Source organism: Euprymna scolopes, chromosome 3 (genome assembly GCF_053919585.1).
Source record: "Euprymna scolopes isolate OS-2025 chromosome 3, ASM5391958v1, whole genome shotgun sequence".
Taxonomy (NCBI): domain Eukaryota; kingdom Metazoa; phylum Mollusca; class Cephalopoda; order Sepiida; family Sepiolidae; genus Euprymna; species Euprymna scolopes.
In genome coordinates this window covers 24,374,433-24,446,521 of record NC_136484.1, presented here as the reverse complement: position 1 = coordinate 24,446,521, position 72,089 = coordinate 24,374,433, and positions in this window count along the sequence as shown.

Below are 72,089 nucleotides of genomic sequence, written 5' to 3'. Positions count from 1 at the left end.
GCACGCTTTCCCTCAACAAGCTGAGAGTAGAAAATCTGTTTTGGGAGGCGGAGATCCGGCATTCGGACAACATGACCAGTCCATCTGAGCTGGCGTTGAGCAACAGTAGCGGTGATAGTGGGAATGTCAGCCTCACTCAGGACGCTGGTGTTGGTGCGTCGGTCCTTCCAACTAATTCTGAGGATTTTTCGGAGGCATCTTTGGTGGTACGTCTCCAGGGTTTTTATGTGCCCCCTGTATGTGGTCCAGGTCTCCAATCCATAGAGAAGAGTGAGCAGCAAGACAGCTTTATATACCATGATTTTGGTCTTTGCCAGAAGGTCACGGTTCTCAAATACTCTCTTCCTTAGCCTTGAGAAAGCCCCACTGGCACAGCTGAGACGGTGTTGTATTTCATCATCTATGTTGGCTTTTGCTGATAGGATGCTGCCTAGGTATGAGAAGTGGTCCACATTTTCCAGTCTAGCGTTGTCGATGGAGATGTTTGGGGGTGAGACTGGAGTACTGTTTGGTGGTGATTGATGGAGGATTTGGTTTTTTTTTATATTAATTGTTAGTCCTATCTGTTTGTACGCCCTCGTGAAGGCAACCACTGTACACTGTAGGTCCTCTTCTGAGAGGGCTACAAGGGCGTTATCGTCTGCATACTGTAGCTCCATAATGGATATGGTGTTCGTTCGACCTTTGGCCCTAAATCTGTTGATGTTAAAAAGTCGCCCGTCAGTTCTGTACATAATCCGAACTCCATGGGGAAGATGTTTGTCCGTGAGATGGAGGATAGCAGTAATGAAGATGGAGATCAGGGTTGGGGCAATGACACATCCCTGTTTCACTCCCGTGTCAACCCTGAAGGGCTCTGTTTCATCTCCACTACTACTGAGGACTGTAGCTGACATATTGTCATGTAGCAGTCTCAGTACCCGAATTTACCTCTCTGGGCATCCAAACCTTGCAAGAACCAGCCAAAGGGCTTGACAGTTCACAGAGTCAAAGGCTTTAGTAAGGTCTATAAAAGCCATGTATAATGGTAAATTTTGCTCCCTGCACTTTTCTTGGAGTTGACGAGCAGTGAAGATCATGTCCATCGTGCCTCTATTTGGTCGAAAGCCACTTTGGGACTCGGGAAGGATGGTTTCTGCAAGGGGTGTAAGCCTGTTGGACAAAACCCGAGCTAGGGCTTTCCCTGTGGTAGAGAGAAGAGAAATGCCCCGGTAGTTCCCACAGTTTGCCTTGTCTCCCTTCTTAAAGATGGAGACAACTAGGGCATCTCTAAGTTGTGCAGCGACTTTCTCTTGTTCCCATATTTTGAGCAGCAAGGCATGGGTGTGTCTGAGAAGATCAGGCTCGCCTTTCTTCAGGATTTCTGCTGGGATGCCGTCAGAACCAGCCGCCTTATTGTTTTTCATCTTCCTAATTGCATCCCGCACCTCTTCCAGACTGGGTGGTTCTCCCATGCTCTCAATTATGGGATGTTGGGGGAGTTTTTCAAGGGCCTCCATCTCTGGAGTGGTGTCCCTGTTCAGAAGATCCTCGTAATGCTCTTTCCATCCATTTGTTATTTCTCCCTTTCCTTCCAGCAGCGTGAGCCCATCCTTAGACCGAAGGGGGGGGTCAGAGAACGGTAGCTGGGGCCATATACCACTTTTGTGGCTTCAAAGAATCGTTTGGTGTCCCCAGAGTCAGCAAACTGCTGGATCTCCTGAGCCTTCTTCATCCACCAGAGGTTCTTCAGCTTCCTGACTGTCGATTGGATGGCCGCTTTAGCCTTGGCATGGGCAGCTCTTTTAACCTTGCAATTGATGTTATTCTACCAGGTGATAAAAGTTTGCTTCTTGGTGTCTATAAGCTGTTGGATTTCGGTATCGTTTTCATCGTACCAATCCTGATGTTTCCGCTTTTTCTGCCCTAGGATGCTTATACTGGAGTCCATGATGGCAGAGGACAGCTTGTCCCAGTGCTCTTCAGCGTCATGCGGATACTGTTTGGACAGATCCGCGCTAAGAGCCGCCTGGAGGTGTTGTTGGTAGGTGATATCGCCCAGCTGCTCGATGTTGAGCTTTGGTCGGCTCTGTCTTTTTTGCATCCTTTGCTTCCGCATTAAATGGATAGACATGATGGAGCGAATAGGACGGTTGTCGGTCCAACAATTGTCTGTACTGGTCATTGCCCTGGTGTTCAGCACATCACAGCGGTCTTTGGCACGGACAATGACATAGTCAATGAGGTGCCTGATTTTACTTCGAGGGTGCATCCATGATGTTTTGAATGCGTTTTTTTTGTCGGAAGAGTGTGTTCGTGATGATCAGGTTATGTTCTGAGCACTTTGTCAGTAGGAGTGTACCATTTGAGTTAATGTTCCCAACTCCTTCTCTTCCAAGCGTTCCTCTCCAGTGCTGATGGTCTCGTCCCACTCTGGCATTGAAGTCCCCAAGTAGGATTATCTTGTCCCCCCTTGGGAGCCCCGGATAAAATGGTGTCAAGGTCAGCATAAAAGGTCTCCTTTATTTCATCATGTGCATCAAGTGTTGGAGCATACGCACTAATCACAGTGGCCATTTGGCTGCCCACAAGCATCAGGCGCATGGTCATTAGGCGTTCGTTGATGCCCACAGGGGCCTCATTGAGGTGGCGGATGAGGCTGTTCTTTATAGCAAAGCCCACGCCATGGATACGTGGCTCTTCTGCAGGCCTTCCTTTCCAAAAGAAGGTGTACCCGCCTTTCTCCTCCCTCAGCTGCCCGTCGTCAGCCAGTCGGGTTTCAGAGAGCGCAGCTATGTCAATCTGGAACCTCCTTAGCTCTCTTGAGATAATGGCAGTTCTTCTTTCGGGTCGATCACTTGTTTTGTGGATCCTAAACAGGGCTGCTCAGTCATGGATGCAGCTGCCGAAAAACTCTTTCTGCCTCGGTCCGTGAGGTTAGCGACTGAATCTGGCACCCACCGCCTATGTACCAGGTTGCAGCTAGGAGCTGCCAGACTACACTGCCCTGCTCCCGTCACCACTTCCTGGTCGCCACAGGACTTTTTCTATCCGGGAATTAAGGGAGAGCTCTCTCTGCCTCAGTCCGGGAGCTTAATGACTAAAACTGTCACAAGACTTTTCCATCCATGATGTAGAGTAGGATGTGTTCCCTTTCGGGAGAACGCCTGCGCGTGATGTCTTTTAACGTGGGGAGACTGATGCGCCTGCAGCCACCACACGGCCCCTTGGCAGAGGAGGGCCTGATTCCAATGGCATGGAGAACCACGACGACTGGAGACTCTCTTCTGTTGCAGCCTTCATCCGCCTTCAGTGCCGTTGTGTCATTATGGTCATCATTCGCCGCATCAGCCGTTGAAGTCTTTTGGATCACTCTTTGTCTGGAACTTCCCCTTCAACCTTACTGCCATGGGTGGCCCTACCAGGAGCCTAGGCTCCGGACGGCATCGCTCTCAGGTTCATCGGAACGCACAAGGTTCTCCACCACGACAAGGTGGCGATCCAGGGAGAACTCTTTAGTAATAGTGATGATCAAAAAATATTATTACTTAATATATATATTGGGTTCAAAAACAGCCTACAGAAAATGGACTGTGATTGATGAAAGTATGATAGGTTATGAAAAGGAAGGGGTTGGAAAGAGATAGGTTTTGATAATCAAAAATTTTACCCTAAGCAAAATATGATGAAAGTAAAGATGCTTTTCGCGAAAATATTTTTTTTATACGAACTTTGTTTCCATTTGTAGACAAGAGTGACCAACAGAATGATGTTTAATTACAAAGAGAAAATGTTATATATATAATAATATAAATATACAAGAAATAAATGTTATCATAGTCAATAAAAGTTACTTTTATGGTAGAAAAGTTCATTGGTTTGTATTTTTAAGTAGTTTGTAAAAAAATTTTTTTTTAATTGACGAACCGGTTTTAAAAAAATCAAAATGGCAGCGACCTCGAAATGGAGAGCCCCGTTTTCAATTTGAAGGAGGGGCACCTGAGCATTCTGTGTTAACAATTTAAGAGAGTTCCGTCAACGTAATGAATATTTATAAACATATTTTAATGTGCTTGAGGAATATTCGATCATGGCATGTGTAGTTTATATAAGAATTAATTTAAGTAGTTATCGCCTCAAATTTCGTTTTAATTTCGGTTCGCTGAAATTATTTCAAGTAAAGAGCATTAAAAACTATTTCAAAACAAAAAAACATGAACTGAAGTTTTATTGACTATGGTAACATTTATTTATTGTATATTTATTTTTTCGGGTAGTCGTTTGTTGGCTTTTCTGCTAAACACTCTTACTAAATAATATCGACGAAATATCGAAAAACAAAGAAACAAGAACAGTTTTGAAAAATAATTAAGCTTTACTTACTTTAGTAAAATAATCCGAAACAGCAAAATGGGATATTAAAAAGGTAAACACGTAATTACTTTAGTTTTTTAAAGCAAAGAATCGATATAAATATCATTAAGAAGAAAATGGCGCACTTTTCAAGAAGAACAGCTTCGTTTCAGTTTTACTGTATTGAACGGTGCAGTACTGCGCCGTCGGATTCAGGGTTGTACTATTGTAATGTAAAGAACACGCAGAAAGGGTTGTAATCAAAAGAATTCCTTCTAATACACTGACAAAAAAGCTTAAACAGATATATAAATACAAATAAAAAGCTTATATAAATGTTTTTAAAAAGACACGTAATCACATGAGCAGGATTTATTCCTTCTTTTGACACGATAACAAGTAACGTTCTTATTTTTATTATTTATCTATTTATCTATTTCGAAAGAGTGGCACGTGAAAGTGGAGAAGTCGAGAATTGTCTACAGGTCCGACATTTTTTTGCTTTCACTTTAATAAGAACGTGAATTTATGAGGTGAATTTATTCGACACAATATGATTCAACTAAAAAAAAATACATAAAAGCTAACGTGAATTAAGATTAAAGTTAAGGTGTTATTGTGGACCCTCATCCCCTTTAAAAAACTTTGTTAAACTTTGTGATATATTTACATTCTATGTAGGTCAGGCGCGAACGAACACTCAATATTTTTATCATATCCTATTTCTTCAGACTAGAAAGATAATTATCAAAGTATACTTACGCAAATGGATATGAAAAATCTTTATTTAAGTTTGTGCAGTATTTCCAAGGAGGACAGGCGCGAATGCAGACCCCACAATTTTACTATACCATCCCTATTTAAGTTGAAACATACTTATCAAAGTATTCTTATGTACATATATATCAAAAACACTTGTAAAAGTTTTTTTTCATTTTTTATTTTCATACTTTGGAGGCTAGGCGCGAACTCAGACCCCACAATTTTTATGAACCACTGTTCTGCCGGATCAGACATACCCATTCCTGATCCACGATACATCTTCTATCATTATATGTAATCATTTTTTAAAATAGTCAACCATATAGGAGCCTATTCGTGACCAGACACCCCCCACATACAGACATATATATATATATATATATATATATATATATATATATATTAACTTTTATATATTGGTAATAAATAAATAAGAATGTAAATATATAAAGTACTAAGAAACGTAGGGACTGAACAGTTGTATAATGGATTAATCATAATCTTATAAGTATAATACTGGTAAATGAAAAAATATATATATATATATATCCATTTTGAATTTGGGGAGAGGGACAAATCTGACAGGCGAGAAAGACATTTTTTTTTATAACATGATTGTTTTTAAAACCCCGAAACAGTATTTCATGATCCTTTAAATTAACAACAGGACTATTGTGAATTCGAGAGAGCAATTTGATGCAGTGATTAAACGATCTACTGATTAAATAGTTTTCCAATGAATGATTAAAAAAATCAAAATTAAATGTTTTTTTTTCATATAATTTTAATGTTAAAAAAACTTCCAAGCATATATATATATATATATATATATATATATATATATATATATATATATATATATATATATATATATATATGCTGTGTATGGATGTGGGATTTTCATACTTGTTTAATTTTCTTATCACTTTGTTTTTTTCTGGGGATGGGGCATTCCACCGGATGCCAAACATTCTCCCGTAAGTATAGTTACTCCAACCGAGAGATCTTTTTAAGATTCTTATCGTCTCTTTAAGTGCTATTGTATTTCTTTTGCACTTGGTTGACCGGGTATATTCGCCAGATAGTTTTTGGAAATTCTTTTTCATTAGCCCGGTTGCTCCTATAATGACTGGTATGATTGATACTTTCTTAAGATTACAGTTTCTTTTCATGTTGTAAATAAGTCCTTGGTATTTTGTTATTTTCTCCCTCTCTGCTCTGTTAAGTCCAGCATCATTTGGGACGCTTACTTTAACTAAGGTTGCCACTTTCTCCTTCTTGTCCCATATCACTATGTCAGGCTTAATAGCCCCATTTTCTAGGTATGTAGCTGTAGGAATTTCGTAGTCATAGTGGATGGTGTATGACTTATTTCCAACTGTTCTTTTTGGTAAACATGTTGCCAAGATTTGCTTGAGCTCTCCCGTCAAGAACAGCATATGAGCGTCTGATTATCAAGTAGATTCCATAGATCACCATAAATGTTTGGCCACATTTCTAAGCGTATATTATCAATCTTTTGAATTGAAAACAATTGTATCATGTTTGAACTGAAGTTGTTTTATACGCAATAGGAAAAACAACATCGCACATGAAGTCCATATCATAAGTCCAGCTCAAATAAACAGAAGTTTATAGAAGCTAGAAATAATTGTAAGAGAGTGATGGAGACAGCTAAGACAGATTACTCTGAAACCAACAGAAAACGCATCGAAGCACAGAAATTAGGACCCCGGGATTTTTGGAAAATCTACAATAGCGTAGTAAATAATGGACAGTCAACTATTCCCCCACTATCAAACAATCATGAGGTTGCTTGCACGGCAACTGACAAGGCTAATCTGCTTGCCAGTCAGTTTGCCTCAAACTCCACTCTGAACTCGGTACACCACTCACTCCCTGATTTTCCTCTGTGAACAGACGCCACACTAGACGATTTGAAAATCACCCCTTCTCAGGTACATGCTATTATAAAAAACCTAGACACCTCAAAAGCATGTGGACCAGATCTCATCCCGGTTGTGCTATTAAAAAAAATGCTCTGCCGAGGTTGCTCCAGTTCTCTCCAAACTTTACAATAAATGCCTTAACGAATCTTGCTTTCCCGACTGCTGGAAAACCACCTCTGTGGTACCAGTCTTCAAGAATTCTGGTGAAAGAACTGACCCACTAAATTATCGCCCCATTAGCCTCCTCCCGCTTTTCGCCAAAATATTTGAGTCCTTAGTTAATCAAGCCCTAGTCCAGCACCTAACAGCTGCTAAACTCCTGACTGACAAACAATATGGATTCAGGCAAGCCCGTTCAACAGCAGATATCTTAACTGTAGTTTCTGAACGTATATACCGTTCATTGGACAAAACAGGGGAGGGTAGAGCGGTGGCCCTTGATATATCTAAGGCTTTTGACAGGGTATGGCACGATGGTCTTCTAAGGAAAATTAGATCATATGGAATCACTGGAAGAATTCATAATGTAATTAAATCCTTCTTAAGTAATAGAAAAATCAAAGTTGTCCTCGACGGTCGTACATCTAAACAATATGATATAAATGCGGGAGTACCTCAGGGGTCTATCCTTGGACCTCTATTATTCCTTATATTCATAAATGACCCCCCTGATAAAATTGTTTCGGAGATGGGTATATTTGCCGATGACACCACTCTCTATAACAGATATGAAGGGAAAACAAATGAACACATATCCAAGGAAATGGCAGAAACACTAGAGGATGACCTCCAATCCGTAGTGGAATGGGGACAAAAATGGTTGGTGGTTGGTCACATTCAATGCTGCTAAGACTAAGCTTGTTTCCTTCAATAACTACAAGAAACCTTCTCTACCACCAATAGCAATGGCCAAGAACACATTGCCTGAAAGGTCTTCTTTTAAACTCCTCGGCCTAACGTTTACAGGGAATATGAACTGAAATAGATACATTGAGAGCATTGCCAAGGCTGCTGCAAGGAAGGTTGGCTCCCTCTACCGTGCTAGAAAACTACTTACGCCTGACAGTATCCTATACCTCTATAAGGCCATCATTCGCCCATGTATGGAGTACTGTTGTCACATCTGGGCTGGTGCATCTGCTTCTTGTCTCTCGCTCCTGGACAGGGTTCAAAAGAGAGTCGCCAACCTGATAGGTCCTGAACTGTCATCTAGGCTTCAGCCTCTGTCCCACTGATGAGATGTTGTATCCTTCTGCTTGTTCTACAAATACTTTAATGGTAAATGCTCTGACGAACTGCAAACACTTGTACCTCCCCGACGTAACTACCCCCGACAAACCCGACAAGCTACTAAGTCTCATCCCTTTACAGTAGAGATCCCTAGGTGCAAGAAAGCCTTTTACTCCAATAGTTTCTTCCCCAGAACTGCGGGTCTTTGGAACTCCCTTCCGGGATTCTGCTTTCCCAACTGTACTGATATGCAGAAGTTCAAGTGTAATGTTAACAAACATCTTTCTACTCATCTCCCTTCATAATGACCCAGCTAATTAAGTCCCTGATAGTAGCCCCTTGCTTCAAAGTGGCACTGTGCCTTGTTCGGAGTGAAAATTGAATTAAAATAAAAAAAATCAATTTTATAGAGTTCTATTCTTCTCTGTGTTCTAACTCCCATCTGCCAGTAAGATGTTTGATGCCTCGTTCATGAAATTAATTTTGTTTCTGAACTGAAAAGTGAAACTCATTTAATAAGTAATACTTAATCTACCCAAATGAGCTTTCATACTCTTGCTTCAAAATTCCGAGAATATTACGGACGATGTACATTTTTCAATTCATATTATTATAATAGATATGATAGATCTTTATTCTTTTCTACAATGTGAAGTCGAGCATAATGCATAAATTAAAAACAAATACACCTTTTCGTTGTTCGATTAAAAGTGATATCGCTCACACTGAAGTCTGCTTGTTCTCAGAATAATGATGCAGAATAAAAACTTTTAGATGCGATTTTCAAATTAAAGTCAATTTTACGGCCACTTTTCTTTTTTTTTTTTTAATTGTTCGGTGAATTTACAAAAAAGTTGCAGAACGTCCTTCTTCCTTATATTCAGTATGGGTTTCTAAATACTATCGTTAATATTTCCTTTTCTGCATAAGTACCCGGAATTTTATTAGTCGAGTTTCCATCTATAGCTCTGTCCAATGTCTCATAACATAAGTATCTTAGAAGTTTTTTTAGTAATTCATCCTGCAGACTGCAGTTCCCGTTTCTGAGGCATCACCAGCATAAATGCTTTGCCGGGGTTTGCCGTCGCATTTCCACAATATGGTAATCAAAATCCACAAAGAATAACACAATGGATGAGTTCCCGTCTTAGAGTGGAGATGGAACCAACAGTATATATAGTTATAATCGATACCAAATGAAAGAAGATTAAATAAATTATTGATTTCGGCAGATTCCAAATGTACCAGAGAAATGAGATACTTTTGCATTTACACTATTTAACACACACACACACACATGCACACACATATGTGTGTGCGTGTGAGCATATATGCACATGCATGTGTGTGTATGTATATATATTGTATTAATAAAAGCGAATATGCATAGCTTATTTTCCTATTATGTCTTAATTTGTTTCAGTTTATACTTATCAGTTACACCTCTGCGTAGTGTCGCCTTTAATAAATTAAAATTTCCTTTCCTCTCTCTCTCTCTCTCTCTCTCTATATATATATATATATATATAGTATATATATACTTATATATATACTATATACATATATATACACATATATAAGTGTGTGTGTGTGTGTGTGTAATATCTTGCGTTAATATATTATGGATGACTAAAATAATAGAATTAAACGTCTGTGCGTAAAAACAAGTGCGCAGTTCGAGAAAGATAACTCAAAAGAGGCTGGTGAGAGGAAGACGAATGAGACAGGAAAGCAGATGATTATACACAGACCTACTTTAATTATAGGCTTAATAAGTAGAGATTTTATAAATGCGCTCTTATGTTTACATAGAAAACGTACATACTACATAACAACAAGTCTGTTTTGAAGTTAATTGTAGAGTAATTAAAAAAATACATGCAGTTATTTAGTTAATAATTAATGTGGTTCTACTCCAGATATGAAAGTAGATAATTGATTGATTTATTTAATACTGTGACATAGAATGTTTAGAAGTTTTAAAGTTGCTGCTTAAAAATTAACTAGGAAACATGGCTAATGTAAATTCTATCGGTTCTATTGATGCTAAGCAAATACAAACCAACCAAATAGATGTGTTTAAATTAAGAATCACATCAAATAATATCAATCAATTGCCTAACCGAATCATCATTTCGATACTCCTAGTGTTTTTAAAATGTTATTAAAAATTATGGAAATCGCTTCAGACAAGACATGAAGCCACTTTATGTCAGGGGCTAATCGAAGTAAATCAATACCATTAATCGTGGACAGCATGAGTACAAATGATAAAGTTTCACGGAAATCTCAAATTCTTTCTTTCCCAAAACACAGTTTAAAAAGTCAAGTATTGGTTGTCTGCTTGTAGAAGTTATTAAGTGTAAAATGGCGGCCATGTTGGAAACGTTTGAAGAAAGCGTGATGTGGAAGAAAAATGGCGTACATAAGACCCTACTGTTTTGTTTTATTTTCTCTTTTCAATGCTGTTTAACTCATCATCATGAGGAATACTAACTTCTACTAAGTTTGCTTTTGTTCTTCTTATCCCATTTTTAAAGTCAGGTTAAATAACTTTATTTTCTGGGCACGTAGCCGTAAGAATGTATGCACCAGTTACGGAAAAATGTGATATCACCGCGATATTTCACTTAACATTTCAAAGAATACCAGATATTTCCCTTTTCATATGAATAAATATATTTTATTATATTAAACTTATCTATTGGGAGAAATGTATTGTTAATAACAGTTACTATTAATAGCTGCATTTGCTGCTGAAAACAAAATATCACCCAACAGAAAGTAATCCTAGTTTGGTGAAGTATTTTCTGAAAAGAATAAAAGTGAATTACATGCTATTGTTCCGAAGAACATGGTGGTACGATCATAAAGAATAACAGGCTATTTAGAAGGAGATATTCGTTTTGTAGGATGGAACGAGAATTCTGAAACAAACCGGCATCACTTTGTAATATTAGTTTGGCTTGCTTAGTTTTCGACTTAACGTCTTTTCATAGTCATGTAGGTTAAAAAGAAAATTAATTTATAACTTTTTCAACCAAGTAATTTTGAATTTTTCAGTTCAACTGTACTTATCTTATTCGATGAACAGCGAGTTCACGAACTTTTCCACCCAAGTTCATTTGTAATACATGAGCGATATTTATTCTCACGAACCAATAAATTGTCTGGTTTTAATAATTGACGTACAACAAGGTTAATTAGTGTTCACCTGTTTTTGTTCATTATCTATTAATTTACATATACGGCATAATCCCGTTGACACACCGGTTCTCGCCAAATCACCGAAGTTAAGCAACGATAAGCCTGGCCAGTATTAGATCAGTGACAATTTCGGAATGCAAGATGCTGTATGTATTGCACCGAGACGTAGAAATTCCCAGGTTGGTATCTGGGGACGTATTTAATCCATTGGGAGAGATGCGCTCTCAGTCTTCGTTAAGACATGTGTCTAGGAAGTGTAAAACTTTGATATAAAATCCTAAGATCTACTGTCTGCTCTGTCCTATTGCAGCCATTGCACCGACTGAGATAAGCAGTTGTGTAAAAAAATATGGTTGGTTCTGTACAGAGCCTTCACTATCAAAAACAAATCATGTGTGGATTTCTGAATAATTTAGTTGTCGTGGCGGACATTATACGTCGAAATCGACGGAAGTATGATCATTAATTTGCGCAATTTATCCCTATCTATCTATCTATCTATCTATCTATCTATCTATCTATCTATCTATCTATCTATCTAACATATGATACAATAATTGTCGGGCCCTACATATAGATGGCGCTTCTAATAAAATATATATGATTGTTATAAAGTAATAACCTTCGAATGGTACATCTCTAAGTCAATCGTATTATAAGTTTACCTATTAGTTATGTTAAGTGTTGGGCCATTATGTTGAACAAAGATGGCGGTAGAAAATCAAATCGGCGAAGAATCAATGCAGTTACGATCTCGAGTGTTGAGTAATTCTTTAGAACAACGATGGCGGCATTAGATCGGCGAAAAATCAATGTAGTCCGAACCAGCAGTGGTTCAGTCGTGTCAAAATGGAGACTGATAGCGAACTGACTTGAATCCAAAATTCGATATTTTTATAATGAGATCGAAGGCTTCTCATTGGTTGGTTGTCCTAACACGTAGTTATAAATAAGATCGTCCAAATTCTTGTGATCATACCCTCATTATAAATCCAAAACATTTTAACAAGTTATATGAATGACGTTATTTTTGCAAAATTTCTAAGCAATAAAATAAATCTAAATTACATGTGTGGATAAAGCATTTCTTTCTGATGGAAAAAAATACTGTTCAATCATTTCGAACTCTATGTTGGAAACAATGGTTAAAAAGTTGTCTGTGAACTTGAAACGCGACCTTACAGACACAAATTATGCTGAACGCTCAGGTCGCCCAAATTCGACAATTGTCTGGAAAACAGCAAAAAAAGAACGTCGAAAAGACGAAACATCCACAGGCAAGATTTTGACCCCGTATTTTAGGATGCGCAAAGTATTTTATGCAACGATTACCATGAGAAAGCAAACGGCATCAATAACGAATATTATACTGCATTATTATTACGTTTGATGCAAGCAATTAGAAAAACACATCGATTGCAACGATGGCAAAACAACATGAATACAATGTAGAATGGCTTTCGCATCAACCCCATTTCTGAATTCCAGCAACTACTGCTGAATCCCACAGGCAAAAGATTTTGACCCCAATGAAGCATTGATATCGGAAGCTGAAGCATAATTTGTTGCCAAATATACACTATTCTGCAGAAGTGATATCGAATTGTTAGAGAAAATTTGAAATCAGTTTATCACCTTAAAATAAGGTTATCTTGATGGATGGAGACATTTTTTCTTTAAAAGTTGTTTTCTTATTTGGGGTTAGTACATCTGATCTATCTATCTATCTATATATATATATCTATCTATCTACCTATCTATCTATCTATCTATCTATCTATCTATCTATCTATCTAGCGGTCTGTCTATATCCTCATCTATCTATCTATCTATCTATCTATCTATCTATCTATCTGTATTTCTATCTATCTATCTAGCGGTCTGTCTGTATCCTCATCTATCTATCTATCTATCTATCTGTCTTTCTATCTATCTATCTATCTATCTATCTATCTATCTATCTATCTATTGACCTGTGTTTCTGTCTATCTGTCTGTCTGTCGATCTATCTATCTATCTATCTATCTAGCTATCTAGCTATCTATCAAGCTATCTATCTAGCTATCTATCGTTCTGTCTGTATCCTCATCTATCTATCTATCTATCTATCTATCTATCTATCTATCTATATATCTCTTACAAGCCTACAACGGTTTACAGAAATCAAGCCCGGAGCATGCGTTTACTGCTTTTAGTGTGATGCTTCCTATCCCAAATTCTTGTGCAATAGATGCTGTTAAAATTCTTCGATATCTTTCACTTGATAGATTTTGACCTGTTGGCGATTATGACAACACACGCACACGCACCCATTGTATGGCATTTCTATTAGAATGGTGTGCTTAAAGGCGCCATTTCGAAACATTTTAGGCGTGTCACAAAGAAAGTCATTTTTTTCCAGGTATTCGGTTTCCGAGGCCCTTGTCTTTCATTTTGTGTATTTCTTTAAAGAATTTTCATTTTAGCCAAGAGAACAGTGCAATATATTGTTTCGAAAATTATATCAGAAATTCTTTTCTTTTTAACACATTTTTCACTTGGTTAAACATTGATGTAAATAGGAATAGCAGTAATACACGCTCCCCCTCTCTCTCTCTCACACACACTCACACAAAGTAACACACACAGACATGGACAGACTAACCTTGTATATACACACACATACTGCAACATGCACACACTAACCTTTATACACACACACACACACACATATATATATACATATATATCCCCTTACTGTTATATATATATATATATATATATATATATATATATATATAGATATACATATATATATATATCCCCTTACTGTTATATATATATATATATATATATATATATATATATATATATATATATAGTAGAAATGGTAATTAATAAAAACTGAAGAAAGTGCTCAATACTGTTGTAGAGCAAATATGCGTTTTATTTTTTATTACTGTATCTTTCTGTTAAGTTACATTATTTTTTCAGCTACCCGGCCGTTTTTTGGCCGTCTGTAGCTGCCTCAGACTTTTACCGAAATGTTCGTTGTTATGGGATGAAAGAGTGAAACAGTGAACAGGGGAGGGGTGCGAGAAGGGAGGGGAAAAAGAGGTAGGGAACAAGGGGAAATGTGGGAGGGGGTGCTTGGTATGTCGGTAATGTTTTAGTTTTGGAGTTTAAGGAACTTGTGGGGGAGGGTCTGGGAAGTTAATTTCTGGTGTAGCTGAGGTCATAGGGATACATGGAGGGGGAAGGGGAATATGTGGGGGTAGGAGGAGGAGGGTTACTTTAAAATTCGAGTCTTAATGTTAAAGTTTTTGGTGTCTCGTTGGTGAGATGATTTCTTGATAAGTATGTCTTGACCTGTTGGGTGTTCGCTTAGGTTCGGAGGCGGGGGGAGGGGCTATGATTCACTTTATTTAGTTTTATTTTTGTTAATTGTTTGGAGAGGGTTAAATAAGGATAGGATTTTTATATTTTATAAGAAAATATTTTTCTACAGAAATATATATATATATATATATATATATATATATATATATATGTATATATATAATATCGTTCTCTGCTTTCATAATCATTTTGAATCCATATAAACTTTTCATGAACGGTTTAAATGCAAATCGGAGATCTGGGCTATCTAAATTTACAGGAAAGAACTTTCACTTACTCGCATAAGTATCCAACAACACCGCATTTCGCAAGCTTTTTTCTTTTACACATAAGACTAAATGGAAAAAAGTATGTTTTTACTGCAAAACACAACAACAACAATAACAACAACAACAACAACAACAACAACAATAATAATAATAATAATAATAATAATAATAATAATAATAATCACATAGAGCCAAGAAAACCGAGAACGCAATATACTATGCCTCCCCCTCTCCCCCCGCCCCAAATGGTGGCGTATACATCAGATGGCGCAACATGAAAGAATTGTGAATGGTCTGTGAGAACGGAATCGGAGAGAACTGAAGCTTTAGGGGGGATTTTTTATCATCCAAATTCCAAGGAATACCGATGACCGATGCCAGCGAGAAATCAATGGTAAGCGGCTGTTGAGGTAACGAGAAGTCAGCTCTGCTGGCGATCTAGAGAGGTGGAAATCTGGGGAGACTTGTCATTCAGACTCCAGGAAATACCACAGACATAGTCCCCCCTCCCACTCAAAAATCCTCTTGTCTAATATCCAATTCTGTCTACAACGCCGCAATGTCGATTTCCTGAGATTGTTTTGCAAGTACAACGGGCGTACAATAATTAATGTATGTCCCTAAGCCACTTCCAGTTCTGATCTGGCTGAAAGTTGCAAGTGCAATGATTATATATGCAGAAAATTATTGTGGTTTTTTATTTTAAAGTGTTGGACTTGAGTCAGGTTTAACAAAAATAATCGCGGTAATCCGGTTTTTATATTTGAAATGGTTCACATCACAAGAGACTTTTGATAAAATAAAAGAAACATATAGTAACGATGACCCATCAGATGAGCTTGTAAAACGCTGGCATCGCGAATTCAAACATAACCGAAAATCTGTGGAAAAATCTCTCAAACCTAACTGCCCCCTTTTCTGTCATGGATGAAGTATCTGTTAGTCAAGTTGAAGCTTCCGTTTTGGAAGATCGATGCATAATTATTTGTCAAATAGCCCAAGATGTTAAGATTAGTACAGAGTCTCTGGAAACTATCATTCGTGACCATTTGCATAAACATAATGTATCTGCAAGATGGATTTCTAGGTGGGTGATATCTTTCCAGAAGCGAAAACGCATCGAATGCTCAAGGATGAATTTGATGATGTGCCAAGAAGATGTGTTAAAGTTTTTCAAAAGACTTATTATACATGATGAAACCTGGGTCTACAAAAAATAGCACAGTCACTGCAGTGGAAACACTTTAGCCCACTACCTTCAGAGAAAGCAAGAAGACAATTCTCCGTTAGCAAAGTCATGCTTACATTCTGGTTCCAGGACGGAGATGTTCCTATTTACTTGCCTCCCCATGAGGGCAGAATTAGACAAAAGGTCGGTTTTTAATGTGAGGAAAATCTAACTCCCTAAGAAGGGGCACTCTGGATAGGGAAAAAAATAAAAATTGGCTCAGTCATGAAGGATTTCTCCTCCACTGACTAAGGACAGAAAAGGTGAAGCGTAGGATCAAAACAGATACTACACTGTCATTTTGGCCCGAAATAGTCATGACAGATTTCCTAGCAGAGGTTAGCACAACTTTAGGAGTATCAGTTTTGAAGAAATTAAGAGAAGCTATCAAAATTAAGAGGTCAGATAAGATCAGCAAAGGTATCCTCCTCCTGTAAGACAACGCTCTGGTTCACAACGCAAATGTCGCCAGATGAGAGGCACGGGCGTGTGTCTATTAAATCTTTCACGATCTCCCTTACTCTCCTGACCTTTCCCCTATGATGTTTCAGCCATGAAGTTATTTTTTAAAGGAAAACATTTCCCGCGTGGTACAGATTTAATTTCCGAAGTCACATCGTGGTTGGAAGACCAACTTGGGATTTTCTACAAAAACGGTCTTCAGGGCTGCATTAAAAACGATGAGACAAATGTGTAACTCTGGATGGTTTTTATGTAGAGAAAGTCTAATAACTGTGCCAAGTTTCGTTGCTCTACTGCTATGAAAAATTGGTTAGGGGCATTACTTATTGAACGTCACTGGTACTTCAATGGAACGTGCTCCGACAAACTTGTTACACTTGTGACCCCTTAAATAAATACCTAGACTAACCGGTCAATCGACAAAATCCAACCCTTTCACAATAGAGGTCCCAAGATGTCAGAAAACTATTATGATAGCGTTTTTTCTTCAAATCTCTCGCGTTTGGAATTCGTTCCATGCTGTTTCGCACATTCAATTAACATGTAGAAATTTATATATAATTTGAACGAGAATCATACTGCACAACTTCCCTATTTGAAATGGCTTTAAAATTTTGGCCATAAATTTAATGATATTGACGATGTGAGACTCTATGAAAGAAACCATTGCCATGGACGTGCGTCAGAAGCAGAGAAGCGTCATTAAATTCCCCCATGCAGAAAAATTGAACCACTCATCATTCATCAGCGCCTGGTGAATGTTTACGAACCCGACGCAGTTCATATCAGCGCAGTAAGGAGATGGGTTCATCGATTTCAGAGTGGAAACAGAGATTTGAGTGACAAAGCATGCCCAGGACTTTTATAACCGAGGCATTATTATCGCTTACAAAAAAATGTTCTGAGAATAGTGTTGATTATGTAGAAAAAATAAATTCTGGAACAAAAAAGGTAATTCGTTCTAATAGTACCACTTTCGTCTTCGTAGCTCTTCAACGCTTCAGTTTTTGAGTTAAAAAAAATAGACGACTTTACTTCGGAACGACCTTCAAATCTGAATTTTTATCATTCTTATACATCGCATTTACGCTACCATCAGCTAGAAACCTCTATTATATATATAGAAAAGTAATGCTTTACGCTAAATGGAAATTGTTATTTCATTACTGGAGGACTTTGCATGTTGTCCATTTACTTTTTGTATGGATTTGCAACTATACAACTGTATTTGCGTATGCAAGTCTGTCGTCCCTGGTAAGTGTACTCTTATTCTCGTAGAAATGGCTGTTTGTTAGCATACAGCTGCTAGTTTGAATACAGCTGTCTGCCTGTAGAGCCGTGTTCAATAAAGTATAGGTTTTCATCTTTTCTCAGATGTGAAGAGGCTCTGTTTGTTTTGCGCGGCAAGGAACTTTCTTGTTTGTAAGATGGCATCCCCTTCGAATGTTTACCACATCAAAAGTGAAAAAAAGAAAGAAATAGCGAAAAGAAAAAGAAGGTTCATTGCTTTTGCAGAAATGGCAATGACGTCATTGGCCCAGTGCATGACGTCTCTTGCATACATACATACATACATACATACATACATACATACATACATACATACACACACGCACGCATATATGTATGCGTGTGTGCGTGTGTGTGTGCGTGCGCGTGTGTGTGTGCATAAAACATTAAGATAAACTTTTCAAAATCAGAACTGAGCCGAAGAAAAGACAGCTGTCCATGCACACACAAAATCTTGGTACACATATTTATTTAGATAGAGATTTCATACAGTAATAAAATAGCAAATTATATATTCGGGCCATGGATCGTCTACTAAACTGACCGTCCAGTCCTCTAGAAGTATGATATATACTAAAAGTTTGAAAGCAGCATCAACTGTACAAAGAGACTTCATATATTTGAAAAATATTTTGGAATTTTAAAATATTTAGTATTATATAAAAATACTTACACATCAGATCACATGTGGTTCATTATATATTATTTACGCACACACACACACACACACACACACACACGCGCGCGCGCACACACACATATATATACACACACATACACACACTTGCACACACATATACACATACACACATATATATATACACACATACACACACATACACACGTACACACACATAAACACATACATACACACACATACACACACATACACACACATAAACACATACATACACACATACACACACACACACACACACATACACACACATACACACATACCGGCATATACACACATACACACATACACACATACATACACATATATACACACACATACACACACATACACACACACATACACACACATACATATACATATATCAGAAACAATCGTATACGAAAACTGTTGCTTATGTTGAATTCGTAAAATCTATGTAAATGAATATGTTCGGATCTCTCTTCTCAGTCTCTCTTTCTCTGTCTACCCTCTTTCCTTCTTCTCTCTCTCTATCTCTCTCTCTCTCTCTCTATATATATATATATATGTATATATATGTATATATATATATGTATATATATGTGTATATATATATATATGACTACTTAATATGTGTATATATATATATATATGACTACTTAATTTTATCACATAAATTAATATATGAAAATATAATTTTAGGCGTAAATTTTCAGTATTTACTTCAACAGTGTTCAATACATAGGTAGAGCTAGGAAGTAATTTATAAATATATATGGCAATTAAGGTACACAGAATAGTTCACGTTTCATTCTCGTGAGAATTCGTAAGGCGTATATATATTATATGAGTAAAATTACAAAATGCGGGTAAATTTAAGTGTAATTACAATATGCGGGTAAAATTTAATAAAATAACAGCATTTGAGAGAACTTTAGTAAAATTATAAAAAATTGGGTGAATTTTGTTAAATTATAAGTTTGGAGTAAATTTTAGAAAAATTACGAATTCGGGTGAATTTTAGAAAAATTATAAGATTCCAGTAACATTTCACTAAAATAACCAAATTCAGAAACATTTTTGTAAAATTACAAAATTTGGAAGAATTTTAGCAAAATTACAAAATTTGGGTAAAATTTACAAGATTTGGATGAATTTTAGTAAATTTACAAGATTTGATGAATTTTAGTGAATTTACAAGATTTGGATGAATTTTAGTGAATTTACAAGATTTGGTGAATTTTAGTGAATTTACAAGATTTGGATGAATTTTAGTGAATTTACAAGATTTGGTGAATTTTAGTGAATTTACAAGATTTGGATGAATTTTAGTGAATTTACAAGATTTGGTGAATTTTAGTAAATTTACAAGATTTGGATGAATTTTAGTGAATTTACAAGATTTGGATGAATTTTAGTGAATTTACAAGATTTGGTGAATTTTAGTGAATTTACCAGATTTGGATGAATTTTAGTGAATTTACAAGATTTGATGAATTTTAGTGAATTTACAAGATTTGGATGAATTTTAGTAAATTTACAAGATTTGATGAATTTTAGTGAATTTACAAGATTTGGATGAATTTTAGTGAATTTACAAGATTTGATGAATTTTAGTGAATTTACAAGATTTGGATGAATTTTAGTGAATTTACAAGATTTGATGAATTTTAGTGAATTTACAAGATTTGGATGAATTTTAGTGAATTTACAAGATTTGATGAATTTTAGTGAATTTACAAGATTTGATGAATTTTAGTAAATTTACAAGATTTGGATGAATTTTAGTGAATTTACAAGATTTGGATGAATTTTAGTAAATTTACAAGATTTGATGAATTTTAGTAAATTTACAAGATTTGATGAATTTTAGTGAATTTACAAGATTTGATGAATTTTAGTGAATTTACAAGATTTGATGAATTTTAGTAAATTTACAAGATTTGGATGAATTTTAGTGAATTTACAAGATTTGATGAATTTTAGTGAATTTACAAGATTTGGATGAATTTTAGTGAATTTACAAGATTTGGATGAATTTTAGTGAATTTACAAGATTTGGATGAATTTTAGTGAATTTACAAGATTTGATGAATTTTAGTTAATTTACAAGATTTGGATGAATTTTAGTGAATTTACAAGATTTGGTGAATTTTAGTGAATTTACAAGATTTGGTGAATTTTAGTGAATTTACAAGATTTGATGAATTTTAGTGAATTTACAAGATTTGGATGAATTTTAGTAAATTTACAAGATTTGGTGAATTTTAGTGAATTTACAAGATTTGGATGAATTTTAGTAAATTTACAAGATTTGGTGAATTTTAGTGAATTTACAAGATTTGGTGAATTTTAGTGAATTTACAAGATTTGATGAATTTTAGTGAATTTACAAGATTTGGATGAATTTTAGTAAATTTACAAGATTTGGATGAATTTTAGTGAATTTACAAGATTTGGTGAATTTTAGTGAATTTACAAGATTTGGTGAATTTTAGTGAATTTACAAGATTTGGATGAATTTTAGTGAATTTACAAGATTTGGTGAATTTTAGTGAATTTACAAGATTTGGATGAATTTTAGTGAATTTACAAGATTTGGCGAATTTTAGTGAATTTACAAGATTTGGATGAATTTTAGTAAATTTACAAGATTTGGATGAATTTTAGTGAATTTACAAGATTTGGATGAATTTTAGTGAATTTACAAGATTTGATGAATTTTAGTGAATTTACAAGATTTGGTGAATTTTAGTGAATTTACAAGATTTGGTGAATTTTAGTGAATTTACAAGATTTGGTGAATTTTAGTAAATTTACAAGATTTGGGTGAATTTTAGTGAATTTACAAGATTTGGGTGAAGTTTAGTGAATTTACAAGATTTGATGAATTTTAGTAAATTTACAAGATTTTGATGAATTTTAGTGAATTTACAAGATTTGGTGAATTTTAGTGAATTTACAAGATTTGGATGAATTTTAGTGAATTTACAAGATTTGGTGAATTTTAGTGAATTTACAAGATTTGGATGAATTTTAGTAAATTTACCAGATTTGGATGAATTTTAGTGAATTTACAAGATTTGGATGAATTTTAGTGAATTTACAAGATTTGATGAATTTTAGTGAATTTACAAGATTTGGATGAATTTTAGTGAATTTACAAGATTTGATGAATTTTAGTGAATTTACAAGATTTGATGAATTTTAGTAAATTTACAAGATTTTGATGAATTTTAGTGAATTTACAAGATTTAGATGTATTTTAGTAAATTTACAAGATTTGATGAATTTTAGTAAATTTACAAGATTTGATGAATTTTAGTGAATTTACAAGATTTGATGAATTTTAGTGAATTTACAAGATTTGATGAATTTTAGTAAATTTACAAGATTTGGATGAATTTTAGTGAATTTACAAGATTTGATGAATTTTAGTGAATTTACAAGATTTGGATGAATTTTAGTGAATTTACAAGATTTGGATGAATTTTAGTGAATTTACAAGATTTGGATGAATTTTAGTGAATTTACAAGATTTGGTGAATTTTAGTGAATTTACAAGATTTGGATGAATTTTAGTGAATTTACAAGATTTGGTGAATTTTAGTGAATTTACAAGATTTGGATGAATTTTAGTAAATTTACAAGATTTGATGAATTTTAGTGAATTTACAAGATTTGGATGAATTTTAGTGAATTTACAAGATTTGGTGAATTTTAGTGAATTTACAAGATTTGGTGAATTTTAGTGAATTTACAAGATTTGGATGAATTTTAGTAAATTTACAAGATTTGGATGAATTTTAGTGAATTTACAAGATTTGGATGAATTTTAGTGAATTTACAAGATTTGGTGAATTTTAGTGAATTTACAAGATTTGGATGAATTTTAGTGAATTTACAAGATTTGGTGAATTTTAGTGAATTTACAAGATTTGGATGAAGTTTAGTGAATTTACAAGATTTGATGAATTTTAGTAAATTTACAAGATTTGGATGAATTTTAGTGAATTTACAAGATTTGGTGAATTTTAGTGAATTTACAAGATTTGGATGAATTTTAGTGAATTTACAAGATTTGGTGAATTTTAGTGAATTTACAAGATTTGGATGAATTTTAGTGAATTTACAAGATTTGGTGAATTTTAGTGAATTTACAAGATTTGATGAATTTTAGTGAATTTACAAGATTTGATGAATTTTAGTAAATTTACAAGATTTGGATGAATTTTAGTGAATTTACAAGATTTGATGAATTTTAGTGAATTTACAAGATTTTGATGAATTTTAGTGAATTTACAAGATTTGGATGAATTTTAGTGAATTTACAAGATTTGGATGAATTTTAGTGAATTTACAAGATTTGGTGAATTTTAGTGAATTTACAAGATTTGGATGAATTTTAGTAAATTTACAAGATTTGGATGAATTTTAGTGAATTTACAAGATATGGATGAATTTTAGTGAATTTACAAGATTTGATGAATTTTAGTGAATTTACAAGATTTGGATGAATTTTAGTGAATTTACAAGATTTGGTGAATTTTAGTGAATTTACAAGATTTGGTGAATTTTAGTGAATTTACAAGATTTGGGTGAATTTTAGTGAATTTACAAGATTTGGGTGAAGTTTAGTGAATTTACAAGATTCGAATGTAACTTAGTGAAATCACAAAATTCGAAAGAATTTTAGTGAAATACAAGATTCGGGTGAGTTTTTGTGTAATTACAAAATGCAGGAGAATTTTATTAAAATTCAAACTAATTTTTGCAAAATTTCAAAATTTGTGAAATCACAAGATTCAGATGAAATTAATTAAAATTACAAGTTTGAGGTTAATTTCAGCAAAATTACAAATTTCAAGTGAATGTTAGTAAAATTACAAAAATTAGCGTGAATTTTAGGAAAATTACAAAACTCGCAAAAATGTAAAATCAAAAACAATTGTGTGAATATTAATAAAATTACAAAAATTGGCTTAATTTTGCTTAAAACTAGCAAATTTCTGGAATTATAGTGATATCAAAACACTTTAAGGAAGCAGATTTTAATTTTCAAAATTAAAATAATTGTTTCTTCTTCAGTTGTGCGAAGACTACGAACCAACGTTTCGCCAATTCTTATGTTTATATGGATGAACTTTTTCTTCCATTTTTTAACGAAGAAAGTATCAGCATGTATTTTTATTAAAAATGCAAACATGGAACCACAAAGATGTTTCAAACAAAGAAAATCCCGGAATGAAACAACCAAATGATCCGCAGAAATGGAACCCACAACCTAAAATATTGCTTAGAATCTTGGCCATCACCTGGTGTGCGGATTAGGGATATTGGGTAGTGGGCGTAAGTACTGTATAACGAATTTGATTTGACTATTTAATGCTATATCAATCCTTTAATTTAATGGCATATTTACCCTTATCAAACCTTCTAATTTAATGGCATATCGACACTTATTACGCCTTCTAATTTAATGGCATATCAATCCTTATTACGCTTTCTAATTTAATGGCAGATCAAACCTTATTAAAACTTCTAATTCAATGGCATATCAACCCATTTTATGTCTTCTAATCTAATGGCATATTAACCCTAAATAAACCTTCTACTTTTATGCATTATCAACCCTTATTACTCCTTCTAAGTTAATGGCATATCAACCCTTACCATGCCTTCTAATTTAATTGCAAGTCAACCCTTATCGTGTCTTCTAATTTAATGACATATCAATACTTATTACGCCTTCTTATTTAATGGCATATCAACCCTTATTATGTCTTCTAATTAAATGGCATATATACCCTTATTATACCTTCTAATATAATGGCATATAAACATTTATTATGCCTTCTAATTTAATGGCATATCAACCCTTATTACGTCTTCTAATTTAATGTTTTATCAACCCTTATTACGCCTTCTAATTTGATGGCATATCAACACTTATTACGTCTTCTAATTTAATGGTATATCAACCCTTATTACGCCTTCTTAGTTAATGGCATATCAACCCTTATTATGTCTTCTAATTTAATGGCATATCAACTTGTTTAAGCGCTGCCTTAAGGAGAAGTGCTTTCCGACTCCCTGGAAGACCTCATCAGTTTGCCCTGTATTTAAGAATTCAGGTGATAAGTCATCTCCCTATCAGTACAGACCAATAAGTCTCCTGTGTATTATGAGTAAGTTGCTGGAATCAATATTAAATAGAGAAATAGTCAACCACCTCAGCAGAAACAACCTTCTTAGTGACACACAATATGGTTTCCGCTCTGCAATATCTACCGCAGATGTGCTGATGGTTATATCTCACAGGATTAGTTAATCTCGTGGCAAAGGCTTCCTTTCTAGGGCAATTGCTCCTGACATATCAAAAGCCTTCGACAAGGTATGGCATAAGGGTCTACTTCACAAGATTTCCAGCTACGGTATAACTGGAAATGTTTTCTCAATCATTAAATCATTTCTCTCCGATAGGGTTATAAGAGTAGCGGTCAATGGACAAAAATCAGAGGCCTGCAGTATTAATGCTGGAGTCCCTCAGGGGTCAATCTTGGGCGCAACTCTCTTCCTGATCTACATCAATGACCTCCCTAAACACATACTTAAATCATTCGTTGACATCTATGCTGATGACACGACCATCTACGGCAACACATCAAAGGCTGTAAATGACAAAGTTCTCTCTGATTCTCTCTCCTCTGATCTCGAGCGCGTGGTTTAGTGGGGGAAGACGTGGCTGGTTACCTTTGATGCATCTAAAACCAAACTCCTATCCTTACATCATCAACGCTCTGATGCCCATCTGGCATCAATTGGGATGGATGGCTCTCGTCTGGGAGAGGCCCCGTGTTTTGACAAGCTTCTGGGTTTGACCTTTACTCCTGATCTGAAATGGAACACGTACATCAAGTCTGTTGCCAAGGTCGCTGGAAAGATGGTGGGATCCTTCTACCGCTCCAGAAGATATCTCACTACTGAGGCAATTCTCTCTATATATAAAAGCCAAGTACGTCCAAGGATGGAATACTGCTGCCATATCTGGGCAGGAGCTGCTAAAAACAGCCTATCCTGCCTTGACAGAGTACAAAATAGACTTCGTGGCTTAGTGGGGGATGCCCTTTTCTCTACCCTGCAACCTCTCTCCCACAGTAGAGACGTTGCGAGCCTATCCTTGTTTTATCGTTATTTCCATGGCAGGTGCTCGTCTGAACTCCAATCTCTAGTCCCCCCTCGCCAATCTTTCACGAAAAACACCCGTCTAGCTGAATCCACTGTGAAAAATTTCCCCCACTCTTTATCTGTGCCTAAATCAAAACGCGGATTCTGTGACAAAGCTTCTTTCTTAGAACGTCACGCCTGTGGAACTCTGTTCCGTCTGCCTGCTTCCCACCTGACTACAACTTGGATGTCTTCAAGTCCAACGTTAACAAATACCTAATGAACCGCCACCTTAAGTAAACACTTCATCAAATCTCCACACTAACGTAATGTACTTGCAATAACCCTTATCCCTGAGTGGCTTCCGGGCCTTGATAAGTGGTGACCACTGTGTAAAAAAAAAACCTTGTTACGCCTTCTAATTTAATGGCATATACCCCCTTATTACGCCTTTTAAGTTAATGACATCTCAACCCTTATATATGCTACTTTAATGGCATACACACCCCTATTAAACATTCTAATTTAATGGCATATCAACCCTTATTATGTTATCTTTTTGGTAATAAGTCACCACTTATCAAGGCATAAGAACACGCGAGGATAAAGTTTAATGGGGTTGATAGCTAATAGTTTAACAATGATAAATATAATCAAAAGAAATAAAATACTACTATCTCCTCAAAGCAATAGCCGACCTAAAAAAAGAAATCCCCCTTTTCTCAACAACATTACTCATGAAATATGAGAAATAAAGGTAAAAAATGTGGAGTAAATGTTCAAATATAAGAAGTAATGGTCAAAATATGATAATAAATGTCAAAATATGAGAATAAAGGTCAAAATACGAAAATAAAGGTCAAAATATTATAATAAAAGTCAAATTATGAAAAAAAAAAGGTCAAAATATGTGATCTTAGTATAACTACAATAAAGCCGATCTTTGAATACATAATAGCCGATTCCGTAGTCTGCGGACGTATCCATTGACCAGATCTATTTAATTGACAAATATGAGTCATGGAAAGAATATTTTTATTGCGCGGAATAGCATGATACTTTGGAGGTTAAATTTGGAAAAAATTATGTCATGTACTGCGGGCGAATATCTATTTATTATTATTATTATTATTATTATTATTATTATTATTATTATTATTATTACATATTTTGGATTTTTGCGGTAACACAGAAAGTAATTCATTTTTCTTATCTATGCGAGCCCATTTTTAAACACAAGTTAAGGGATGGAACCCAATACTCTGCCGCAATGTTTTTCGACCCGAGCCGAGCTCAGTAACCACAACGCCCACGCTTGCAACGCCTTAATAAGACTGAAACTTTTCCACCCGAATATAAAATTTTTTCACCGTTCAAATCGGTCTATATATATATATATATATATATATATATATATATATATATATATATATATATATATATAATGTGTGAGAACTCCTAATACGTGAACAACAACAACAACAACAACAATAATAATAATAATAATAATAATAAATGGGGAAAGCGGAAAGTATGGATATATCCAAGCAATAGAAGATGAGAATAAGAAAATGGCTAAACATGTGTAAGGTTGTAATTACATATCAACACGTAGAGTCCATCGCAATAACAAAAGAAATTCGATTCGTTTTTTTTTTCAATTTTAACAAAACGCATTTATTTTTGGTATTTCCAACAAGGCATTACCTCTTGTTTGAAACTGTTCATTTATTTAATTTCGTTTACCATGTCTTTTTTAAGACAATATCGTTACGCACGTGCCGCTCGCTGTTCTTTTTCGGTCGTATCTCCAATACGTGCTTCTTCCTTCCTTCTCGGACCACGTGTGCTTTTTGTTTTCTGCCTTTTCTTTCCTTTTTCTTCTTTCCCTGTGACCTCACTTCGCGCCAACCGGGTTGGTCATTTGCATATGTTAGCTATCGTACGGCTGCTCTGCTGCTAACAGCGCTAGCGGTTCTGTTACCCATGATACTTATAAATATTTGGGAATTTTGAAAGCAGAGACTACGAAATAAACGGAAATGAAATAGAAAATTGGAAAAAAAATACAGAAGGACAAGAAAAAATCCTCGAGACTAAACTATATAATGAAAACAACTAATAAAATGTATAAATACATGAGCAGTAGCTCTAGTACGATACTCTGAACCGTTCATAAGCTGGACATCTCGATCAGGAGACCAGGAAACTCATGACTATGCACAATGCACTACACCCAAGTGATGCTATTAACCGATTCTTCGTGAAAAAGAGGACTGGTTAATATAGAAGACTATGTGAATGAAACAAGAAAGAATTAGAAAACACAGAAATGTTAATCACAAAAAAACACTGTAAAAATAAGCAGAGAACAGAGAGGCAAGGGATAAGATGAGAAAAGAAAACTGGGACCAATGACAGCTACATGATGAGACAAATGAGAAAAATCACGAAAACGCTTGGACATGGACACGAAAACTAAACAGAGAAACTGAATCACTAATAAAAACCGTAAAAGATAACGCGATTAGAACCAACTAACAAAGCAAAGATCGACAAAACTCTGAAAATGACAAAATGTAGCCACTGTAAACAAAGCGACGAAACGATAAACCGTATAATAAATGAATGCAGAAAACTAGCACCAAAACAATATGAAAATAAACACGACCAGGTGGGGAAGGCACTACACTGTGAACTATGCAAACAACTGCAGTATCAATATTTAAAAGCGGGAATAACAAAATCCTATGGAACTTGGACTTACAAAAGGACAAACTCATCCAAGCAAGAAGACCAGATGTCAGAATAGTTACCAAGAATAAAAAGTCCTGCCATATCGTAGATTTCACCGTTCCAGCAAACCATAGAGTGAATATCAAAGAGAACGAAAAGGGGAAGCCAATATCTGAAATGTTTTAAGAGCTGAAAGGGATATGGAATACCAAAAATGTTCCGATGACACCCATAGTCGTAGGAGCACTATGAACAACTCCGAAAAACTTCGAACAAAGAATGGGAGAAATTGGAATCTGGGAGATGGCCAAGAAGAATAACAATAATGAAAATGACTGAAATATTAAAAAAAAAACCTCCAAAGCGGAGACACATGAACTACAAATGGTCAACGGCCATATAAAAACTGCAACAGAAGTAAAAGAAAAACATAAAGAAACACCACAAGGAATCAAGAAAACTGTATAATTGTAAATTACCCCCTCCCACTAAAAATGTAATGTCGGCATCAATTGGCACCACACTAAATGGTCGACAAGAGTCAAGGAGGATGGAAAAACTGGCGATAGAAAGCATTAACCAGACGTTTACTGAATTTGTGTGAAGAGAAATGGAACCCCGAGGAAGATTATTGCCACTCAAATTCCAGTGATGACCAACGGTCATTTCTAGCTAGATCTCAATGGCAAACGACTGTTGCGATAATGCAAATCAATTTGAAAATGTAATCGAAAAAGGGATGGAGAGTACTGGAAATTTGTGGAGACTTGTTGTCACCTAAAGAACTCCATCGCTTGTTGTCAGTGAGCAATCTCTAATGATCAAATGTGTGGAAACTCCTGTTGACTACTACTACTACTACTACTACTACTACTACTACTACTACTACTACTACTACTAGATCGATACCACCGTACAGTCTCAAAATACAATGGACACCTTTGTATGGATAGCTGAGGCAAGGGTTGAGCTATCCTTAACCACATTTCTCCTGAATCAGCATGTCTTGGGTCCAGTAGCAAGGAGAAACCCAAGACTGACTGGAAGCAATGCCGTGATAAGCGGAGAGCACATATAGCACCTGGAATTCCCAAATGGTCTCTCACTTTAATACTAACCAGGCCAAACGTTTCTAAACGTCGGCGATCTGATGAGAACTGGTATGTAAACGTGATTATGTCGTATACTACTTCTCTTACTATTAATAGTAAGTAATTAAACTAGTAATAGTATACTCTACTACTATTACTAATAATACTAATAATAATTACTCGATTAGCACAGCAGTAAGTTCAATTATTTGTTTGCGAAAACTAATATTATAGACTATCTTTATGAAATGATACAAGAAGGTCCTTGTTTAAACTCTTGGACTTTTAATGGGCGATTCATAAATTCTTCTCGCGATAAGTTTTCCGTTAAAACACATAAAACTGGTAGCAATCGCTTATAACAACACTAAACTCTCCTTTTCAAAACAAAGTACATTAATAGTACATTCCAAGCAACGATAACTTTTAAGCAAATCACAGTGATTATAAAGCTTTTTATCTTTTATTCCTTTCTCTTTTCCGAGAATGAAGTTAAAGTTATCTTTTTATTTTTGTTATACATGCTTACGTAAAGCGTACGTATTCATTGAGATTTTTGCTCTTTATTAGACGGTCAAGTTCAATTTCAACTCGAGGTATTTATTGCCTGTCTAATCACACTAAAGAGCTAAGATTCAGCGAAATAATCTTCCTATGGATGAATATATATTCCTTCCTACTTGGATTGAACACTGCGGCAAGTGAAATTGACTACAATTAGTACAATTGACGTACAATTAGCGTAAATGCTAAATGAGTCTCTCTAGCAATTAACATGTTTATACGAACATTGAGATTTCGTTTCTGAATTTTCGAAATGAGGATTAGTTATTCGAATTATTTGGATTCATTGGGCTACTGTTTTCATCTTGAACGTCGTTTTCACAACTTCAGGTCGATGTGACCTCCGACCTTCTTCAGGTGTATCTTGTCGAAATCTGGAATATTTCTGCCAAACAGGAATTTGCAAGAAACGCAAGGATCTGTGGCGCAGTCGTTAAATTACTAAGGAAAATCAATTGTAAAAATGATATTCTCCTGAAGATTGAAAGTTCAATTCTCAGTGAGAGCAATCGAAAAATACAATTGCGAATTACTCAATCCAGTCATGGCTGACGGAACACGAGCATAATACACCCGTGAAATAAATAAAGGATTCTGTTCGAAATTCTATTCAAATTTCCGAGTTCGACAGAAACATTCTCGAGTTCGACAAGATACACCCGAAGAAGGTCGGAGATTAAATCGACCGAAACGTTTTGAAAATGATACGCAAGACGAGAACAGTGGTCCGAATAATACAGATAATACGAAATGTGTGATAAAAGCAACGACAACTTACTAGACAGCCATGTTTCGATCTCAGCTCAAGACACTTGCCAGTCTCGCCATTCCGAAGAGCTAAGAGACAGGGAAACAGTCTGTCTGTGGATGAATACTTATGCCATTGTGTTGAACATTGTTACTAATAAACTTACCAATTGCCATCAGCGAAAATTCTAAGCTTCTTATGAACAAATCGGGCATTTTTAACAGTGTTTATATTGAATATTATGATTTCGTTTATAATTGTTTGTGATTGGTGACAGAATGGATTGATACACAACTGTCAACAAAATAGTCAACGTATCTTAACGATTGGTTGAACTAATACGTGTATATTTCTTTTATTTTCTGTAAAAATTTTCAATATTTGTAAAATAAGTTAATGGTCTTAATGTTTTTACTGAACTTCTATTTCGGATCTTAATAAAGGCGCAGAGGAAGAGACATATTGAAATACATATATAAAAATAAGAATATAAAATGATTTCGAATCGTCACTGAAACGATCGTGCGGCAGTTCATTGTTAACTTTGAAAGCACTGCAATAAATAATAGTATAAACTATTTATTTATCACTATTCATTATATATATATATATATATATATATGTGTGTGTGTGTGTGTGTGTGTGTGTGTGCGTGTGTGTGTGTGTATAATTATAAATAATTATTTTTTAATACCTACGGACACTAGCGTTTCATCTTTCACGAATCATCAGTGCAAGGAGCCATCATTGCCGCTGGTCGTGGCATTCGAACTCCGCAACGAAGTCATCTTTCTCTCTATTAACAAAGAACAAACCACAGGATAACCATCAACCACAACGATAGTCAAGGATAAACAGATATCATTTCCGAAACGATTGTACATATGAATTTGATTTTGTTATGTTTCCTCGTATGTAAACTTGATTGATAATTTCACAGTTATTAATCTCCACGCTTTCTATTATATATATAATAATGAATAAAAGGCCATTGGAAGAAATATATATATATATATATATATATATATATATATATATATAATTTTTAAAACAGCAATCTATATAATATAATGTAATATATATAATAGAAAGCATGATATATATATATATATATATATATATATATATATATATATCTTCCAATAGCCTTTTATTCATTCGATATTCACAAATAAAACCATCGAGAAATAAGTAAAATATTTCTAAATATCCAGAATAAGAATATATCGTCTCCGAAACGATCGTACATATAAATATGATTTTGTTATGTTTACTCGTATGAAAACTTGATTGATAATTTCACAATTATTAATCTTCCACCTTTTATATATATATATATATATATATATATATATATATATATATATATATATATATATATATATATATATAAAGTCCTGGTCAAAATCATAAACCCACTTAAGAAAGTAAGCGTTTACGCATATTATCGAATTTTTAATCAAACAAATGGTTGAAGCCATTGCCAAAAGGGAAAATATGATGGAAAAAAAATGAAATCTGCTTCATTCGAAACCTTAACTCTAATCTAATAATTATTTTTTAAAAAACAAACATTTTCACCTGGTCAAAATGATAAGACCACTGATTATTTATCTAACAAAAGGCAATTATAAATTACTAAAATGTGTCTCAGTATTAAGTATAGCCTCCATTATTACGAATTACTTCAAAAATTCTCTTCAGCATGCTTGCGACTAAGTTTTTTATCAGTTGCGAAGGAATTTTACCCATGTACTGAAAACTGAATCAGAAAGTTCCTTTATAGAATCATACTGGGTTCCATCCTTGAACACTTATTTTGCCATCCATCCCCAAAGATTTTCAATGGGATTGAGGTCCGGAGAACATTCTGGGTGATCTAACAATTCTATATTATTTGAAGAAATGTATTCTCGTGCTTGTCGAGAAGTGTGTATCGCAGCGTTGTCTTGCTGCAAAATCCAATTTTTTCCACACAGTCCTTCAGTCCTGATAGAAGCATTTTCAAGTATTGAAATGTACTTCAATGATGTTTGCCGGCCTTTCACTACTTGCAACTTTAGGGTTCCAGCTGACGAGAAAGCACCCCAGATCATTAAAGACCCTCCTCCACTATGCCGAGTTGAAAAAGTCTCTTTGGACAAATTTTTATCATGCCAATATTGTTGAAATCCATATGGACCATCTAGATTAAACTTTTTCTTATCAGAGAAAATTACATTTTCCCACTTTTCTTCATCCCAAGTCTGGTATTTGGCGGCATATTTAAGTCGGTTAGTTTTGTGCTGTTCAAGAAGACGTGGTTTCTGCAGTCGCTTTAAATGATTGAAACCCTTCTGATGGTTTTAGGACTACATTCTGCTGCTGTTTGGCTTTTCAATTTACTTGAGCTCATACTGGAGGTTTTTTAAACTTCTGGTACTGCGATCCAGTGATGGGGTTATTTTTTGGGTTGACCTGGACTCTTTTTGCGCCCATATTGATCTGGATTTCTTAAAAACTTTGTGATGACCGTTTTGTTACGATTCATTTCGTTTGCAATGGATCTATGGGAGAGTCCTCCCCTATTAAGCTCAAAGATCCTTCCTCTCTCAAACTCTGATAATGGTGTTTCCCTTTTGCCATTTATAATTTAGTAAGATGTTTTTTTTTTATCCACTAACAAGTTGCTTTTAGTAACATAGAAAGCTTTTCGTATTCATTTTTTCCAAACTAGCCGATTTTATTAAAGTGGTCTTATCATTTTGACCAGGTGAAAATGTTTTTTTTTTTTTTTTTTAAATAATTATTAGATCAGGGTTAAGGTTTCGAATGAAGCATATTTAATTTTTTCCATCATATTTTCCCTTTTGGCAATGGTTTCAAACATTTGTTTGATTAAAAATTCGATATTATGCGTAAACGCTTACTTTCTTAAGTGGTCTTATGATTTTGACTAGGACTGTATATATATATATATATATATATATATATATATATATATATATATATATGTCTCTCTGTGTGTGTATATATATATATGTCTGTATATATATATATATATATATATATATATATATATATATATATAGCTCTAGGTAATTACGCATATCGAGCTTATCATAACTGCAATACTCCGAACACAGCACCTTTTAATATATTTTACTTAGGCTTTGCTCTTTTAGTTACGTATGTTCATGTAGAATGAGCTAGAGACACAAACCCATGAAATGCATTTAGTAGTTTCTTTATTGAAAAATGGGAAGGGATAATTGGGTTATCTCGCTGATCTCTAGTGAAATATTTTTTTTTACAGTGAATGACGTACATTCTTTCTTGATCCACTGCAAAATATACATAGGAAGATTCCTAACACATAATATTCATACACAATCTTTTGCAGACACACACATGCGTATATCTATTACCCCCTCTTTTTGCTTTTTTATTTGCTAATATTTTCACGTAGATCGACAGAGAGATGCCTCCTGCCTTATTTATTACATCAAATCAACAGTTTATTTGATCGCTTTTTTTCACAAGCAACGGTGTTCTAAACTTAAATATACCCTCTTCCATTTGGTTATAAAACGTGAAAAATATAGTCAATGACTGATCTATCTATCTATCTATCTATCTATCTATCTATCTATATTTCTATATATCTATTTAACTATCTATATGTCTATATATATACATATATCAATCTTCCTCTCTCTCCCTTTCTCTCTCCCCTCTCCCTCTCTATTTTTCTCTCTCTATATATATGGATATCTATCTCTATCTCCAAAGGGAGTCACAAGTTATCAAGGACCGAAGGCCACTTGAGGATTAGTGTTAATGAACGCGAGGTGGTAGTTTAGTAATCGTTAATGGTGTAGGTTGGGTAGAATTTAGATTATTTAAGGGTACGGCACAACAATGTCTTATTTACATTGGACTTGAAAACTACCATATTTTAGTCGGCTGGGAAGCAGATCAGTGGAACAGTGTTCCACAAGTGGGTAGTTCTAGGAAAGAAACTCTGTTCATGTAATCTACGTTTAGGTTTCGGCACAGATAGAGAGTGGGGGAAATTGTTGATAGTGGTTGTAGTTAGTCGAGAGCTTTTTGTGAAGGTTTGACAAGAGTAACCCATATATTAAAGCTCAGACGAGCACTTGTCATGAAAATAACGAATTGCGACGTCTCTTCAGTGGGAAAAAGGTTGCAGGGAACAGAAAAGAGCATCACCTACTAGATTTCGAAGCCGATTTTGAACCTTATCAATGACAAGATATGGCACGCCGAGCAGCTCCTGTCTAGATGTGGCAACACTACTGTATTGGAGGACGTTCTTAGCTCTTACACAGATAGAGGACTGGAGCGGTAGAATGCTTTTCCCAACAGATTTGATGTACATGTTCTATTTCAGATCCGGAGTAAAGGTCAGGTTACGCGCGCGCGCACACACACACGCACGCACACACACACACGCATATATATATATATATATATATATATATATATATATATATATATATATATATATATATATACTAGAAGAGTGACACGATGTTACCCTGAATTGAATGATGGTAAACGAATATTTCACTCTCAAATTTTTATTGTCATTGAGATCGATGAAATAACCCATTTTTCAATAAAATCGATTGTTTGCTTGCTATAATTGAGGACAAATCGCAATGCACTAGAAAGAAGCTTCCCATGCCTTGCGCAGTAACTAAGTTCACAATATATTGTAGTCTATATTGCATTGTAGAGAACTTATAGTTGATTTAATTAAATTATTTTCATATATAATGAGTTGCATTAAAGTTTAAAATGCACAAGTCACGTATCATGCTTTAATTGTGCTCTCTAAATAGGGGCGGTTTTGGCATTGGATTCAATTAAGAGATGTGGTGGAGTGTTAAGGAAACATCAGTTTTGCTAAATATGTTTCAATATCACATGAAAGACTCCTACCAATATTCTTAAGTGGTAAAATGAACCAAGTAAATCCTTATTTATGGAAGACCTCTTAGTATTGCGCAGGATCAGCAACAAATCGAAATTATCAGGGCAAAGACTATTATAAAAATGGCATAGATTCTGTGGATTTTAGTGCCCAGGGAGCAGATACACTAAATATCTGAAAGTATTTCGTTCAAACACGTTGGCTTAACATTCACAGGGAACATGAGTTGGAACAGATACATTGAGGGCATTGCCAAGGCTGCTGCTAAGAAGGTGGGCTCTCTCTACCACGCTAGAAAGTTACTTTCGCTTGAGAGTAATCTGTACCTCTACAAGGCCATCATTCGCCCATGTATGGAATATTGTTACCACATACTGACTGGGGCATCTGCTACTATTATCTCACTTTTAGACAGGGTTAAAAAGATAGTCGCCAACCTAATAGGTTCCAAACTGCCAGCTAGGCTTCAACCTCTGTTCCATCGACGAAATATTGCATCTCTCTGCCTGTTTTACAATTATTTTAATGGCATATGCTCCGACGAACTACACGCCCTTGTACTCCCTCTACTCTAAATATTGCCGACTAACCCGACCAGTAGCAAAATCTCACCCCCACACAGTAGAGATGCCCGGATATCAGAAAGCCTTCGAATCTAATAGTTTCTTCCCTAAGACTTTAGAATTCCCTTCCGGTTTCCTGCTTTCCTGACTGTACTGACATGCACAAGTTCAGGTGTAAACAGACATCTTGCTGCTCATCTCGGTACATTATGTCCCCGATAGTAGCGCCTACATCAAAGTGGCACTGGGCCTTGTTTGCGGTGAAAATGAAAAAAAAAAAAACGACAAACAGAACAATCTGATTACACCGAACCAAGATCACAGTGCAGTATCAGAACATATAATACACTTCCCTTTTTCCTTCATGACTGAGACAATTTTTATTTTTGTTCCTATCCAGAATGCCTCGTTTTGGGGAGCTGGATTTTCCCCACATTAAAAACCGGTCTTGTGTCTAACTCTACCCTCGTGGTGACGCAAGTAAATAGGTATAGTGACAGAGGAAATATGGATAGTAATAGGAGGGTCGTTTCAAAAACTAAGGACTTATATTTTTAACTAAAAAAAGTTGAAGAACTATGAAGACAGGAGTGGTACCATTAAAACGCGCGACCTTTTGTGCTTCTGAATTTATTTTTCTGCATAGTTACTAGCATTCTCAATGCACTTTTGCAAGGAATTCTACGACGGATCTCTGCTTCTAACGCACGTCCATTACAAGGGCTTCTTTTTTGGAGCCTCACATCGTCAATATCTGCAACAGAGAAATGAAATGTTCAGGTCAGAAATGCATACAACAATGCAATTTGCAACCCTCTCTGATCAATTCAGGCGGAATAAAAACATTACATTTGGAACGTCCCTAGTACAACAAAATAAAACAGATAATCAGAAATCTTAAGGGCGCCACGACATGTAAAAGACAAGTGATTGGCCTGGTTGCAACATCTCGTGTTCTGTATCGGCGTCAGTGCCTTTTGGTCAGAGTCTTCCAGTCCAGAAATAGCCGAGTGGGTTTATTAGTGCAGGATATACTTAAAGAATCGGGCGCTGGCGATTGGTTAAGCAATTAAAAATGGCTATAGGAAGTCGGTCACATGGCGACCAGGAATACAAAGATGACCTTACAAGTAATTCTTCAACTACTTTTCTGACCTTTACTAGTGTAGATAAATAATATGGCTTGAATATCGCAGTTATTTACGTACCAGGAAATAAAAGCTCACGTACATTCTTGCCACACATTTACACGTACAAGTATTATCTCCCACTCTCTCTCTGTCTTCGTGCACACTCTCTATTCTTCTATCCCTCGCCCCCACGCTCTCTCAACGAAAGAAACAAACTTACACAAATATCTATATAAACTATTAAATTATGAATTGTCTTCTTTGCGACCAGTGTTTGAATCACGCAACAAGTCATGAATTACAAACTTTCGACAGAGCAGACGAGATCGGTATCATTTTGAAACTCGACCCGTCGGACGACAAATATCGAAAAACTGGCTAAAAACATAAATTCCTTCACCCTCAACTGGGTCCTTTTCTACAAGAAGGGGTCACCTTTTTCGTCGTCGATATTTTCGAAAGTCATCCCCTCTTCTCGCTTGACTAGCAATTTAAACATTCGCCAGTTCTGGTTTGGCAATGGCCGCAATGGCAAAGACGTCACGTTTTTTTTTCTCACGTTGTTTTCCTTCTTCGCGGTATGAGTTCGAGCCTGCCTGCCGGCTACTACATTTTTTTTTTGCTCAACACATACCTCGAAACACCCATTAAGCGCGTGATATATATATATATATATATATATATATATATATATATATATATATATATATATGGGTTAACAAACACCAAGACTTCTAAGAATGGGTTGATAGCAACAAAAAGTGTATTTCATTGTTAGTTAAAACTGTTTTAAGACCATTTGAACAAATTCAAACATTATGTCGTTTGAAAATTTTCACAAGAACAGCCTTTCTTCAGACTTATTGAATGAAAAACACTTTAACAATAAAACATTATGGAAAAACATTTCCTTTATAAGGAAAAGAAAACAAGCGAAACTATTTTACCTCTATCGCATCCTTGCAAAGTATTTTTTAAAGATTTATAAATCTACCTATTTTCGTATCTCTATTTAAAAAATAATTTCAAACTTAATATCATACGATGTTACCACTAATTAGCCATGTCCATTTAATATGTTTTATTAATACTATTCATTGATTTCTTAAATTAAGTTTCTATATTTCTTTATTTAATTTAAATTATTTTTAAAAAATTTTAATTTTTAACTTTTTTATTTTTTTTTAAACTGGACTAATCAACTAAGTTAAATCGTTACGAATCTATGTTAGTTTTGTATTGGGAATTAGCGTTGTTTATTTACAAAAATATCGGCTAGCTTATTCATGTGATTTAAGAAAAGTCTTAGTTTAAAACGCATTCAATAAGGAAATAAAGTTTAACATTACTTTATATTTAGTTCATTCTCATTCTTAATTTAAAATTAAGGATCTCAATCTATTTTTTATTTTTATTTATTAATTTTTAATTTTAATTTTCTTTTGTTCTCTCCTATTAAGATTTTACGATTATCGGATATTTTAGATGTAGAAGAGAGATAACTCTGTAAGTTCGGAAGTTACCAAAATCCTTATAAGTATTCATAACGATAAAGGGGAAGTAACCAAGACCGTTCGATGTTTCTAGTTTTGTAAATTCCTAATATGCATTCATTATTTATTTATTAATTAAACAAAACCAATAGGCTAACCTATTCAAAATATAATTTTTTTAAAACATATCTTAACCATGATACAAATCTTATTACCAAAGATTTAACCTACGTTTGCCATCCAACCATAATTTTCTGAGGTTTTGTATGGCTTTAATACAAAATAACGATTCAGGAATTAAGTTCTTAAATACTTATCTAATAATAATACATATCCCATTAATAAGTATTCTAATAATAAATCTAATCTTTAGCTCCATGTACGTTTTACTTCAATGAAAGTGGGGGTTCGCCTGTTTTTTTTTATTTAATCGTTTAGAACAAGAGTACTATTTAAGAAGCTATGGTTTTTCAAATTTTACTGGTCTAAAAAATAGTATCAATTAATCCCCATTCTTTAATTACTATTTTTTTATTGATAATTTTTGTTAAGCTATTTTATTGATCTGGAAACGGTATCAACTATTTAAATATTGTTTTGAAACAATATTTCTAATCTTTGTTAATCCATGTTATAAATCTAAATTTCTTATCTAGTAATCCACGGTCTTTATTTCTAAAAATGTGTTTCTAGTGTAGAATATTAGAATCAAGATTTGCATCCTTCATCACATCTAACTTACATCATTCTTAGCTATTTAACTCTATATTAACTTTAGCTTTGAACTTAAGAAACTTTATTTTTCCCAGAATGTTTTTTTTTTATCTCAGCTACATTTAAGACGTGATGGCAAAAATCTACTGCTGTGAAGACATCCCTGTATAGCATCCAGCCTCTTATTAAATATTTCTTCTTTGGAATTCTCTATGTACAAAACCTTTTTTCTTTCTACGAAATTCCCTCCCCAATCATCTAATGCAGTTATATATGTACAAGGCTTCCAGTAAACACAGATTGCACCTTTTTGATTTCCCAGGTCTATACTTACTACCCCTATCTACTATTGACCATTTCAATTCAATTGTTTCTACGAAATTCCCTGACTCAATCACTTAATGCAGTTATATCTCTCTTTTTATTTCTAATGTTGATTCTTGTACCATCCCCCTTCTATCATTAACACCTTCCCTATTAGTTTCCATATCCGGTTCATTTTTGAAGGATACAGCATGGTTTCTGTATCTTTCCTTAAAAGCGCACTCCGTTGCCCCCAGATATACCTTCTTAATATTATCAGCCTAAATCTCACATTTGTACACTATTTCTGAGGTTAAGCATTAGCCACCCAACGGACAATTGCCAGGTATTCTGCAGTTACATTTTCTCTCTAAAACACGTTCATCCGATGCTGACATGTTATTTTTCTTTATTTTGCTTATTTTCCTGTTACTAGAGCTTAAAGTGTTAGCTAAGTTGGCTGAGATGGAGAAAGATAGTTTTACCGTGTTTCTGTTATTTTGCTTAATCTATTCTCAGGTGGGAATTTTTATCAATTATTCTGTAAAATTCTCTAGGTATATTGTAGGGATATGCTCGCTAAACTGCGGATTAAACCAAACCTGTTTCTTGCGCCTTTTTCACTTACTCATCGTACCCACCTCATCAATACTGTTTCACTGCTATTATTACCCTCTCTGTTTTCATTCCTTTGATCCTTATTAATGTATCCTTTATTAATCTTCGGTTTCTCAAAGGAGGAAATCATTTTCTCACTAAATAATATAGCAATTCCAAGATACAAGCAATATACTATGAACATGATCCAAGCGGTTAAAGAGTTTACTAAAAGAATTAGATGGAAGGTCTATCATCACACCATGAAAAATAATGAGGATAATAACAACGCCGCCGCTTTAGATAATGGTTTATATGGAAATTCTACAGAGGAAAATAGCATAAACTATTGTAAACTTTGCTGTATTAAAACCAGAATTTGCCCACCCCAGCCAGCCTGAATGATCGGCCCATCATCGGCCCATTACAGTGTTTGTCGGCTGATCGTCGGTTATGTAATGGGCCGATGATGGGCCGATCATTCAGGCTGGCTGGGACCACCTTGGAACTTTTCGAGCTGGACTTAATAAATATGGTAAAGGGGTTAAAAGTTAAAAAAAAAAGCATGAGTACTTAAATCCTAAGTTAAGAAACATTAATAAGACTTTCAAAAAGTAGTGGACAATCCTAACCTTATGGTTCCAGCAGATAAAACTATGAACATTTAGAGTATGAATTTTCAAACATATAACAGTCTCATTCTAACTGAACTTAATAATAAATATAAGAAAGCAACTGAAGAGGATCTCTATAGGATTAACTTGTTAGCATTAAAAAATTTGCGAGAAAATGAATATTCAGGATAAAATAGAAGTTTATACTCCACTTAACCCTCGGTTTATATTGAAGGACCACAAAGCGGATTTCAATAATAAACCCAGTATTAGGCTAATTGCACCATCTGCATCTGACATAGGTAATGTCAGTAAAAAGAGACTAGGCAGAATTTTACCAACCTTAAAACTTCTTCAGTCCAGCACTTTTTTACAGACAAGGTTTTTATTTTTAGACCTGTTTCTCTCAAATGTTTTTTTTTTATATAACGTTTTGCTGATTTCTTTCTTCAATGAAGAACCGCTACATGTCGAAATTATTACGGGTTCCTTGCTTACGTGATTACAACAATGATCATATGTTATTATTGTGATATTCGAAAACGAGGATTCATCAGAGGGATGTCACTTTCATATTTTGTCCAGGTTTCTCGGATTGGCCTGTTTAAAGCCAAATTTCGCGAATTTAGCCTTTTTAGAAGCAGTTTGGCTTTAAAATTTGTATCTGGCCTTTTTCAAAACGTAACGTACAGACTAAGAAAGGGAGGATCAAGCAGAATATTATATAGATTGATTAATGAGTTTAGGAGTGGATTTTTTACATACTAATATATAAACATACACATATATCTAATTTTTATATAAATAGAAAAAACTGAAGTGCACTTTGCTTTAACGTTTTACTACAGGTTCATATTTTCCATCGGTCACCGGAAGTGACGTGTTATGCGCGATTTCGTATTAAACTAGATGAGAGCAGAGAAGATTAGTTGTGTGTATGTATTGCACTGTCTGTTTGTTTGTCTGTCTGTCTGTCAATGTAAATAAATATGCACGCACTTTAATGCTGCTTAACAATCGACCGGCAACTCTTAAGGACGTCATTAAGAACAGACACTCTGCTTCACGCGAGGAGAAAACGATTTATTTATGTATATATTTATTAGAAAAAATCGATTTGGGAATTTTAAGTAAGACCACGCATTAAATAAATATGGTATTTTGGTGATTGAGGATTCTAACTATGAATAGCTGGGAATAATCCACAGTAAGCACTGCGCCAATGGTCGTCAAGTAAATTTCATATTTTATATATTTTTTTAATGGAAATCGCTCCATACAAAGCATGAAGCTACTCGATGTGAAGTGCTACTTCGAAATCAAAAAGTATCCGACAGTAAGTGTTAGGTGGATAAATTCTGACCTAGGAAACAGTAATTCGTCACTCTTTGTCAGAAACATTGCTCATGGAATGTGAGAATTAAAGAAGAAAATGAAGTCAGCGAGAGAGTGACGAGGATGCTGAAAGTAAACCCTAGGCACACATTCTATTTCCATTGATATGAAAGGAACAGGCTTAATATCTTCCAGAACGCGGTTTCTCCCTTATTAAACCTTGTCTGCGCTCTTTCCGTCCACGTGTGCGTGCGAGTTTTTCGATTTATTTCCAAAGCCGAAAAAAAAGAAAAGAATTAAAGAAAGAAAGAAAGAAAAAAAGAAGAAGCGGGCAATCAGGTAAATGCTCTCGTAATAGACGTTTTTATTACCGCGGACATTGTTCCGTCTGGGATTTACATTAAAGTGGGAGGATAACAAACATAAACAAAACAAAAAAAAGGAGTTCGTCGTTTCTATCGGGACGATGGTGTTATTAGGTGCATCAGTCAATTCGCATAAAAGGGGAGGGGGTAGGTATGCGATGGGGGTGTCGGAAGAAAAAGTAATGGCAAAATATTGTTAAAGGTACATTACTCTAACGAATATGAAATAAAAACAAAAACTAAAGAACTAAATGCTAAAAAAGATGAAATATAATAAAAAAAATATAAAAAATAAAAAAAATACTTTTTCCTTTTTATAGTGTATATGCTGTTCAAAAGCATTCCGCCTGTCGTGACCCCAGCAAATAAGGACGTATTAACCTATGACTTGAAATAGTTTAAAGTGCATGAGATGTCTCGTGGGTGGTTGTCGGTTGTTTGTAAGGGTGGCAGACAAACAAACCGACAAACGGTACAAGAACACACGATTTTGCTTTCGGTTTTCCTGCATTACCCCATAAAAATCCCTGATTCTGTACAGTCCTAGGTGGCTTTATCTTCTTTCTTTAAGAAAGGGTTGGGGCGTCCCTACCGAGGCTGCTCACGCATTTTTAAGGCCAAAGCACATTTCCTCTCGTGGATTGGTTTGACCTTGGGTCTAACTTGACAAAGAGTAAAATTACATCCATTAACCTGATATTTTTTTTTTAGCTATGAGCAAAGTGTAGTACATTTTCTGATACTACACTTCATCTTTTCCTTTCTATGTCATTAATAAATCCTTCAAAACTGAGGCAATTTAAATTTTTGTATTAATCCAGACTGTCTTTTGGAAAACTGTATTTCCCCATGACGAAGATATATAAATCTAGGAGTAAAGATATCCGTGCTTCGAGTGGGACTTTGCAGTATGCTCAGGTATTCGCTTTGCTGATACCCGAGCATACAGCTAAGTCCCGACCGTTGACCTTGATCTTGACCTTGTAAAATGGTGTGCATCTCATTGATTACTGTACACGCAATGCAATAACCCTTATCCCTGAGTGGCCTTCGGGCCTAGATAAGTAGTGACTCCATGTAAAAAAAAAAAAAAAAAAAAACATCCATAGGTCGGAGACCATCATTATGTAAGGTTTGGTCATGATCGGTACTGTGGTGTGGACTGTAGGAGAATATATATACATAAGCCATGACCTTAACCTTTAACCTTAACTTTGAAAAATGGTGTGCAAAATCCCTAGGTGGAGGACCATCATCATGCCAGATTTGGTCATTATCGGTCCAGTGATGTCGGCTTTAGGAAAGTTGGACACACAGACACAAACGCTACTACTTTATATATATATATATATATATATATATATATATATATATATATATATATATATCTTTCTTTCTCTCTCTCTCTATCTATCTATCTATCGATATATATATATATATATATATATATATATATATATATATATATATATATATATATATATATATATATATACTAGCAGAAGTACCGTCGTTGGGCCTACAGAAAATGGACTGTGATTGATGAAAGTATGATAGGTTATGAAAAGGAAGGGGTTGGAAAAAGATGGGGTTTGATACTCAAAAATTTCACCCTAAGAAAAATATGATGAAAGTAAAGATAATTTTCGGAAAAATATATTTTTTTATATCAACTTTGTTTCCATTCGTAGCCAAGAGTAACCAGCAAAATGATGTTTCCTTACAAAGAGAAAATGTTATATATATATATATATATATATATATATATATATATATATATATATATATATATATATATATATATATATATACAAGAAATAAATGTTACCCTAGTCAATAAAAGTTACTTTTATGGTAGAAAAGTTTATTGGTTTGTATTTTTAAGTAGTTTGTAAAATTTTTTTTTTAAATTCAGGAACCGATTAAAAAACAAAACAAAATGGCAGCGACTTTGAAATGGAGAGCCCCGTTTTCAATTTGAAGGAGTGGCACCTGAGCATTCTGTGTTAGCAATTTAAGAGAGTTCCGTCAACGTAAGGAATATTTATAAACATATTTTAATGTTTCCGTTATTTAAAAACAAAAAAAACGTGAACTGAACTTTTATTGACTAGGTAACATTTATTCATTGTATATTTATTTTTCGGGTAGTCATTTGTTGGCTTTTTTGCGTCAGGCCTTACAGAAGTGGTTGCTAGTATTAGGAAGAAGTGTTTCTCTCTCTCTCTTTCTCTCTCTCACTCTCTCTCTGTCTCTTTCTCTATCTCCCTCTTTATATATATATACATATATATATGTGTGTGTGTGTGTGTTTTATTTTTTATTACCGTTTTATCTGTTTGGCTACATATGTTTCAGATGTTGGACCATGTTTACGGTCTAACAGCCTCGTCAGGCCTTACAGAAGTGGTCGTTAGTATTATGAAGAAGTGTTTTCCTAATACTAACAACCACTTCTGTAAGGCCTGACGAGGCTATTAGACCGTAAACATGGTCCAACATCTGAAACATATGTAGCCAAACAGATAAAACGGTAATAAAAAATAAAACACACACACACACACACACACACATATATATATACATATATATATATATATATATATATGTATATATATAAAGAGGGAGATAGAGAAAGAGAGAGAGAGAAAGAGAGAGAGAGAGAGAGAGGGGGGGAGGACAGACTGATAAAAAGACAGAGATGATATATTAAAAGAAAGAGAAATAGTAAGAATAGACAGACCGATATATAGAGAGAGGGGAGGATATTTAGTTAGTCATCATATGGAATACCAACACTTTTCTTGGTCATTTGTTTTTGAAATACAAAATCAACTGTAAACGATTCATTTTAAAACAGTTTACCCATAGCTGGAGGGAAGTATTTATACCTGCATTTTTAAACATGTAACACCTAAGGAGGAAAACTGGTCCCTTATTGAATAAATATCGATCGAAAACACATTTTATGACCGTTCTTTAAGAAGATGTTGTCTTCAAAATAGAATACATATCCCATCATATTATTTTTAAATATTTTTTACTTGTTTTAAAAAAATTAAATTGATTTTTCTACCTGGCTTCGAAAGTTTTTAGTTGTTCAACTTATTTTAAAGAGTTCTTTTAGAAAAAGAACAAAAAAAAAAAAAACAAAAAAAGTAATACCGAGTGTTACTTCTGAACAAAAAAATGTCCGACATGAGATAATCACATCTCAAAAATAGAAAATTAAAGAAAATACTACGGAAGATATAGTTTTTTTAAACGAGCCCCCCCCCTCCAAAAGAAAATAAATTTGTATATTTTTAGGTAATGTCGAAGATCACTGCTCGGAAAAAAATCAAGCTATCGGAAGTGGGTACGGTTGATTATGAAACGAAACCAGACGGAAGACATGAAAAACGAAACCATATATTATAAAAAATTACTTTAACATTTCTTGTGTTATTACGAAAAAAAAAAAACGAAAAAAAACACTTCTTGTATTATGAAATAATAAAACAAATATTTTATTTAGAAAATTAAATACATCTCGGGGAACGATGACCCTGCGTAAACGGTGTTTTTATTTAATGACTGCTTCCTCAAAAGGTTTTCTTTGGTTGATTTAATCTTTTTGAAGGTACTGTTTAGGGCCAAAAAGGGAGGCAAAAGCATTATTTGAATTGGTATGAAAAAATAATTCAACAAAATAAAAGAACGTGAAAAAAATGACTTATTTGCTGTTACGACCGCAGCCAAACCGGAAATGACGTAGGTTTAAATTAAGGATAGACAATCGAAACGAGGGGATAACTTTCGAAAATATCAGCGAAAAAAGCGACCCCTCCCTGTAGCAAAATGCCCAGTTGAGGGTGAAGAAATTGATGTTTTTAACCAATTTTTCGGTATTTGTCGTCTGAAAGGTCGGACTTAAAAACAATACTGATCTCGTGAAAATCCCTTACCTCTGTCGAAAGTTTTAGGCAGACAAGCAAACATACATACATTGATTTATATATTTGTAGCTCAAATTTTCGACCCAAACCGGTTAAAAAGCTTGCCCTATCTTTGAATACCCTTTATGTAAAATTTCAAAGTTTTAGACCAGAAATTGTCTAGGTAATTTGGTAGAGACCGCAGAGGTCAATTTTTAAAAAACTTTGACCCCTATTATGACTGCTTAACATTTATAGTTTTGGGCTCAAATCAAATTATTAAGTTAGATGCATGTCCAAGGAGCCTATCTCTAAAATTTCAAGTGTTTAGACCAAAAATTGTCGAAGGAGTTTAGTGGAGTTCTCAAAGGTCAAATCGTTGAACTTTGACCCCTTAACAACCAAATTTCTGGCCGAAACCGATTACAAAGATTTTCCCAAATCTCAGTACGCTGTATATCAAATTCCGAGTCTGTAGACTGAAAATTAACATAGTTAATGTGTAGGGAAATGTACACAGATACACAGACAGACAGATACACAGACAGACAGATAGACAGGCAGACGGACACTTTCACTTTTATAGATATATAGATAAGCGCGACGGACGGAATACTTATTGACAGTTTCATAGCACTGCTCATAGAGAAGTGTGGCACATCTAAAACTATTATTTTAAACACGCGGCAGAAAAATAAAAAATATTTCAAACTTAACCCTAGTAATCTATCTATCTATCTATCTATCTATATATATATATATATATATATATATATATATATATATATATATATATATATATATAAATTCAGAAACTTAACGTCTAGACTAAATAACATGGAGTCTTATAGAAATGTTGGACGCATCTTAAATAAGTTGCATCCATTCAATCTACATGTTTAATCGTAAAAAAATGCAATTGAAAACTGAAACGTGACAAATTGTATAGATGCGACAACGCGGTTAAAGGATGCGCGGTTTTTTCATATTGAGAATGCAGACTGTCCCAAAACGAAGGAAAAAAGTTTAACTTACCGATGCAATCCTCTATTTATAGAAGAGCCAAGTACATCCTAAGATGGAGTGTTGTAGCCACATCTGGGTAGGAGCTGCTCGGAGCATCATTACTACCATATCCTGCTTTGACAAAGTTCCAAACCAACTTCGTAATCTAGGAGATGATACTCTTTTCTCTTCTCTGCAACTTCTTTCTCACAGAAGAGACGGAGCAAATCTGTCTCTGCTCTATCGTTATTTTCATGCCAAGTGCTCGTCTGAACTCTAATCTACGGTTCCCCTTGCTAATCTGCCACAAAAAGTACTCGTTTAGCTAAAACAGCTATCAATAATTTGCTTCACACTCCATCGGTGGCTAAACTTAAACGTGGATTCCATAAACAAAGCTTGTTTCCAAGAAATGCCTGTGGAACACTGTTCTGCTTGTCTGCTTTCCAGCTGACTATTTTCGTCTTTAAGTCCAACGTAAACAAGCGCTTGTTGAACCGTTTTCTTAAATAATCTAATTGTACCAAATTTCCATCATTAACGATTACTACGCTGTTGTCCCAATGACTATCGTACACACATTGACTCGGTCTTGATAAGTGATTACCATTTTTGTAAAAACAAAAAAAAATTGTTTTAATATATTTTTAAAATATAACAAATCGAAAAATATTGTTTAAAAAGAAGTGGCCGACTATAATAGAGGGTAATGTGAATGCTTATATTTTCATTTCATACATCAAAGTATTAGTAAGGGCGCCACCCCATTCTCAGGATTACTCCACTTGCTCTTGATCATCCACTTATAGGGCTGAGTATTTAGCAAGAAGGCATCAAGTACCATTTTCAAGTCTTTAATATGACGACCAAGGATTGAACCCTGTTCTACCGGCTTTTTAGCGAATACTGTTATCTTCAAATGGGCCGGTATATTACGACTCAAGAGATCTTCAAAAAATGTATAAATAAAGCAGGAATCACAGAATTTTGCAACACATTCTAATATTGCTTCTGTTTGTGATTTCAGATTGAGCTGTCTGAAGATATTGGCTACCTGACCTACAATTAACCAAACATTGATGTTATTTCAAGAATGAGAGTTCAATAGAAACGTTGTTTTAATTTGAATAAAATAAAATACGCATCAAATGCGCTTGAATCCAAATCACAACGTAATATTAGGAAAATAAACAAATATTTTACTTATTAATTTATTTTTATTTCGGACTATTATTCTCATCTTTATTAGTTTGTTGTTTTCATCTTTTTTTTATTGGTTGCTGTTTTTCACGACGTTTCGGCCAACTATCCTCTGCCTTCGTCAGGTGGTAACTGCGACGGATAGGAACTTCGAATCTCCTAACTGCATTCTCAGCAATCACTGCCATCCGTAGTTGTTGTCGTCCTATCACGTTTTTGGCCAAGTAAAACTCTGGCACGCTTTGGGTAGGATTGAAACCGCTATCTTCAGATAATGTCCATCTGGAACCGTAGAGATTCAACGTCTCTATCAACTGCGCCACGGGCCCCGAAGGGCGATCAAGGTTGGATTCTTTGATCTTATGAATCCACGTTTATTTATTATCTTATCTTCCATAGTCGGTTCCGTACCGATTGGTATATATATTATTCCTTAATTGGAATTCAATTTTGAGATGAGCATTATATATATTAATATATGTAATGCTAATCTAAAAAATGAATTCCAATTAAGGAATAATATATATACCAAACATTTTACTTGTCTGAAATTTATCACAAATATATTTCGGAGGTAGACTCCATCTTCAGTGTGTTGTTTTGTTTATTTTTCTTCTGTTTATATAGAGCCGCGCGTTGTATCTGGCGGTTGTATTTTGATTTTTTTTCTTTTCGTTGGAAAAACTCAATCATGTTCTGCAAAACCGAAACCAAAAGTTAAAAACAATTCTCCATTGTAAAAACAATCCAACCAACACTATAAATAAACATTTAAATATATAAAGAACTTGAAGCATAAACAATTTTGTCAAAATGACAGGATTAAACATTAAATAACTCGAAAAGGGTTAATATACCATAAAAGAAAACAATCAATAACACAATAAACATTTAAAAATATAAAGAACATGAAGTATAAAAAACTTTTACAAAATAACCAGATTCGGCATTAAATAACCTGACAGCGTTGATACGTCGTAAAATAAAATAACAAACCAAACTCAATGAACAAATATTTGAAAGCTATAAAGAACTTGAAACATAAAATCTTTTGCGAAAATGACAGAATTCAGCATAAAGTAACCCGAAAAACGATTTATATGCCATAAAATAAAGCAACCAAACAGAACACAATAAATAAATATAGGAAGATATTAAGAACTTAGTACTTCTACAATTTAGAGCCTGTTTTTCGGTGAGTTTTACTCGGCAACGTCCGGCAAACGACGGAAAGCGCCGAATTATACCGAGTGAGTAAAAAGAGTCGCGACCGGATGAGAAGACGATAAAAATTGAAAGAAAAAAAGAAAGGAAAGGAAAGAGTTTAAAACATCTTACAGTTAACCACAGCCATAATTTCGTGGACCCTACGACAAGGGCTACCACAAATTATGTGGCGAGGATTTGGAAGACGGCGAAAAAAATAAAGTAAAAGAAAGTGTGGAACCAACAACGATCTGCTTGACAGTTATTTAAGTGAATTTATGTGGAGTCCAAAATTCGGAAAGAATCCTTTAGTCTCTCATAAAGCATACAGCAGAAAGCTACCCGGTTCAAGAACTTCCTCCTTCTGCATTCTCTTCCAACCTTTCTCTGCCTACTTTGCCGTTGTCGGCAAACCAAAAAAAAAAAAAAAAATGTGTAAATACTTTTTCATTAATTTAATGAATACAATACCAAAATGACTTTTCATACACAAACAAAACAATTTTTTTTCATTAATTACAAGAAATAAAACTTTTATTACCCAATCTCAAACAAAATAAATAAATAAAAATAAAACTTTTATTACCCAATCCCAAACAAAATAAATAAATAAAAATAAAACTTTTATTACCCAATCTCAAACAAAATAAATAAATAAAAATAAAACTTTTATTACCCAATCTCAAACAAAATAAATAAATAAAAATAAAACTTTTATTACCCAATCCCAAACAAAATAAATAAATAAAAATAAAACTTTTATTACCCAATCTCAAACAAAATAAATAAATAAAAATAAAACTTTTATTACCCAATCTCAAACAAACAAAATAAATAAAAATAAAACTTTTATTACCCAATCTCAAACAAACAAAATAAATAAAAATAAAACTTTTATTACCCAATCTCAAACAAAATAAATAAATAAAAATAAAACTTTTATTACCCAATCTCAAACAAAATAAATAAATTAAAATAAAACTTTTATTACCCAATCCCAAACAAAATAAATAAATAAAAATAAAACTTTTATTACCCAATCTCAAACAAAATAAATAAATAAAAATAAAACTTTTATTACCCAATCTCAAACAAAATAAATAAATAAAAATAAAACTTTTATTACCCAATCCCAAACAAAATAAATAAATAAAAATAAAACTTTTATTACCCAATCTCAAACAAAATAAATAAATAAAAATAAAACTTTTATTACCCAATCCCAAACAAAATAAATAAATAAAAATAAAACTTTTATTACCCAATCCCAAACAAAATAAATAAATAAAAATAAAACTTTTATTACCCAATCTCAAACAAAATAAATAAATAAAAATAAAACTTTTATTACCCAATCTCAAACAAAATAAATAAATAAAAATAAAACTTTTATTACCCAATCTCAAACAAAATAAATAAATAAAAATAAAACTTTTATTACCCAATCCCAAACAAAATAAATAAATAAAAATAAAACTTTTATTACCCAATCCCAAACAAAATAAATAAATAAAAATAAAACTTTTATTACCCAATCCCAAACAAAATAAATAAATAAAAATAAAACTTTTATTACCCAATCTCAAACAAAATAAATAAATAAAAATAAAACTTTTATTACCCAATCTCAAACAAAATAAATAAATAAAAATAAAACAGTAAAATTTACGAAATTATTACATTAGGTTTGTTTTCTTTTCTTTCTTGTTCGTTTTTTATTGACTTCCGTTCGCTCGGTAGAATCCGGCGATTTCCGTCGTCCACCAAGCGTTGCCGAGCAAGACTCACAGAAAAACAGGCACTAAAGTACTAACATAACAAGAACTTAAAGCATAAAAACTTTTACAAAATGATAGGATCCAGCATTGAATTACCTGAAAAGAGTTGATATTCTGTAAAACAAAACAACTAAATCAAACCATTTGATATTCAGCATCAAATTAGCACAAAACATGAGCAATGATCATTTGCCATCTGTTTTCACATTTCTATAGACTAGCCCACCGAAGTTAAGCAATGTTGAACCGGCTTAGTACAAAAATAGGTGACCATTTGGGAATTCTAGGTGCTCTATATGCTCTCCGCTTATCCCAGCATTGTTGCCAATCTCCTGGACCTCTCCTTGCCTCCGGGCTCAATCAATGCCGATTCAGAAGAGATATGGGTGAAATTGCGCAACCCTTGCTTCACAATTACACGCGCAGCTACATTTATAGGGAGTATCCATTGTCTCTTGAGATTGAAAGGAGACATCGATGATTGCAGTAGAAACGTTCCCATTTGCATAATAGCATCACACGAGAGCAACTTTTATGTTCACATCCATACTGGAACCATTGAAAGGAAATTAATACTTCGTTATCATGAATACTTGCACATGGAATAATAGAAAAGAAAACTAGTAGATTTGAATTTTCATACTTCGATTATCAGCCATAAAAAAACAATTTATTATTTACAGATTAAAGGAAACTTTTCCTTTGTTTTCGGACACCTTGTACATTCGATACACAAGAATAGAACTGAAATAAAAGAGATAATATCATGATTGTAGTTTGCCGTTTATGCAGCAATAGTCATCGATAATATTCACATCAAATTGGAAATAATGAATTCATTAATGAACTTGACAATCAATAGCACTGCATATAATTAGAAAAAGATGGAGGATGAAAGCAATAATCGAACAAGATAATTAGAAAGAGAAAGCTTCACAGTGACCACTTGTGCTATCCGCATCTTGGATGCTGCTATTTGGTCAAGCTTCGGGTTGTTCAATTCTCCGGTCTTCTCCAGGAACATTTTATCGGTTACCTTCTATGAATTTCAAAACTGAAACGTTTATTCCATTCTCTGAGGTAGGAGACCGCTTTCATACTGCGTTCCGTACATTTTTAGATGCCAAGTATCAGTTTATAGGTTTATTTCTTCAATTTGGCACTAGATTATTAGAAACAAGTTTTTTTTTTTTCGGCCCGAAGAAGAGATTTGCCCAGCGATGAAATCGATTGATATTATGACTTATGTATTGAAATCGTTTTTGTATTTTTTTTTCATTTATTTTAATCAACCCTAAGCAAGGCGCATTGCACTGGACTACTGTTAATTAGGCTTCATATCTATATGCGCATACTGAGTGGGGAGGTGTGCAGCGAGGTGTTTTTTTAGATTTAGCTTTCGGTATTGACGTTTCTAGCGGGGAGAGTGCTTCCAATGGTTGTAAAAAGTGGCGCTCCATGGTTTATCATGGCTGTGATAACTTTGAGAAGAAAAAAATATGATCATGCAAAAAAAAAAAAAATGCATGATATTCGGAAGAAAATTTTGTTAGATCTGTCAGGTCTGCTAGAGGCTTTTGAGCTGCACCAGGTCTGCGATTTATGCGGTAAAATGACTTTATCTGGGGGCGGTCTAGCTCGCCACAAGCGATCACATCGAAATCAGTCTTACTTTGACGGGGAAAACACTGCTAAGCACAGATGTTCAATTTGCTCTATGGTCTGCAAATCAAGTGGAGGTCTGAAGCGTCATATGAAGGTCCACAGCAAGACGGCACCGGTCGGTGTCCCTCAATCTCAGCTAAAGTGTTACATCTCTAATAGACTGTGCAAGAGCAAGGCTTGTCTAAAAAGCCACCTTCGTCCTCACAGAAGATAGAAAATACATCTTGATCACATCTCCACGTGTATATATATATATATATATATATATATATATATATATATATATATATATATATATATATATACTAGCAAAAGTACCCGTCGTTGACTGGGTTCAAAAACAGCCTACAGAAAATGGACTCTGCTTTATGAAAGTATGATAGGTTATGAAAAGGAAGGGTTGTAAAGAGATAGCTTCGAATTTAGGGAGGTATCAAAACACAAGGAAAATATGATGAAAGTAAAAATAAAATAGATAAACCCCATAATTTATTATATCATACCTGTTCACACTGAAACACTTACCACACTATTCTGTGGATCTATATTAAAAAAACCTTGTTAAACTTTGTGACGTATTTCCATTCTATGGATGTCAGGCGCGAACGAACACCCCAAAATTTTATTATACCATATTTCTTCAAACTGAAACATAATTATCAAAGTATACTTATGCAGATAGATATAAAAAGTCTTTATTAAAGTTTGTGCCTATTTCCATTTTATGGAGGCCAGGCGCGAAGGAAGACCCCCACAATTTTATTATACCATCCTATTTAAGTTAAAACATATTTATCAAAGTATTATTATGTACATCTATATCAAAAATACTTGTAAACGTGTTTTTTTTAATTTTTAAATTTTTTATTTCCATACATATATATATATATATATATATATATATATATATATATATATATATATACAGGCTGACCCCCCCCCCAAACACGGGCCCCAACTCTAATTAGGCCCCGTTTCTTAGTGTTTTGTCCGAATGAAATGAAACTTTGGTCATAACTAGTTTATTATATTCAAAACATCACATCAAAACACAAGGTCTTTGGCCCTTTTTTTGCTCCTTTCTACAGCATATGTTCTAGATGGCCTCCATTTAGCTTTTGTTTTTTTTGGGGTCACCCTGTATATATATATATATATATATATATATATATATATATATATATATATGTAAACAATATAATATATATAAACAAATTATAAAACGAATGAAATAAAATAACAAAAACAAAAGAATATTTCAAGGAGTACATGGAAATGGATAAATAAGCAACAATGAAGCAAAGGAAAGATGGTCTTCTTCTGTCAAGAAGTGATGATCACCATGTATATATGTGAAATTTAAAATGGAGGCGGAGAGATCTACAGGTTCGCATTTCACCCGTCTTATAACGGCTTTCTCAATAGGTATATATGTATATATGTATGTATTATGTATGTGTGTATGTATGTATGTATGTATGTCAGGTCAGATCATATGCTACTGGTACCATGTAACCCAGTACTACCTGCCTCATTGTCGGGTCACCGGCGACTAAACTGGTTCCCCCACCAGACTTGTTTGGTGAGGAGGGTGGCTAGTCTCCCTGAAGGATTAAAAACAAGACCTCCCAAAGGGCGAATGAACCCTTTTTCTGGGTACACGGCCAACTAGCACCGTGTGTTTTAGTGTGTATGTATGTGTGTTGGAGTGGAGAGGGCTCCCGTAAGCCGTGGTGAAGGCAACCTTTCTAGGAGAAGCAAATCTCTGATTTAGAAAACCATAAAGCGGGAGACAGTACCCGCTTTAAGCTGGTCTGCAGTTTAACTTGTTGCTGGCTTTCTTGCTCTTGCTTGTTGCTGGATCTCAACATTTTGAACAGAGAGAGAGAGAGAGAGAGAGAGAGAGAGAGAGAGAGAGAGAGAGAGAGAGAGAGAGAGAGAGAGAGAGACTTAGCTGTCGTACAAAGCTAAGACTCTGTAACAGCATCTGTGTACAGATACTCCCTCAGGCATTTGTCTATTAAAATGGTCCTGTGGCGATGAAAGTCATTTTGGGGCTCATGGACTTTTAAGTGTCTGAGGGAGTGGCACTCGCCTGACGAGACGTTGCAATCATCATCATCATCATGTATGTATGTATGTATGTATGTATGTATCTACCTACTTACTGAATTATCTATCTATCCATTTATCTAGATACTAACATACATACACACCTATCTATCTATCTATCTATCTATCTATCTATCTATCTATCTAGCTATCTAGCTATCTATCTAACTAACTAATACTCTCTATTAATCCATCTAGATGCTTATCGGGCTATACAAATTTATGCATTCCGATTTCCTAATCAATATAACACATTACGCATTGTTTTGAGTTGTAGTTTTGCTTTTCACAATACACCGTGAGTCACTCGTGCTTCTGATCTCATGGAGATGCTGGTAGACAAAAATCGATAGCGGATCAAAGTATACTTTTATATTTTTAATATCAAAAAACAAAAGAAAGATTGTTTTGATTACAACAAAATCGATCATTGATATTTAATTCATCAGTTTTGACACCGAGATGGTGTTTAGGTGAAATGTATTTTCTTTTGCAAGAAACACGAATAACCACTTTTGGTTTTTAAAAGGAGACGGGGTGTTTGGACCTTAACGCGTCGAACGAAGTGAGGCGACCTAATAAATAAAATAGCGTAACTCGCTAGCTGGCTAGCAGATTATATGTTCGGGTTAGACTAAAAGAAATATCTACGCCAACTAACAGAGGAATAGAAAGTTGACCTTGGGTATACTTTCGCCAGCCTCGTAACTCTTTCTTTCACTTTTTTTTTTTTTTTTTAGTCCTCACATTTCATGGGCGATATTTCTGACTAAGTCGGAAGAATCGATGTTTTTTTTTAGGGGGTGGGGGTTAACTCTCTCCATCTAACACTTATTGTTGGTTAACTTTTGGCCATGATATTTTTTTTTTATAAAATGTTTAGATCCTTACATCAAGTGGTTTCATATATTGTATGCAGAGATTTCCATAACCGAACTGACAGACTGACATAGGCCATCTAAACCTGAACATAACATTTTTAAAAACCATCAGAAACTTTGAGAATCTATACTAGAATAATAGAAGTATGTCTTTTGTTTATCTGTCAAATATTCTTTCAGTATGCGATCTAAGAAGGCCGTATTTGTTAGGAAACGACCCGCAAAATGTTTTTTTTTTTTTATTTATAAACAGTTACTAATTATTTTTTATCTACAATTTTAATATGATTGAAAGTTTGTATAAATGAAATCAAATTGTACAAATTCGTTATGTTACTGTAAATGTTTTCGACAATCAAAACTGATTTAGTTTCATGCGATATGATAATTTGAACTCTTTTTTTACAAATGAGTCATCACTTATCAAGGCCCGGAGGTCACTCGAGGATAAGGGTTAATGAGTGTACAATAGTCAATTGGAAAATGTCGTAGTAATCGTTAGTAGTGTAAATTTGATGAATTTGATTACTTAAGGGGATAGCTCATCAAAAGCTTGTTTATGTTGGGCTTGAAGACGACCATACTGTAGTAATTTGGAAAGCAGAAAACGGGAGTTCTACAGGGGTGCAGTTATAAGAAAGAAGACTTGTTAATAGAATCTAGGTTTAGGCACAAATAAATAATGGGGGAAATTATTGATAGTGGTTTCAGCTAGACGAGTGCTTTTTGTGAGAGTCAGGCTAGGGGGGCATAGATTGGAGCTCAGATGAGCACGTGCTATGAAAATAACAATAAAGCACAGACATGCTTCTGTTGAGAAGAGGTTGACGAGGAGAAAAAAGGACATTTCTCCGCTAGACTTGGAAGTCTGTTTTTAACTCTGTCAAAGCAGGATATCTGCTTCTATCAGCTCCAGCCCAGATGTGGCAACAGTACTCCATCCTCGGGCGTACTTGGATCTTATATAGGTAGAGAATTACCCAATGTATTTTTTCGAAAATATTTTAACTAGAAAGATATTAGAGTAAACGAATGCCGACAAAACTCATCTGGTTCATTCAAAATAAACCTCATCAGGATGTGACACAAGGTGGAGTAAGGGAGCGGAACTAATTCTCTCGATGAGACACTCATTCTGGTCGTGTGCAAAATAATCGAAACCCGTCGATATTCTGTGGTAAGAACGCATTGTGTGATTAACAATGTCCACTTTGCAATGATTTAAGGCAGTTTATATGTAGCTAGAATAATCACTTTTAGACTATTAGAACTATACATAATAACGATGCGATGATACACAATCAGATTATCGAAGTTAAGCAACGTTGAACCTGGTAAGTACCAAATGGGATACAAATTGGGAATACCAGGTTCTTTATGTAGAAGAACGTCGACTCATTCTCGCAAGAATTGTAAAACCTAACGTCGTTATCTTCCCTGACTGGGAAATATATGCTACAGGGGACCGCGTGTGAATTTTACATTTCCTAGAAACTTCCCCTTGGAGGAAGCCGGTTGATTCCGCTTAGGATGAATGGCGCTGCTATTTTTCTTTTATTATACCTACCTGCTTGAAATTTAGTAGGAATAATCTCCTACTGTTTGCCTTAAGGAAACAGAGTATTGGAGAGGTTATGGAACTACACTTGAGCATTTTATTTAATATCGCAAATGTTAATCAGATTTTAGATAAAAATTTATAGAAGATCAAATATTAGGTTGGTGTAATAATAATGTTTTTCATGTATAAGTTGAACGTAAAAAAAAAACGACATTATTTTTCACCAACCTAATAAAATCGCTCATAACTTTTTTTTCACTATAGAAATACATTTTTTCTTTATTTTTAAGTATTTTACGAGGGATGTTGCAAAAGTAATGCCTCCTATTTTTTAAATTTCGCCTGAATGGATGAGAGAAGACTGTAAATTGCATTGTTATAATGACTGAAGTTATACCTTCATGACCTAAAAGTTTCATCTCTTTCTTGCAGATATTGACGGTATGAGACTAAGAAAGTAATCCCTCTCATGGAGTTGCATCATTTAATTCCTAGCAAAAGTGCATTGAGAATGGTGGTGATTATGTAGAAAGATGAATTCTGAAGCACAAAAGTTGCTCGTTCTAATGGTATCATTCCCGTCTTTGTAGCTATTAAATTTTATGAGTTATAACAAAATATGAGACTTTACTGTGGAACGACACTCGTGTGATAAAGCGACCCCCGGAGGTTTATGCACAGCTATCGTTCATCGCTGGCAAAAGTGCATCGAGAATGGTCGTGACCATGTAGAAAATTAAATTCTGGAGCACAAAAGGTCGCTCGTTTTAATGGTACTACTCGCATTTTCGTAGCTCTTTTACTTTTTCATGTGAAGAAAAAATAGGAGGCATTACTTATTGAACGACTCTCATAATTGCCATAAAACCATATATTTTATAACGAATTTAATATGTGCATCGGTAAAAAAATATCCTAGATCTGGATTCAAGTTCGAGCATCTCGCCAGATTTTATAGATGAGAAATCTGTTGCTAAAGTTTTACATCGCCAAAAAATGCTTAACACCTCAATGCAATCCTCGACCTATATAGGAGTTGGACAAGCCCTAAGGTAGAGTACTGCTGCCACATCTTGGGAGGCGTCGCTGAAATCACTTTCGTTAATTTACAAGATTAAAGTCGACTTCGAAATCTATGGGGAATAATCTTGTCTGTTCTCCACACCCTCATTTTCATAGAAAAGACGTTGCTAGTCATTCTATTCTCTGTCCTTATTTCTATGTAAAGTGCTCGGCAGAAACAGAAAATCTGATTTCCCTAGGTAAATTATTAAAAACAGTAAAATCATATTTCTAATCCTTCCCCAGAACCTCTTTCTTCCTCCGCGTGCTCAACATCAAACGGGATTTTTATAAACCAAGTGCCATTCCGAGAATTCACGAGACGATTAAAAATAACGAATGAAATAACTAAAATTTGATGCCTTACGAGGGCGGTTTATGACAAATCTTTCTTGACATTAGATTTTAGTACGAGTATGTTGTAATCTATAGGGATGCAACCATGGAATAATAGGTTCCCAGAACAAAACAATAAATATTAAGGGGTCATAATAGGGGTCAAATTAAAAAAAATGACTCTGCGGTCTCTACCAAATTACTCCGACATTTTCTGGTCTAGACATTTGAAACTTTCCATAAAGGGTAGTCAGAGATAGAGCAAGCCTTTCAGACGACAAATATCGAAAAATTGGCTAAAATGAAATAGGGCACTGAGATTTGGGAAAATCTTTGTAATTCGTTTTCAGCCAGAAATTTGGCTGTTGTCAAAGTTCAACGATTTGACCTTTGAGAACTCTACCAAACTTCTCCGACAATTTTGGGTCTAAACACTTCAAATTTTAGATATAGGTTCCTTGAACATGGATCTAACTTAATAACTTGATTTGAGCCCAAAACAATAAATGTTAAGGGGTAATAATAGGGATCAAAGTTAAAAACATTTACCGCTTTTATTATTTTTTTTTTTGCTTAACATACACCCACCTCCACACACCCGGTCAACACCGGGCTGAAATGCTATTAAATAAATATAATAAATAACATTCGTGTATCGTTAACAAAAAATAATAATGCATTATTTCTAAAGTTGTTTTTTTTTTACTGAAGGAAGTTCAAGAATTTTAATATGGAAGTAAAGTACTTATTAAAAAGTAAATTAATCATCATCATCATCATGGAAATAGGCACAAACTTTAATATTATATCTATCTGCGTAAGAATACTTTGATAATTATGTTTCAGTTTGAAGAAATATGCTATGATAAAATTATGGGGTGTTCGTTCGCGTCTGGCCTCTATAGAATGGAAATATATCACAAAGTTTAACAAGGTTTTTTAATATAGATCCACAGAATATTGTGATAAGTGTTTCAGTGTGAACAGGTATGGTATAATAAATTATGGGGTTTATCTATTTTATTTTTACTTTCATCATATTTTGCTTTGGTTTTGATACCCCCCTAAATTCGAAGCTATCTCTTTACAACACTTCCTTTTCATAACCTATCATCTTCTATGTATATAAAAGCGAAAACGTATGTATGTATGTATGTATGTATGTATGTATGTATGTATGTGTGTATGTGTGTATGTTTTTGTGTCTGCTAAACACTTTCGACAGACAGAATAAAAATTCACAAACTCGGTATCATATTGAAGCTACATCCTTCGCTCGAAAAATATCGAAAAATTTGCCAAAAACTTTCATTTTTTCACCCCGAAATCGACAATTTTCGACGGGGGGGGGGAACAAAAACGGTCCTCTCGTGACGACAACCGATTCTACGCATGCGTCAGATGACGTCATGACCTGATTTACTTTAAATAGTTGAAAACTGACTGCGTTAGGTCAGTTGGTTAGATCGTTGGTTCCTTATATAAACGTTTTGGGTTCAAATCGTGGTGTGAGATGTCTTTTTTTTTCGATTCTTTAAATTTAAATATTGAACCAGTGTTATTTAAGCAATTTTTCTTGTAACGTTCGTTTTTCTGTTTTTTTTTTTTTTTTACTTCGCTTATCTACCCCCGACCACACACAAAAAACACCCGGGTACCCACCGATTTTTAAAATTTCAATATCGAAACAGGCTTATTTAAGCCATTTTTCACGTGTTCGTTTTTCTGTTTTCTTTTTCGTTTGCCTTACGTTAGTGTTTTTTGTGTTTTTTTTCAATGTTTTGATTAACCCCCCCCCCCGCTTAAGTTTTAACGTTCGTTTTTATGTTTTCTTTTTTTACTTCGCTTATAACAAACAAACCTGGTTATTGTCCTCATTTGCTACGTCGTTGTCGTCGTCGTAACGCTCGACGACTTCCGTGCGCGCACCTGTCAATTTGGTTCTTACTTAAATAAATTCAAACATCTTTCAGTAACTCATTCTGGCTGGCCGATTTTATTTTCAAACTTCGCCTCAGGGCTTCGGGTTCGATCCTACCCCCCTGGTTTCTTTTTTATTTAACACCACACACACCTCCAAACACCCGGCCAACGCCGGATACCCGCGCTAGTCTATATATATAAAAGGCAAAATGTGTGTGACCATTTTGTGTCTGTCTCGCAAAGGCTTCTTTCGCACAGGCTCCTGGGGTTGTTACGATCGCTTAGAACTGTTTATATACCCCCTAGATAATAATATCTAGGATTTGGAAACGTGGGCACCTCTACATTTATTTACGTCGACTTTTATGAGATTCGCACTATTTCGCTCTGTCCCCTGTTTGTCTTGCTTTTTAGTATAAATAAAGTGAAACTAAATTCAAACGGAGATGTTCTTGACATCGCGCCGGGAAACGTCCAGAAGCAATCAGCTTTGATCAATGTGGGGACAAACTATTTTTTTTAAAATTACATTTTCACCCCAAACAAGGCACATTGCCACTTTGTTGTATGGGGGCTACTATCGGGGACATAAGCATCAGGGGTACTGTGTAGGAAGTTGGGCAGCAAGATGTCGGTTCAAGTTGCACTTGAACTTCTGCATGTCAGTGCAGTCGGGGAAGTGGGGACCCGGAAGGAATTCCAAAGTCTAGCTGTTCTGGGGAAGAAACTACTGGAGTAGAAGGCCCTCTTGCCTCTAGGGATATCTACTGTGAAGGGGTGGGATTTACCTGCTTGTCGGGTTTTTCGGGGGTATTTACGTCGTGGGGGCAGAAGTGCTTGCAGTTCGTAAGAGCATGCTCTGTTAAAGTACTTGTAGAACAGGCAGAGGGATGCAACATTTCGTCGATGGGACAGAGGCTGAAGTTTAGCTGACAGTGCAGGACCTATCAGATTGGCGACTCTCTTTTGAACCTTGTCAACTCCTCTTATATAAGACAATTGCTATTCAATCTGGACAATGGGGAGCTGGTTGGGTAAACAACCCCAAACGCAAAAGTTAACTGCGTGACTTCTATTTGACCTCATTAATTGGGTCACATAGAAGCAGCAGAGTTAACTTTTATTGCGGCGACCTGTCAATACTTAAATAAATAAATTCAACCATGTTTCTTATGTATGTCGCGGTGGCTCAGTTGTTCACGTCGGTGGGTATTTTTTTTAACTTTAATTTCAAACTTTGCCGCAAGGGTTCGGGTTCGATCCTCATACTCACCTACCAAAACTTTTTTTTTATTTTACCCCCCCCCGGAGTTTTAATTTACCCAAAACGACACACACCTCAACACCCGGGCAACGCCGGATACCCCCCCTCCGCTAGTACTTTCATAAATCAGAGTCCATTTTCTGTAGGCTGTTTTTGAACCCAGTCAACGAGGGGTACTTTTGCTAGTATATATATAATTAAATAATAAGTATTCTTTATACCTGTAGGCTTTTCATGCTTATATAATCATCAATGTAAGAGGTGGCAATTTCTGCCAGTCAGGAGATTCGAACCCAGCCACGGAGCCACATTTGACTCCATCTGCTAAGTCTTTGTTTACAGGTTTCCAAACAAATGAAGAGAATTGACAATCAATAAATGCACGATTCGGGCGCAGACATTAGACAATCCATAGTGTTCTAACGAGCGGAAGTTGTTAACTTCATATCGGGAGATAAATATGTACCGGATAATCTTCTAAACTAATAAACAGATCATTATGAATTTGGAATATATAGTCTAACAACACAATGGGCTACAAGAACACATTTTTAAAAATAAATTTTAATATTTAGATTTGCATATATATGTAATTATATATATATATATATATATATATATATATATATATATATATATATATATATATATATATGAAATAAAATGTAGGTGGAAGGACCTGAATACTCAACGTTTCGCCCGATTTATGCGGGCTTCTTCAAGAGAGATGGTCATTGACGAGAGAGTCGGAGGATTGGGGCTATATATAATGATGGGGGAGAGCAGCGTGTTTTCCTTATGTAAATTAGATGTCATATATACATATATATACATTTTATGAGAGAAAATAAATTAGAGTAAACTAGTGTGGTGGATTACGTCTAAAAGTTAAAATATCGTAGAGATTAAAAAATTGCGCCTGGAAATATAGCGGTGATAGATTAAGTAAATAAAATGACACGAGATTACGAAGGAAGTTTTTTTTTTTTTTTTTTAAATTAGAGATAATTGAATTGGGATAAAATAGCGTAGTAACTTAAAAGATGGTGTCTAAAAATAAGAACAGGAAGTGATAAAATGGAGTCTAAAAATAGACAATGATAAAATAAAATACAGTAAATAAGTAAAATAAAAATAATAAAATTAAGTGAAATTACGAAATTGTTTTGCATATATATATATATATATATATATATATATATATATATATATATATATATATATATATCGCGTTTAACCGGTGTCTAAGTTATTCTATTTAATAGTTATTTTCGACAGAAAGGGAGCAACGTGGAAAAAAACTTTTCTTTCCTTAATTATATTGCTGGAATGGGAGATTATTGCTGGAATGGGAGATTATAGCCGACTCAATTAAACGTCGTGTGGATCGTAATTTCACTATATTTCATTATTTTTATTTTATTTGAGTATTCAGGTCCTTCCACCTCCATTTTATTTCATATCGTCGGATTTAATCCAGCTCAACAATCATACGTATATATATATATATATATATATATATATATATATATATATATATATATATATATATATATATATATATTAAAGATTTAATAAAATCAACAATAAATTCTCTACAACGTAATGTAAAGTACAATGTCTTGTGGACTAAGTCACTGCTGTGAAGCATGTGAAGTTTCCTCATGGTACATTGCGAGGGGAGTCCCAAACTAGACAAGCAGTATATTTGATTAAAAAAGGGACGATTTCACGATTTCACGATTTCATCGATGTGGATGACAATAAAAGCATAAAAGGGTGGAACATTATATATATAGATATATATAGATAGATATATGTGTATATGTGTATATATACATATATATATAAGTATATATATATATACATACATAATTATAGTATATCTATATGTATATATATACGTTTATATAATTATATATATAATTGTAGTATATATATATATACTATAATTATGTATAGATATAATTATAATATATATATATATATATATATATATATATATATATATGTGTGTGTGTGTGTGTGTGTGTGTGTGTCAGGAGTGTGGGTTTCGTTATGGAAGTGGTTATTCAATTTGACTAGAATAAAATACGCATCAGGTACACTTGAAAGAAAAATTACAACGCGATATTACGAAAACAAACAAATATTTTACTTGTTTGAAATACATAGATATAGATATATAATTCTAATATATATATATATATATATATATATATATATATATATATATATATATATATATATATAATTGTGCAAATATTTTATTAAAGTATGCTTACAAGGATAGTGAAATAAACTGTTTAATCTTTCTATGATAGATAGGTAGACGCTGACTCCACCTTAAAATTAATCGTTTGATTCTGCATTGTAATCCCGCGAGGGTTGCAGGTAGAAGTCGTCCATTTTTAACATCAAAAAACTGCACACCCATTTCTTCCTTGTTAGTATTTTCTAGCGCAAATAACATGGTTCATATTCCAGCCAATCAGAATTTAGTCTGGCCTGAAAGTCTCATTTCATACTATGGAATAAAACGCACACGTAACAATCTGACACATAAAGCTAAATGTATTTTTCTTTCCGCATTCTTAAAAATATAAACTAATACGTTAAAATGTTTACAAAATATTTTATATACGAATCTATAGTTAGTGAAAGGCTAATTTTTATCTCCACATTTACCAAGAGGGTATATAAATTTAGATACTTATCCCAAATAATGGCTGCCTTATCGTCGAAATATTTCGGCCAGGTTAAATAAACCTCCAGAAGATGCCAAAATGCTCAGCCAATGAAACTGCAGCAGCCGACAGTTGGAAAACGGTATCTTTTATTTATGATAATTTGTTTATTATATTGTCATATGAATGTTTTTTTGCTTTTTACATGGGAGTCAGAACTTATGAAGGTTCGAAAGCCACTCGAGAATAAGGGTTAAAAAGTATAGGTAGTTACTGAGGTAACCGCGTACTAATAGTTAGTGGTGTAAATCCGGTAGAAATGAATTATTTAATTTGTTTACATTGGACTTGGAGACGACCATAATGTAGTCAACTGGAAAGCAGACCAACGGAACAGAGTTCAGCGAGCTAGCAGTTCTAGAAAAAGAAGCCTTTTCATGGAATTTGCGTTTAGATTTAGGCAGAGATTGAAAGGGGGGGGGGAACTATTGATTGTCGTTATAACTAGAAGAGTGTTTTTTTGTGAAAGTTTGGCAAGAGGGCGGCTTTAGATTGGAGCTCACGCTAGCCATTGCCATGAAAATAACAATAGAGCAGAGACAGGCTCACAACATCTATTCTGTGGGAAAGAGGTTGCAAGGAAGAAAACAAAAGGCGGGTACCCCAGGGTTCTATCCTTGGACCTCTATTGTTCCTGATATTCATAAATGACCTCCCCGACAACATTGCCTCTGAGATGGGTATATATGCTGATGACACTACACTCTATGGCAGGCACGACAGGAAGACGAATGAACACATTTCTAAAGAAATGGCAGAAACACTAGAGGAAGACCTCCAATTTGTAGTGGAATGGGGACAAAAGTGGTTGGTCGCGTTCAATGCTGCCAAGACTAAACTAGTTTCATTCAATAATTACAAGAAACCCTCTCTACCACCCATAGCAATGGCCAACGACTCTTTATCTGAGAGTCCATCTTTCAAACTCCTTGGCCTAACGTTCACAGGAAACATGAGATGGAACAATTACATTGAAGGCATTGCCAGGGCCGCTGCAAGAAAGGTGGGCTCTCTCTACCGTGCTAGAAAACTACTGACACCCGAAAGTATCCTGTACCTCTATAAGGCCACCATTCGCCCATGTATGGAGTATTGCTGCCACATCTGGGCTGGTGCATCTGCTACTAGTCTCTCGCTCCTTGACAAGGTTCAAAAGAGAGTCGCAAACCTGATAGGCCCTGAACTGGCATCTAAGCTTCAGCCTCTGTCCCATCGACGAAATGTTGCATCCCTCTGCCTTTTCTACAAGTATTTTGGTGGTGAATGCTCTGGCGAACTGCAATCACTTGTGCCCCCACGACGGGAGCACCCTCATCAAACCCGACAGGCTGCTAAATCCCACCCTCACACTGTAGAGATCCCTAGATGTAAAAGATCTTTTTACTCCAATAGTTTCTTCTCCAGAACCGCTAGACTCTGGAATTCCATTCCAGGTCCCTGCTTCCCCAACAGTACTGACGTGCAGAAGTTCAAGTGTAACGTGAATCGACACCTTGCTGCCCAAATCCCTACATAGTACCCTAGTAGTGTTGCCCCTGATAGTAGCCCCCTACACCAAAGTGGCAATTTGCCTTGTTTGGGGTGAAAATGTAATAAAAAAAAAAAAATCACATACTAGGTTTCGAAAGCGGTTTTGAACGTTGTAAAGGCAGGATAGGGGTTTCCGAGCATTTCCCACCCAGATATGGCAACAATTCTCCATTTAAGGACGTATCTGCTTCTTATCAGGTAGAGAATTGCGTCGAGAATTAGATACTGACGCAACCATTTTCCGGCGACCTTGGCAACATAATTGATTTAAGTCTTCAATTTCAAGCCAGAAGTAAAGGTCAGACCCAGAAATTTGTCAAAACAGGGAGCTTTTCTTTCAGACGACGAATGTACAGAATAGTTTCAAGTCAGCCTCTACATGTTCAGAATAGCTTTCTAAATAATAATGTCATTATTTCAGCACGGTCCGTAAACAAAGGAAATACACTTTTTTTTTCGATGATATTACAATACAATGACTGTTTTCGAATATAATTATGTTTTTTTTTTCTTTAATTGTTAACTGTTTGATTGCGTTTTAAACATTGGCCATCGATTTTGGTGAAAAAGATAACACAAAGTTTTCGTTTGAAACCTTCCGGCGGTTTACGAAACATGCCTGGAATATGCCAAAGCTAATGTGTTCACTATTTTGCATAAGTACCCAATTTTATTTCAGATTGATAATCTGAATGAATCCCATATCCCTATTCGTTCCTTAATTGATATTATTGTCAGTATTATTATTGTTTACTCATTCGTTCTCAACTGAGTCATTGCCAGTGTTCCCTGGAAACTGATTGACAATGCATCTACCCTAATTTCTATCATTCTTCGCTTCTTCTTCGATAGACATTAACATTTACGTTGTATTATCGCAATAGCTGCTTATCATTTAGCTACCACTGATATTGGCCGATGGTTTTCTCTGGAGTTTGAGTGGTAAAAAGTCTACTCAGGATTCCAGTTCTTCCCGTCCTTCCTGATTCTTCAAGATTATTTTTTGTATTACTAACCCTCACGAGTGCAACCGTGTGTATTTTCTTTTCCGACCTTGCAGTTTCAGTTCTTTTGGTTTCCTGTATTCTCCTTTCTATGTTTCTAGTTGTCTCGTGCTTTCTATGGCTCTAACTTGTTAGTGTCTTTGTGCACATTTATCGCGTTCCTGGGTCTTATCAACCATGGCATTCATGTAGTCTATTCTGACCTCGTTTTCTTTGTGCGTTTTTAAATAACTATACTATTTCTCTATTAAAGTGTCCTTTTCGTAGCCACGTAAAATCTGGTCTCGTGCACTGTTTCTTTTGTCACTCTTATAAATCGTTCATGTAGCTACTTCTCTTCTAATTTTTCTTTTCTCATCGTTTGATGTCTCATTCTACTGCTCTACTTATTTTTAAATCAGCGTATCTACCTGTGATATATATATATATATATATATATATATATATATATATATATATATATATATATATATATATATATATCTATCTTTCAAGTCCCTTTATAGCATCGTTTACAAAGTCTTTGATATTTGCTCTTATTTATCCCTTCCTTTTTCTGACAAAAGGACGATGGACTTGTACATTCACCCTTTTCCGTTCGTCCGTTCGTCCGTTCGTCTGTCCGCTCTTTTCAAAATAACTACGCCTTGGAATTCTTAAAACATGATATGAGTACAAATGTAGTAGAACGGTTTTTACGCGATAACCCTCGGGTGCGCCCCAGGGGCTCTTTTAGGGCTAATAAAAACACCCCATTTTTGGGACTATTTTACCATATTTGTCCAAAATTTTCTGTGTATATCTATTTAGCAGTTTTGCATGGTGTTGAACTCAAATTTAAATATGTTAAGGCCTTGGAGATTTGGGGGGCTAAATGGGGGGGGGGCAAATGATGGACTTTGCATGGTTCATAACTGAAATTTACATATGATAAGGCTTAAAACTACACCGTTTGGTCATTTTCACCAGCATTTGACGTCCCCTGGGAACATTTGGGGCTAAACGAGGAGGGGCAAATGCTGAACTCATTTTTTATGCCCCGTTCGCTGTCCACCCACGGGGGGGGGGCATGCATGTTTCACTTGTTTACTTTAACGTTTTGCACATTCGTATTTGGATCTGATTAGCCGGTTTTCTAGCCTTTATTCGATGAAGCATTTAAATCTCAATGTTTTCTGAATTTCACCTCTTTCTCCTGTTTCATGTAGCTGGATATCGAAAAATTCGCCCAAAACATTAATTCATTCACCCTCAACTTTTTCTTTTCGAGTCTGCCTACTACTAATCTTTTTTTTTTTTTTGCGCTGGCAATCCCCCCCCCCTCCGTTTTTTGTTTTCGTTTTTTTTCTCAACCAACACCCCTCCACACATCTCCACTTTCTTTTTCGCCTAAGCGGCACGGGTTCCAGTCTGCCTGCCTACTACAACTTTTTTTTTGTTCAACACACACCTACAAACACCCGGGCAACGCCGGCAACCAGGCTAGTCTATAATATAAATCTTACCAGTCTGTTTTAATATATGTATGTATGTATGTATGTATGTATGTATGTATGTATGTATGTATGCATACATGTATGTATGTATGTATGTATGTATGTATGTATGGATGTATGCATACATGTATGTATGTATGTATGTATGTATGGATGTATGGATGTATGGATGGATGGATGGATGTCTAAAACTTTCGACCGAGGCGACGGATTTTCACCAGAGCGGTATTGTTTTGAAGTCCGACCCATCGGACGACAAATATCGAAAAATCGGCTAAAAACATTAATTTCTTAACCCTCAACTGGGCACTTTGCTACAGGGAGGGCTCGTTTTTTCACCGATATTTTCGAAAATCATCCCCTCTTTTCGATTGACTAGCTTTGATTTAAAGCTTTGCCACTTCCGACTTGGCGATGGGTGCAACAGCAAACACGTCACGTTTTTTCCTCGTTCTTTTCCTCCTTTACGGTACGGGTTCGAGCCTGCTTACCTTCTACTACTTTTTTTTTGCTACACCACACACCTCCAAACACCCGGACAACGCCGGGCACCCAGGCTAGTCTATAATATAAAGCTGACCTGTCTTTTTAAATGTATGTATGTATGTCTGCCTAAAACTTTCGACAAAGGCAACAGATTTGTAGAAATCGATATAGTTTTGAAGCACGACCTTCGGACGACAAATATCGTAAAATTGGCTACAAACATAAATTCCTTCATCGCGGTTCTGGTCGGTACCTTCCTGCCTACAACCACTATTTTTTTCTTCTTTTGCTCAACACACACCTCCAAGCCCCCGGGCAACGCCGGGCACCCAGACTAGTTTACTGATAAGTATGGCACTGATGACGTAAAATATAGAAATTCAAATCAGAGCCAAAACCAAAGTGTCCATCATAAATGAGTTCGAACTCTTTTTTTAAAACTCTTATTAACACCAAACAAGGCATATTGCTACTTGGGCGTAAGCGGCCAATATTTGTACCGTGTCTACATGAGAATATATATATATATATATATATATATATATATATTGCATGCCATGAAACGATATATGATCCTCTAGTTTTTATCAAAATACCTTAGTTCTTCTTTAGTTCAGTTTATGAAGTGTCCAGAGTATCTTACTACAGGGTTCGTCTGGTGTTTGAGAACAGCACTTATTTTACCAATTCTTTTCTGTATACCTACTTTTACTTTTTTTTATATACAGACAATCAATCAAGGGAGATAATAAACTAACACAGGAAATGAAAAGACATGCTGTAATAGTTGCAATAAAGGCAGAATACAACGATTTGCAAATTGCACAATTTCGTCATATTGCCCAATCCTTTGTTTTTAAAGTTCGCAAAGAGTTAAAAGATAATGATGGCCAAATTTCTCCTGTTGTTAAACACAAAAATCACCAGCAACGCTCTGACAGCATTAGAACAAACGAGTTTATTCAATAAGTTTAGAATATCATTGATGAGAGCCCTAAGAAGTCAATGAGGTCCATTGCAAAAGATCTCTGTGTATCCGAAGCCACAATTTGAAGGGATGTAAATGATAACCTTCGATAGAAGTCCTATGTGATGAAGAGAGGCCAGATTATGTCTGGGACCACAAAAGGAAATCGTTAAGGAGAATCAAGAGACTTTTAAATCCACTGAAACATACCGGTGAACAAGACATGCTTATTTTTTTCAGACGAAAAGAACTTAGACCAACTTGTAGCTTCCAAGCTCTTCAGACCATAATCTGCTGGATTATTACGTGTGGGGTGTTGTTGAGACAGATGTTAATAGAAATCCTCACAACACCAAAGATTCTCTGAAAGCATCCATAGTCATAGTAATAGACAACATTGACGAGGACCATTATATAAGCACCTGTCAGGTCTCGAATAGAAGTTGTCATTGAAGTGGTGGGATATTCCATTGATTGAAATTATTAAATAAGGCTGTCACTTATGTACCAATTTAATTTAATTACAGGTGTGCTATTGTTTTTTTTTTTACACAGTGATCACCACTTATCAAGGCCCGGAAGCCACTCAGGGATAAGGGTTATTGCAAGTACGTTACGTTAGTGTGGAGATTTGATGAAGTGTTTACTTAAGGGGGCGGTTCATTAGGAATTTGTTAACATTGGAATTGAAGACATCCAAGTTGTAGTCCGGAGGGAAGCAGGCAGACGGAACAGAGTTCCACAGGCGTGCAGTTCTAAGAAAGAAGCTTTGTTCATGGAATCCGCGTTTTGATTTAGGCACAGATATAGAGTGGGGGAAATTTT